General features: G+C 45.2%; 1 protein-coding gene and 1 pseudogene across 2 annotated transcripts; one reads left to right on the plus strand and one right to left on the minus strand.

Moving 5' to 3' along the window:
- Nucleotides 1–6678: 6678 nt before the first annotated feature.
- On the plus strand, nucleotides 6679–59269 carry ITGB3 (integrin subunit beta 3). 2 transcript variants are annotated; one of them, XM_070393702.1, is made up of 15 exons: nucleotides 6679–6747; nucleotides 20835–20920; nucleotides 28899–29094; nucleotides 29929–30181; nucleotides 32002–32164; nucleotides 33052–33213; nucleotides 35320–35415; nucleotides 35835–35924; nucleotides 36857–36991; nucleotides 40459–40888; nucleotides 46057–46279; nucleotides 47211–47311; nucleotides 49552–49671; nucleotides 54700–54866; nucleotides 56418–59269. In XM_070393702.1, the coding sequence occupies exons 1-15, from the start codon at nucleotides 6681–6683 to the stop codon at nucleotides 56481–56483; spliced, it is 2355 nt and encodes a 784-aa protein (XP_070249803.1). In that variant the 5' UTR covers nucleotides 6679–6680; the 3' UTR covers nucleotides 56484–59269. The 2 variants fall into 2 exon arrangements, with proteins under 2 accessions (XP_070249803.1, XP_070249804.1); XM_070393703.1 differs by lacking the exons at nucleotides 54700–54866; nucleotides 56418–59269 and adding an exon at nucleotides 54604–54680.
- LOC138994412 (leucine-rich repeat flightless-interacting protein 2-like) lies at nucleotides 37724–39366 on the minus strand (annotated as a pseudogene).
- Nucleotides 59270–70443: the final 11174 nt, after the last annotated feature.

A 70443-nucleotide genomic window follows, 5' to 3' on the forward strand; every position in this document is an offset into this window, starting at 1 on the left:
AGGAGCCAGATAATGTGACCTTTGCCCCTTAAATAGATCTTGGGAAAGATTTTTTTTTTTTACCTGTGATGCATTGGATACCCCTCCATGGTCCTATTCGCTGGGGAGTTTGGCACATGGGCAAATAACAGAATGGACACTCAGGTCCCCCAACATTTTTGCTTGATTAACATTTTATTAAAATTAACTATCAAAGGCTGCTAAGAAGGTCAAAAATAGGAAATGATTCTTTTATTTACTGAGGGACTACAGATAATAAACTGTAGTCCATGCACTCAAGGATCTCACTGTCCAGTAATTGTGGAGGAGGTGAAGATAAATAAAATAATCACAGAGCTTCTGCTTCTGACTATGACAAAGTGACTGGTATGGAACTTGCTCTCCCATAGTTAACAACAGTGAACTTAGACAAAATATTTGAGGAACTGCTTTTGACCAGAACTTAGGCAAAGCAGACGCATAATCCTTGAGGGGAGGGAAACATATGAGGTGAGCCCTACACCTGCCCAGCTTTCTGTCAGGGTGACTTTCTGGAATACAGGGAGAAAAGGTGGAGCCTAAGAAGTGCATGATGGCCCGGCTGGCGTGGCTCAACAATTGAGTGTCACCCTATTAACCAGGAGGTCACAGTTTGATTTCTGGTCAAAGCACATGCCCGGGTTGTGGGCTCCATCCCCAGTGTGGGGCGTGCAGGAGGCAGGGGATCGATGATTCTCTCACAGCATTGATGTTTCTATCTCTCTCTCCCTCTCCCTTCCTCTCTGAAATCAATAAAAATATTTTTTTAAAAAAGAATTGCATGATGGTCTCACTGAGCTGAAGGCCATAGATTAGAGTTCAGAGCTACTGAGGAAGCTGTGATTGGTGGGGAAAGCTCTCAGAGAGGAAGGGGTTGAACAGAGAGGTGCCCCCAGAAGCCCATATGGATGTCCCCTATGGTTTTTAGATGAGGATGGGGTGCAGAGGTGCATGGTGAGACTCAGTAAGGCTTAGCGGAGAGCTGCTGAGAGCTGGCGGGGAGCTTGACTGGAACACTGGAGGTTGCACACGGCTTACAGATATTGGCGTTTCAGCCCAGTCAGAGTGAAGAGATCTCACTGACCAACTCAGGGTACTTAAATGATACAGAGAACTCACATTTTAGGACTAAGGACCATGTTCTACAATAAAAAATGACACCCTAAGGCTGTGGATAAAATAGAAAAAGAGCAGTCCTGAAAAGAGTAAAACCAAGGCTGACCAGACCAGAACTCAAATACTCTTCAAGGGAAGACAACATACGTTCTAAAATGAATAATCTACAATGTTTAGTGTACAATCTAATATCACCTACACATGTGAAGAAGCAGGAAGTAGGGGCTCATAATTTAAAAGAGAGAGAAACAGACTCTGAGATGAGTCAGAGTGAGCAGATTGGAATTTTATAATAGCTGCTGTGAACATGTTTAATGACTTGAAGGAAAATGTAAACATGGTGATTGAAGATAGGAGGAATCTCAGCAGAGAAACGGGAACTACAAAAAGGAATGAAGGGAAATTCTAGAATTTAAAAGCACAATGTCCAAAATATTCCCCAGATAGACTTAACAGCACCTTAGAGACTGCAAAAGAAAGGATTGGGAAATAGAGAGAGAGATTAATGGACTACTTAATATGCAAAACCAAGAAATGATTTTTTAAAAAAATAACTAAGCCTCAGTGGCCTGTGTGATGATATATAAACATTTATATAATTATAAACTTAGATATTTAGATGACATCTAAAAATACGTATAGTTTCAGAGGGTAAGGAGAAAGCTAATGGGAAGAAAAAATATTTGAAGAAATAATGGCTAAAAAGTTCCTATATTTGGCCCTGGTTGGTGTGCCAAATGGTTAGAGCATTGGCCCTTGCACTGGAGGGTCACTGGTTTGATTCCTGGTCAAGGGCATGTACCTGGGGTGCAGATTTGATCCCCCGACCCTAGTGAGGGTGCATGAGGCTTCTCACTCCACCTACCCCCTCCCTTCTACTCTCTCTAAAAATCAATGGAAGAAAATATCCCCGGGGTGAAGATTACCAAAAAAAGTCCCTATATTTGGTGAAAAATAAACTACTTATATATCCAAGAGCCTCATCAACTCCACACAGGATAAATACAAAGAAAACAGTACCTATTCACCTTACAAGTCAAGCTGCTGAGAAGCCAAAGATAAAGAGGAAACTTAAAAGCAGAGACAAACCTGGGACAACTTGAGTAACCAAATAAATAATGATAGTAAAGGATTATAACTCAGAGAATGAAGTAAATATCCATGTATTTATACTGATATAAATAAATAGCTGAATTTTAAAAATGAGAGAGAAGGGGCAGCTCTTCCTTATTTTGGAATGCCAATTAATAGCTGTAGAAGGAAAAGGGGAACCAGAAAATCACTATTAATCAAACACCACAGTAATTGACTGCAGTCAAGAACCATTGATGGGTGCTAACATTAGTGGGTGAAAGTATGAAGAGAAACGAGGTATTTGCATAGAATTGAAGGCTCTTGGGGAGATCATGCTAAGCAAAATAAGTCAGACGGGAAGAGTTAAGAACCATATTATTTCACTCATATGTGGGTTATAAAATGGAAAGCAACCAATGAACAAACAAGAAAAACAAACAAAAACTCATAGACACAGACAACAGTATGGTGGTTACCAGAGGGAAGGGGGTGGGGGTAGAAAAGGGTAAAGGAGGTCAAATATATGGTGATGGAAAAGGATTTGACTTTGGGTGGTGGGCACATATGCAATATACGGATGACATATCATAGAATTGTGCACCCCAATAAATGTAATTTTATTTATTTATTTATTTATTTAAAAACACATTTTATTGATTTTTTACAGAGAGGAAGGGAGAGAGATAGAGAGTTAGAAACATCAACCAGCTGCCTCCTACACACCCCTCACTGGAGATGTGCCTGCAACCAAGGTACATGCCCTTGACTGGAATCGAACCTGGGACCCTTCAGTGGGGCCAATGCTCTATCCACTGAGCCAAACCGGTCAGGGCAATAAATGTAATTTTAAAAGTAATTGTCATTCTAATTAATTTTAAAAATGAGGATGAATCAAAGAAAGTTGAATAGTGGATCTTCATTACAAAATTTTCTAATGTAACTTCTTCAGATTGAAGGGAAATAATAGATGAAAACCCAGAACTAGAGGATGAAATGAAGAGCACAAAAATGATAAATATACGGGTAAATTTAAAGGTTATTTTTTGTCTCCTTATTTAATTTATGTAAGAGGCAACTCTTTAAAGCAAAAATAATATATTGTGAGTTACTATGTATTTAGAAGTAAGATATATGGCATTAATAGTACAGAGGATAGGGTTTTGTCAATAGGATTATACTGTTACTAGAAGCCCTGTGCGAGAAATTGTATGGCTCCACTCACCCGCCCACTGCCCCTCCCACCTGTTGGCGGCCAGCCTTGCTGCCTGTGGGTTGCCCAGGAGGGCCCAAGAGGTGCTCCATGCACCTCCTGGTGACCGGTTGTTTGGTCGTTTCAGCGTTACGGCCACTGGCTTTTTATAATGTAGATAAGATTCTTACATTTTACATGAGATGGTGTAAAACTAATTCTAGGTAGACTATATATGTTAAGTTCATGGTGCATATTGTAATCCCTAGACACACACACACCGCAGAGCAGAGGTATAGCTAAAAAGCCGGTAAAAGCATAAAAAAGAGAGAATTATCCCAGAAGAAGACAGAAAAGGAGTAACAGCGAAACGGAAAAGATGGAACAAATAATGGTTGGTAGATGTAAATGCAGCCATCAATTATGATACTAAATGCATATGGATATGGACTAGCCCCTTTCCTTCCCTGGGCTGGGAATTGGGCAAGGACTCACCTGCATGGTCCCTGAGGTTGGGAACAGAGCTGCAAACTTGCTAGAGCCTTGGCCAGGGCTTAGACTAGACTGGGGGCTTGGGTAGCATGTTTGCTGGACCAGTGCCCACCCCAAGTGGTTGGTGCCAGCAGAGCTAGGTGGAGGAGACACCTAGGTGCCTGGTAGACTGAAAAGAAAAAAATTTTTTATATGTAATAAGCAAATGAGTAAATACCTAGGCAGAGATGTAATCAGGTCATGTGACTTGGATTTTGCTCCAGGGGCTATGACAATGCTGTTGAAATGGCTTCTGGCTGATGGTCTCTTCCAGCGAGGGGAGGTATATGGAGCCGGAGCCTCAAAGCCCAGATTAGGAAGCCCAGGTGTGCTTTGTTGGCTGGCTCCTCCCCTGTCCCCTTGCAAACTGCTAGTGACACTACTGCTGATGTGTGTCACCACTATGTGTATCCTAATGTTTGGGAGGTCTGAGGAGGTAGTGTCCACCGCTACAGAGTGTGGGGCTGGAGGAGGGCCGGATAGCAGATGGGATCACATGAAAGAGAAAACATGTGAGAGATTTTGAAAGATAAGTGGAATTTTCCAGGTGGCAAAAAGGAAGTTAGATTAGTCAGATAGAAAGGCAGGGAATGTTTGAGAATATTTAGGAAAGGTATCTTCTTGGGCTAGGGTGGGCAATGAGGCAGAAAATTGAGTCAGGGTCAGTTTTTAAAAAAATCATTCTTTATTGTTGGAAGTATTACATATGTCCCTTTTTTGCCCCACTGACTCCGTCCAGCCCACTTCCCCCTCCTCCCCCAGGCCTTCACACTCTATTGTCTGTGTCCATGGGTTATGCAGGGCCAGTTTAAAAAAAAAAAAAAATATATATATATATATATATATATATATATATATTTCAGAGAGAAAGTGAGAGGGAGAGAGAGATAGAAACATCAATGGTGAGATGGAATCATTGACTGGCTGCCTCCTGCACACCCCACCTGACCAGGAATGGAGCCGTGACCTCCTGGTTCATAGGTCAAAGTTCAACCACTGAACAAGCAACACCAGCTGGGCGGGTCAGGGCCAGTTTTCAGGCATCTTGTGTCTCAGGAGAGGGAGTAGGGAAGCCCTCGGGCAGCCTGAAGGCCCTCAGGGGAGACCAGGAGCTGGAGAGATTTCCAGGTCCTCTCTGAGGCCTTAAGCTTTGTTCAGGGCTCCCCATTCCACAGCCCGCACCAACCCCAGCCACTCCTCGGTTGCCTCCTGCTTCAAGGTGCTATTAGCATTTTACCCTTTGATCTTCCTGAGGTTTCTAGTCCCGGGAAGACCCAGAGATCAAAAGGAAAGACTTGAGGGGGAGGCCTTTGAGGCAAATGCGATAAAGCTCCAAAGCCTGTGAGTTTGTTTGGAGAGAGTGCACAGTAGTCCCTCTTTATCCACGGTTTAGCTTCTCGTAGTTTCAGTTACCCGCCATCAAGTGTATAGTCTGATATTAACATTAAATGGCAAATTCACAAAATAATGAATTTGTAAGTTTTAAATTGGGCTCGGTTTTGTGTAGACCCCCAGCCCTCTGTCCTGCCAGGAATGTTAGTCATCCCTTTGTCCAGGGTGTATGGTGCTATCCCCCCACTCTTGGTTATCAGATAGATGGTGACAGTATCACAGTGCTTATGTTCAAGTAACTCTTATTTTACTTCATAATAGTGCCAACGTGCAAAGTGGTGATGCTGGCAATTTGGATGTGTCAAAGAGAAGCCGTAAACCCTTCCTTTAATTGAAAAGGTGGATGTACCAGTAGATATAGGAAAAAAATTTGGTATTATCTGCAGTTATAGGCATCCACTTGGGGTCGTGGAACGTATATCTGGTACGTGCATATGAGTGTGTGGAACTACTGGACTGAGCCCTGAAATGTTTATCAGATACCTCTATGCGTGAGCAAGTCTCTGTAGATACTTTACGGACATCATTGCTTATACAAGCTTGAGATGTGGTTTTGTCCTCAGGAGACTCATAGTCTATCTGAAAGCCAAACCAACACAAGAAAAATAAAAGTGAATAATAAAGGTCTATATCAGTGCCTGACGGAGTAGGCAGTCAAGAGATATTTGTCAATTAAATGAATGAAAGTGTGAATGAGCCCTAACTGGTTTGGCTCAGTGGATAGAGCGTTGGCCTGTGGACTGAGGAGTCCCAGGTTCGATTCCGGTCAAGGGCATGTACCTTGGTTGCGGGCACATCCCCAGTAGGGGGTGCGCAGGAGGCAGGTGGTTGATGTTTCTCTCTCATCGATGTTACTAACTCTCTATCCCTCTCCCTTCCTCTCTGTAAAAATCAATAACATGTATTTAAAAAAGAAAGAAAGTGTGAATGAATGAGACTCAAGGTACAGAGGGAGAGTGCAATGCAGGTGAAAGAGAACGACTTGTGGGTTGTCTGAGGAGGTGGGACTAGGTCCGGAGAGGGGCCACATGCTCCTGGCTTTCCTGAGCCTACAAGGGCGCGGGTGTGGGCGCCGGGACCAGGATGTCCGCAGAGGACGTGCCGGGCCCAGGGTCCCGATCGCGCTCGCCGGCGGATCCAGGTGCTGCGAGAGAGGGCGCGGTTTTCCGCCGCCCCCTCTCGGGCTCGGAGACCAGAAAAGGGCCCTCGGGGAGGAAGCGCAAGTCCGAGGCCCGCCCCGTGGCGTCCCACCCACGGCGTCCCCTCCCCTCCAGCTGCGGGAAAAGCGGCCGCGGGCTCTGCTGCTCGCTGTGGGGCGGGCGGGCGCAGCCGAGGCGGAGCGTGGCGGCGGGCGGACGAGATGCGAGCGCAGCCGCTCTGGGCCGCGGCGCTGGTGCTGGGGGCGCTGGCGGGCGTCGGCGTCGGAGGTGAGTGAGGCTCCCGGTGGCGGGAACGCCGCTCCCAGGTGATCTGCATCGGGCATCCCGCCGCAGCCAAGTTTGCAGAGTTGGAGCGGGGAAACCCGGCCGGCGGGTCCTGCGCGGCTGCTCACGGAGCGAGCGGGGCCAGGCTGGGACCGTCGGAGCCTGGAGCCGGGGGACCTTCCCGGCCCCGGGGTGTCAGGGGGATGGGCTACCTAGGGGATGGTCCTCCGGGACGCAGAAGTCTTTACCCGGGTTGGGCGCCTGCTCTGGGCGTGCGCGATGCGCTGAGCCCCGCATTCAGCCGGGGCTGCGCTCATCGCAGGTGACCTGGCCCGCGGGACGCGGACTGGCCGGGGCAGCGGGGGAGGCTGCGGCTTCCCGGGGCTGATCCCGCGCGTTGGCTGAGGCCGGAGGTTATAGTTTCTCGGATGAGAGGGTGAGCGCGCGGGTTTGCCAGTTACTCGACATTCCTCTTTTCCTTGTGTTGCACTTTTCCCAGGTTTCACTTTTAATTTAATTTTTTTTAACTTGGTGGCTCTTTGCGGGAGCGATTCGGAGGGATGAGGGCTCTGCCTCCTACAGTGTCCCGGGGCGGCAGCGATGCCGCTGCTTCCGGGACAGACCTCGCATCCTAAGTGTCTCCAGTGTTTGCGAGCGCCGCGCCAAGGGTCCCTGAAGCTGGCCTGGATCCCTGGCTTTGTCTCTCCTGCTGCCGCACACACCACCAGCGGCCAAGGCGGTTGCCATGGGGCGTCCTTGGTGCTGGGGAGGGGCAGAGCGCGGCGCAGCCTGGGGGCGCTGCCCGTGGTTCTTCCAGAGCCTCGGAGACCTTCCCGGAGAAAACTCTGCTCACAGTCCTCCGGGTTCCCGTGCAGAGGAGCTACAAGTGTTCATTTATGTGCTTTCAATGAAGGGAGTGGGACTTCTTGTAACAATTTAGATCCCGCAGAAAGTACTGTGAGTGTTCTTATAATACTCACCTGAAGACATTTTTCCCCCATTGATTTTAGAGAGAGTGGAAGGGAGAGGGAAAATATCGATGTGAAAGGAACACATCGATTTAACCTCCTGCATGCCCCCTGACCAGGGCCTGGACCATTGACCAGAATCAACCCGGGACCCTTTGGTCTGCAGGCCCACTCTCTATCTACTGAGCCAAACCGTCTAGGGTGAAAGTACTTTTTTTTTTTTAAGTAAGATTTATTGATAAGTCCATTTCAAAAGATAGCTATTCAAAAATACTTTGTTGAAAAAAAAATACTTTGATGACTACCTTCAAGAAGTGTGTGTATAGCCCTAGCCGGTTTGGCTCAATGGATAGAGCATCAGCCTGCAGATGGAAGGGTCCCCGGTTCAATTCCGGTCAAGGGCACATGCGCCGGTTGCGGGTTTGGTCCCCCAGTAGGGGGCGTGCAGGAGGCAGCCAATCAATGATTCTCTCTCATCATTGATGTTTTTATCTCTCCCTCTTCCTTCCTCTCTGATTATATATATATATTTTTAAAAAGTGTGTGTATAAGAGATTATACAGGACAAGGCAACAATATCTTTTTTAAAAATTACATATGATTGACATACACAAAGCTGTACCTATATAACATGTAAGACTAGATAAGTTTGGAGAAAAGTATACACCCATGACACCATCACCACATTCTGTGAATGATAATCTTCATGGAAGAGTTACACATAATATGTAGGGGGCTAAGCTGTTATTGCTGAAGCTTCCCATGTGATGGAAGCACAAACAGGTCAACTGATGTCTTCAGTCTGCAATGAGCAGCCTGATGACCATGGCACCGAACTGTGAGTCTCCAGGATTCTGCCCTGGGAGCTGTTAGAGCCGTGGCTCAGATGCGGCCTGCTGTTGATGGGGGCAGTGAGGACATACAGAAGGGCAACTCAGCTGTCTTTTATGGAGAACCTGCTTCTGTGAACTTACACCATTTTTTTCATTTTGCTTTCTTTTCTTTTCACATCCACAGCTTTCTGAATTTCTGGATGATCCTGAGTCTAATCACTATATATTTTTTCAGTTTTAGAAGTAGGGTAACGTAAGATAGAGCCTGGTGTGGTTCATGGCTCAATATTAGTGAAGATGAAGCGTGTATATGTTCTTTTGGTGTTTTTCTCTCCACCTCTCAACCTTAGTATATCTTTTGTTGATCTGGTTGACACATTGTAATGATTCATATAGGATTCCACTGCATCGATATACCTAAATTTGCATTCAATATCTTGTAGGAGATCTGTTTGCAGATTTGTTGTAATTTGGGCGATTTCAGCAGTGGTGACTGGTTTTGCTGATCTAGTCCCAGGCTCCCTCTGAGGCAGGGTAGAATAGTGTTTAAAAGCATGGGCTCTAGAGCCAGATCTTCAAGTAATCAGCCCCCAGTAAAAGCAGATATTTTATATTTTAAACCCCTATGCTCTTAAACACTACCTGTGGCTGGGTTGCCGGTATCATCAGATCCTGGGGAAGCAGGTGGTAGGATGAGAATAGGAGAGTTATGTTGGGACACATAGTGTTGAAGGGACACGGAAAGAGCTGGGTGTGGGTGGCAAAGAGACGCTCCCAGAATAGTAGGGTCTGGTATGGAGAGAAGAGAGGTTGTTTGAGGGTAGAATTGAATTTTGGAATTTATGTTCAAAGGTGATCTTTTCAGCATCACCCAAGAAGTATTGGGTTTTGTGGCTTCCCCATATGTAGGTCTTTATTCTAATTTGGGACCTAATGGATACGTGTTATTTGCTATCAGCATCTAAACGTATTAGTTCTGAGCTGAGGTGATTTCTCCTTCTGGGCTTGTATCTCAGTTGTATCTACAACTGAGCCCTCTGCAGCAGTTCCCAGGGCCCGAAGAGACATGGGAGGAAAGTTTGTTGGCTGGAGAAAGGGACAGCTATGCTTAAAGCCAGTCAGATGAGGGTTTAATTCTTGATTTCAACTCTTACTGGCTGTGTGACCTTGGGCAAATTGCTTAATCTCTTGAGTCCTCAGTTTCCTCATCTGTAAAGTGGAGAAAACAATATTTCTATGATTGTGCCAATTAGATGAGAAAAGGCACAAAATAAGTATTCAATAAATGGCAGCTACTTTTGTGTTTATTCTTGCTATGCATGCTATCTACTATGCACTGGAGGCAAGAGCTGTCATGAGTGTGTGCAATCCAAGCTCCCAGAATGAGACCCACGCCTATGTAACAAGGGATCCCTTTCGATTTCAACCCATTCGCTGTTGGTGGCTTGGCATATCTCAGCCATTCTGTCCCAACAAGAACCCGTAGAAGAGGCTAAGGAAGAGAGAGGCTTATGCATTTGCTTTGTTCATGAGAAAGCCTTAAATTCTGTCTCCGGGTAGAGAGGAAAGGAAAAGTTATCCATGAGATTTCAGGTTCCATGAGGAGAAGGACATGTCTATTTGGGCAACATTTTTTGTCCAATGCCTGGCACGTGGGCAGCAACATAAACACTTATGGAATGTTAGGAAAAGGCATCTAGAGGTGATGTGCCTCACTCTCAGAAACTCATTATTTGAGTATCTGCATTCATTCACAGAAGACCTTCAAGCGCTCCATCTGGGCATTAGTCGAATACAGCCGAGACCATGAATTCTTTGTGTATTTGGACCTTTGCACTATTGCACCATTTAGACCTCTGATCTGAAGGTGCTGGAAAGTCAGGGGACCCTCTGAGAAGCGTCTGTCTCTCCCCCTACCTTCTTGGAGGAGACACACAGGAGGGCGCCACTCTCTTTTATCCTTCTCGAAATGGTGAGTGTGAGTGACAGAGGTCTCCTGGGGACAACCTAAGAGAGGGCCAGGAGGCAACAGTGAGGAGGGGGAGTCTGGATATGACTCTGGAATTTCCTAATAGCAATTCCTCCTCCGCCACTCCCCACCCGACTCGGGATCTCTGGTTATCATCCTCCCCAGCCCCAAGAATCCTCCTGCCCTTGTTGGCAGGAACAGTGAGGAAGCATGGCCACAGGAACCACAACTCATGAATCAGCAGACAGATAATTAACTGGGGGAATGACTGAGCAGCTTTAGGGAGAAACCACTGGACCTGACCCAGCCCCCTCTGCTGCCCACAGAGCTGGCCTGCTGCTCTATCCCATCACTCCCTTCTCCCTTCCGAACCCTAAGCGGGAAGCTCATTGTGCCTGCTGGAGCTCAGGTCACAAATGGAAATGCAGGTGGGAGCAGGGAGATCACACTGCCTATTCTCCCGGTGTAAACCGCCGGTATTAATTTACATGTGAAACTCTCCATGCACACAGCACCTCCAGGAACACTCATTTTTAAAAGTTAAGTTTGCCAAAACTGGTTTGGCTCAGTGGATAGAGCATCGGCCTGCGGACTGAAAGGTTCCAGGTTCGATTCCGGTCAAGGGCATGTACCTGGGTTGCGGGCACATCCCCAGTAGGAGATGTGCAGGAGGCAGTTGATCGGTGTTTCTAACTCTCTATCTCTCTCCCTTCCTCTCTGTAAAAAAATCAATACAATGTATTAAAAAAAAGTTAAGTTTATTGAGGTATAATTTACATACGCTAAAATTTATTCTTTTTAGGGCGTATAGTTCTATGAATTTTGACAAATGTGCATTTAGGTAACCATCAGCATAATTGAGATATAGAATATTTCCATCACTGTCCACCAGTGATTTTCAATCCTTTTCATCTCATGGCACACATAAACTAATTATTCAAATTCTGCACCACACCAAAAAAATGTTATATTTTTTACCAACCTGAGGGGAAAAAAAAGATACAATATTGACTCATTCACACTGGACAGTTATTGTTATGTTGGTTTTTGTCATTTTTTAATTTGACAATCTAAGGGAAAAGAAGTCAGTGCTCCTGGCTAAATAGTCAGGGATGGCATGTTTTAGAAATTCTTGTGGCACACCAGTGCGCCTGTCACAACACACCGGTTGAAAATCACTGCCCTAAATAGTTCCCTTGAGCTCCTTTGTCATCAGTTCTCTTTCCCCATCTTTAGTTCCTGGCAACTACTGATCTGTTTCCTGTCCTTATAGTCCTGCTATTTGCAGCATGTCATATAAATGAAATCATACAGTATGTAGCCTTCCAAGTCTGGCTTCCTTCACTTAGTATGATACATTTGAGATTCCTTGGTTGGTGTTGCACGTATCAGAATGCTAAGAGGTTATCTGAGGCTACTTCATTTTCCTCAGGTGTTGAGACGGTTACCCTGAAGGCAGGAGACTATATCCATCAAACCTGGATCCAACTTCCAATTTCTTAATTTTCTAATTGAATGTGTTTGGGCCATGTAGGTTAAGCCATTAGCTTCTCCGAGTGCTAAGTAGTAATATCTTCGGGATATTGGAGAGAGTTCTGCAGCAACCAGCACTTTTATTATTCTTGGTCCTAAAAGCATTGGATAGTTTATGGCCAAATATGGTATGTCACATCCTAAGATCCAGAAACTATTAATTAAGTCTGGGGATATTCTACCTTAAAAAAATTTTTTTTGGTAGCATCTTTGAAAAAAAAAAATTCCACTGTAAATCTTCCTTTCTGCTTTCTGTCCTGTTCCCACAAAAAGACTACTTTCTCTCACTCTCCGCGTTTCTTAGTTCAGTTAGTAAAGATATTTGAACAATCAAGGAGAGAGTGAGAGAAATGTCCTCATTATAAGAAAGTCAAACATTGGAGAGTAAAATGGCTGGTTCCCCTCTAATTCTATTCCATAATGTCCACCATTGATAAGATGGGGTGTTCAATTCAGATCTTTCCCTCTTGCACATATAATTCTCATGTGTATGTGTATTCCTTTACCGAAACGTGTGTTACATTTTTTAAAAACTGACAAAAGCCACTTCCTTTCATATAGAAAAAAAATAACACTTCAGTGTGAAAGGAACTGTGGGTCTGGAATTGAGAAACGTGTATTTGATTTGTGGCTCTGTAGGCTTTTTCATCATCTTGCTGTGTGACTTTGAACAAGTCATCTTACCTCTGGGCCTCAGTCTCTTTGTATCTCAGGGGCTGAAAAGTTGGCAAAGGAGATGAAGGGGGAGACTTTGATTTGCTCCTTCCCCTCCCCACCATTAGCTGGAGAGGTTTTCCCTTTAATTGATTAATAATGTGGAATTCCATGTAAGAATTTTTGGAGGGAAAAAAATAAGGTCTGCAGCTAAAAACATGCTTGAGAAACTGCATCCTAGACGAGAGCTCCAGATGTTTAGCAAAAGGCACATTTAGTAGCCACTTTAAAAGTTCATGGGGTCAACCCTAAATCTCTTTGCTAGTGGAAGTCTTGAGTATATATAGTTATTTATCATTATTTTTATGTCTCAAGTAGGATAATCCGTAATAGGATAATTGTCACTTAATAATATACACTAGGCATCTTTTTATGTCAGTTTATGGCTTGCCGTTATTTATTCCAAGAGCTATAATTCTAGCCAGAAGGCATACCATTATATGGATATACCTGAATTTTCTTAACCAATTCCCTGTTGGCAGACACTGGGGTCATTCCCAATTATCTGCTACTACAAGTAAGACTGCAGGCGATATCCTTGTGCATTATTATGCCTCTTTGTTCCTGTTTCTATAGGCTGATTTTTTAAAACTAAAGCTGTTGGGTCAAAGGACATGAATATTTTAAATTTTAATAGGTTTTGCCAAATTGTCCTCCCAATTTGCCTTCCTATCAAGACAGATTGGCAGCGAGGACTGGTGACAACACCAGTTGCTGATATGGTGGGTCTGCTGTCCATAGCCACAAGACATGAGCTGGAGGAGGAAAAGTAGCAGAACCGGACAGCTGATTGCCAAGGTCACCAACAGGGCACTGCTGGGCTGGGCCTCAAACCGAGCTTGGTACAGGCTTGCCTCTTCTCTGTGAGTGAATCAGATGGGAGGTGGTGCCTGTACTGATAAAATTTTCCAGAATCTGAGATGCAACATTTGAATCAAATATCAGTTAGACCACTGAGCATAGGGAGAAAAGATAACCCTCACGCAGGTTTGTGCAACCACTATGGAAAACAGTGTGGAGGTTCCTAAAAAAATGAAAAATGGAACTACCTGATGACCCAGTGATTCCACTTCTGGAAATATATCCAAATAAACCCAAACCACAAATTTGAAAGAATATATGCACCCCTACGTTCATTGCAGCATTATTACAATAGCCAAGCTATGGAAGCAACCCAAGTGCCTACCAATAGACCAGTGAATAAGGAAGATGTGGTACATATATACAATGGAATATTACTTGACCATAAAAAGAACAAAATCTTGCCATTTGCAACAGCCTGGATGGGCCTAGAGGGTATTATGCTAAGTGAAAAAGTGAGTCAGAGAAAGACAAATACCACGATTTCACTTATATGTGGAATCCAAAGAACAATAGAAATGAATAAACAAAACAGAAACAGACTCATAGATACAGAGAACAGACTGATGGTTGCCAGAGAGGAGGAGGGTTGAGGGACTGGGTGAAAAAGGTGAAGGTATTGAGAAGTACAGATTGGGAGTTGCAAAATAGTCATGGGGATGAAACATACAGCATAGGGAATATAGTCAATAATTGTAATAACTTTATATGGTGTCAGGTGAGTACTGGAAATACCAGGGGGAACACTTTGTAAAGTATATGATTGTCTAACCACTATGCTACCCACCTGAAACTAATACACAATAATATTGAATGTAAACTGTAATTGGAAAAAAAAGAAAGAAAAACTATAATAGTTAAGCCAGTAGGAAGACATGGACACATGTGCATTGTTTGAGGGGTCTTGGGCCCTGGGAGGCTAGACCTCCTAGACTCCTAGTCACCCTGTTGATGCTTTCTGGTTGGAAAATACTTACAGAGCTGGCAGCACCTTGAAGATCATTGACTTGAACACCCTTTATTTTACTGAGAGGCAAAAAGGGAGGCCCTGAGGGTGAAGTGACAATTAGGTTAGTGGCATTGGTGTGGTCTATCCCTGGGGACTCCTGTCTCCTGACTAGTGCTTTCTCCCCTATATCCTTTTACAGACAAAGGACTTGTCTTTTGTCTGACCCTGAGGTGGAGGGGAGTGGGATGGGCAGGAAGTGATTATCATAAAGGTAAGGAGGACAGAAACCAGCACTTACTGAGCATCCACCATGGATGGTTCCTTCACAGATATCATCTCATTTAAACCTAACGACTCATGGCATAAGTATTCTGCCCATATTTGGGAGCATGGGGGAAAGGAAGCAGTTGCTTAGGGTCTCCAGTGCATTGCTGATATGTTAGGCTTGTTAAAGCCCAGGGAACCATGATAAGCTCTTGAATAGGGATGTGGCCAAGGATCAAAGAGTCCCTGGACCTAGAGAGAGCATGAAGGGGTGTGCCTGAGGGTACACAGCTTTCCATGGTAAAAGCGGCTTTAGATCTGTCCTGCTTGCCAGTCTGCATGCTTTCCCCACTGTTCCCTCTGTCACATGATAATAGCGTTCATTGTTTTACTACCCCTGCCCTTACGGTGTTTCCCAGAGACTGGGTGTTAATTTAGATCACAACCGTCCAGAAGACAGGATTCTATCTGGGGATGGGCTTCATGGAGTGTTCACACAGTTAAGGACGATAACTAGACACGATTTGGCTTCACTGACAAGGGCAGGGTCTACTGGCTAAAGGGTCAGTGAAAGTGTATAACCAGTGGATCAAAACATTTGAACTTTGTCCAAGGGGATTTAATTGCCCAGAGCAAAACCCTTCCCATCTTTCCTTCATGCCCCACAAGCCATTCATCAGCAAATCCCCAGAATATACCTGGGGTCTGACCACACTATCGACACCACTACCATTCCAATCCAAACCCTGCCATCTGTTGCCTGGATTATTGTAATAGCTTCCCAATTGGCCTCTTTCTGGTCTTGCTCCCTCTCAGTAGCCAGGATGATTGTTTTCTGCTCACCTCTGCTCAACTTCCTCCAGTGGCTTCCCACCACATGGAGCGTGAAAGCTGCACTCCCAACCACAGCTATAGTTTCCTGACTGCTTTTCCAACCACCTCTCTGTCTCTCTCCTCCTCCCTCTCTCTACTATTTCTTTTTCTTTAAATGTATTTTTATTGATTTCAGAGAGGAAGGGAGAAGGAGAGAGATATAGAAACATCAATGATGAGAGAGAACCATTGATTGGCTGCCTCCTGCACACCCCATACTGGGGATGGAGCCCACAACCTGGGCATGTGCCCTGACCAGGAATGGAACCCTGACCTCCTGGTTCATAGGTTGATGCTCAACCACTGAGCCACGCTGGCCGGGCCCTACTATTTCTTTAAGAAGCTGAAGTCCATCTAGCTCTTGTCATAGTTTTTTTCTGTAATGCTCATCCCCTAGATTGTCCCATGACTTCCTTCTGTATATCATCTTGAGATGTTAACTCAGAGAGGCCTTTCCTGGCCACATTTTCTAAAGGAGGCTCCCTCTGCTCAATGTCACTATTCCTCTATCCTGCCTTATTTTCTAAAGCATTTACCACTGTTTGAAATTGTACTGGTTGTTGTGTATGTCTTTTGTTTTCATCTTCCTCACTAAAATTTACAAGAGTTGGAGGTGTGTTTAGTTCATCAATGTATCTTCAATGCCTAGGAGAGTGCTGGGCATAGTTAGATGCTCAATAAAAATTTGTTGAGTACATAAATGAATGAATGAATGAGTGCTAACACCATGACATACATGAGAGGAAAAGTGTAAAGCTAACCTCTTTTCCCTTGTCCATAGGTGGGTTAACCATAGCAAAGTTCTCATTCCAGGCTGGCTTTTCTCAATTATGCAGAGTATTTCAGGGCAATGTTCCTCAAAAGCATGTCATATTTGCTATGGAAATGCAAATCCATTTGGTATTAGATTCTTAGGGCTGCCAAAACTGGGTGGCTTAAGACAACAGAACATATTCTCTCTGGAATCTAGAAATCTGAAATCAAGGTGTCAGCAGGACCCTGACTGGAGACTCCAGAGTGAATCCTTCCTTGCATCGTCCTGTCTCTGGTGGCGGCTGGCAGTCTTTGCGTCCCTTGCCTTCCAGTTGCAACACTACAATCTCTGCCTCTGTCATCACGTGGCATTCTCTTTTTTGGTCTCTCTCTTTTATAAGGACATCAGTCTTGTTGGATTAGGGCCTTCCCTAATGATTTCACCTTGATCACATCTCCAAGGACCTTATTTCTAAAAAAAGTCACACTCATAGGTACTTCCACATATCTTTTTGGGGGACACAGTTCAACCCATAACACATGTTAATATCGGTGGAGGCAAATTATACAAATGCCTTCTAATGTTGAAGACCATATTTAATTGGCTCTGATATACTTAAAAAAGACATTTTAAAATCTCTAAGATCAGAATGCATCCTACATGGTAGTTTGGATTTCCTACTGCTTTGAGCGGTGCTTCCTGGAGCTTTCTGCTCAGAGCACGGAGGTCTGTGTTACCTGGAACTCCACCTGCCTGTCTCCTTCCCCTTCCTTGTGTTACTGAGCTGCTGCTACATTTAATGAAAGAATAAGAATAAAATAACCTTTTTTAGCAACTTGCTCTAGAGAAGCCACTTGTGCACTCATAGAGCAGTTAAGCGTGAGATGTTTTGTTTTAGGATGACTCACCCAGCCAGGTGACTGCGCTGGAGGATCAGGCACTGCCTGAGTCACCCTGTGTCCCCATGGGACTAATTAGTGATGAGCCAAAAGTCAGTGGCAGGGCTGGGGACCCAGGCCAGAACTCTCTGGCAGACAGTAAGAGAGATATCCCTCGTGTTTACAGTACGAATCATCCTCCCTTCCCACTAACACATCTCCCTCTGACAGCCCTCTCCTGAAATCCCCTGGCCCCACGAGGGTGGCCTGTTTCTGCGTTCTGACATCCTGTCTCATTGGACAGCATGTCCTCAAAATAGCTCTCATTGACGCATTATGATTTCCATTGGTTCCAACTCCCTTCCTTGTTTTTCTTTTTTCTCCATTTTCCCCACCCTTTGTCTCTTTTCTGGTTCTGTGAATGGGGCTGAGGTGCCAAACCATAGCTTTCTACTACTTTCCAGGCAAACTTCTTGGCTGCCCTTGTCTATTGTTTCTAACTGGCCTGCTCTGCTTGGCCATCCCTCCTAGCTTGGATTTTTGAACACCCAACATTCCTCACTCCATTTAGAAGCCAGATCTGAGGATTGATCATTGTCTTCTAGCCTGAGGCTTTCTGGCTCCATGCCCTCACTACCCCGGTGTTCAGGGTGTAGAACTGTCTTTAGGAGGGGAAAAAGAAAGTAAAACCTTCATCGCCTGAAACAGCTCATCTGCAGAATAAAACAACAACAACAAAAACAACAGCGCCCAGGAAGTCATGGTTCAATTCCCAGTCAGGGCCGTCTGTAGAGGCACCCGATCGATAGGTCTCTCTCATCATTGATGTTTCTATCTCTCTCTTCCTTCCTCTCCGAAATCAATAAAAATATATTTTAAAAAACAATAGCAACTGTGGAAGCATTTGTTGAGTGCTTTCTCTGCGCCAGCCGTTGTGCTCAGAGTTTGACAGAGATTGGTTCATTGAACCTTTTAATCACCTTGTGAGGACCAGGGCCAGTCCCCCTTGTTTCCTTGCTCTGGCTAAACTGTTAGAGAGGAAAGGGGTGGTAGGAGTTGTTTGTTTTCGGCAATGACAGAGTTCTGATAAAGGACTTCTTCCAGTCACTTCTGCAGCAGGGCTGAGTCTGGGCCCCGGAGGCTGAACAGGAACATAGGCCTTATGAATGACTGGAAACAGAGACCCAAACTCCTTCCACATGTTCAGGAGGGAGGGGTGGCTTCAGGGCAGCAGCTCATTGAATCAGCATGGCCCAGGCACAGAGACTTCTGATGAGTCCATCACTTTCAGCCACTGCGTTCCAGGAACTTGCCCTTGATGGGAGGCCTTGGTGGGTGGTATTGGGGGTGGTTGTTATTGGTTCTCACGAAATCAACCTGTGATTCATTAAAAAGAGATGTAAGGGGAACTGGGTAGCCATCACTCCCCAGGCATAATTTCCTAAAGAACAAAAATCCCAGCAGCACTTCATCCTCCGAGGTCAGGGACTGCCCATTCACAAGGAGGGGTCTTGCTGTTATTTATTTCACATCCGAGGAGGCTTTCTATTGTGGCTGCAAGTCGAGGGCTCATAGGGAAATGCTAAGTTGAGAATGAATGGGTAAATGTAAACACTGGGAAAATTTTTTCAACAATAAGTTGACAGTGTACTCCATGGTCACGTCCTTCTCACTCTTCACGTGGTCTCCTTTCCCTGGTGAAAATCGATGGCATTTATGTCCAGAATCACCCTTCTGGATGCCAATCCCATTGCAAACTTCACAACGGGAAGCAGATTCCTAAAATAGTTCAGGCTATGCTTCTCTCAGAACTCTTCCAATAAGAGGGGCTGTGTTCATGTCTGGCTGGAGAAAGAGAAATTGTGATTCGAAATTGGTTAAGGTTCTGCAAGGCAATAAACCCTAACCTTTGGGGATTCCCTTTCCTACCAGACAGAAATCACGTGTGTTGCTGTTGGGTAAGAATCATATATCTCGTTCTCATCGAGAATCATTTCCATTGTTATTGATTTTCTGTAAGTGCACCTCTACTCTTGAGGAGTTGCATTCTAATTGATCGAAGTCAAATAAAGTTACACGCCACTAGAAAGTCAGATAATCCCTAAGCATGTGGGTCTACTAGTCAACACCCTGAATTATATCGGAAGGGCACCGAGTATTCCCTTCATCTATTTCCAAATTTTTGATAATTTTTCCTAACACTACTCCCTCTCTCTCTCTCTCTCTCGCTCTCTCTCTCTCTCTCCACATTTTCTTGGTATGTTTTTGTCCAGAAGTTGGAAGGGAGAGAGTTCAGTCACACTATAATAAAATGGACTGAGACATTCAGCTCAATGAGAAGTTTTGGAGACAATGGGAAAACATCCCAGCTGTCAAAATGGTTTCTCTCCAATAGATTTGCTAGTCTCACCAGCTCGGGGCAAAGAGGCCACTTTAGCAAACTGGATAAAGGAACTGTCAGGATAACTGGGTCAGGGGAAGAATGGGTTTTTCTCATTTCCTCCTTATATTGAAAAAAGGCGCTCCTGGGGCACAGAAGGGTTCACCCGGCCGAGCTAGGGAAAGCAAGGAGGATGGCGGCTTTCTGTCCAAGTAAAAGCCTAAGGTTTCCTTCCAGGCTGGCTTCTCAGGGCTATTTTGGGCCCTCTGCTTGTCCCTGCTCCTCCCCCACCTGCTTTTCCACTTTCCTTTGACAGTATGAAGACTGTTGACAGTTGAGTACTTCTCCCTTACCTCAGTGAATTCTTGTACACATCCTGTGAGATAGATATTATCATTTCATAGAGGTTATTGAGTTGCCCAAAGTCATGACACAGGTAGTTAGAAGAGCATTCAGAATTCAAGTACAGGCTTTCCAACTCCAAAATTCCATGTTCTTCCAGCTTATATCGGTCAGCCTTTTCTAACATTTCTGCAATTCTCCCTGGAGCATTCTATGCTTGGATCCAAAGATATATGTATTGGGAAGTTTGATAAGATTCCAGAAATTTTTTTTTCTGGTAGGCCAATGGGAGCCTTTCATGGCCATCCCAGCCCCTCAATATTTAGGTTGCATGTTAATGTTAGTGCATCAGGGCTTTGGAGCCCCTGTGTAATAGCTATGAATACATCATCAGAATAATTGGAGAAAGGACACATTGCCATTGCTCTGGGCCTCAGATTTTCATTTGCACAGTGTAGGTGTCAAACCAGTTGCTAATTCAAGCCTTTCCATCACTTATGAGCTGACACTTGGGTCCATGGCTCAGCCTTGCTCCATCACCTGCCATCACTGTGGCCTCATCAATGGCGGTCAGTGATGAGTTTCTCCTGACCTTCCTCATCCTTCTTATCAAACAGCATGTATTTGGTAAATGACTGTGGTCTGGTTAGGGTGAGTTGGTGTGCATCTGAGAGCTGTAAACCTGGGCATTTGGAAAAGCTGGGAAGGATGGGGCAGGCCTGTTACTTTATCAAGTCAGATCAGGGCTAATGCCTTCATCTCTCTGTTGCAGGACCAAACATCTGTACCACACGAGGCGTGAGCTCCTGCCAGCAATGTCTGGCTGTGAGTCCCATGTGTGCCTGGTGCTCAGATCAGGTAAGGAGCGGACACTTAACCTTACTTATTTCCCAGACTTAGCTGTTTTTGTGCAGGAATAGACCCATGGGAGATCTAATTCAGATGCTAGTTCAGGCCTTCCCATTGATGGATGGTGAAGTGAGCTGTTATGGGGTGCTGCTGGGAAGGCAATCCAGGGTTCACCACATGGCCCAGGGTCCTGGCCAATTTGGTTGGTCCTCCTGGACTTGCTGTAGCCATTGCCAACCTTCACCACACTTTGCTTACTTCTTGTTGCGGTGGAATACTCCACAGAAGTAGAGCCTCAGACCTCAAAAGGAGAGGTAGGAGACGATTATAGGTACACCGGGGATGTTGGTTTACAGGCATCCCAGAATATTAAAAGGCAAATGAAAAAGGACCTTGCCCTTGTGTGGGGGGAATGTTTTGTCAGAAGGTATTTTCTCTTTTCTTTTCCTCTCTGATGATGGAGCCCCAGGACTTTACCTTTTCTTTTTCTCTCTCTCTCCTCCTTTTCTCCTTCTTTTTCTCTTCTAGGTGTCAATGAGGGAAGGACCAATTTGATGAGGATGGGCGGGTGACAGGAAAGGGTTAGCTGTGTCTAGGCTGAGGGTTTGTTGTGTCTGGGGCCCTAGGGAATGAGTGTGTCTGGGGGAATGGCTGTGTTTGTGGCTGGGACAGGAATTTGGAGCTGGCAAGACCTATTTGAGTTGTGGGGGGGTGGGGGGGGGGGGATGAGTGGCTGGAGAGTTTCCAGTGATTACAGAGTTGGAGGCTGAGTCATTGGCCTGGCCCCCAGCAGGTGGTTACCTGAACTCCCGGCATGGCTGTATGTATCTCAGTCATATGAGGCGCCCTCTGTCACGATAGCATGTTCTTGCCCTCGGCAGTTTTGGGACTGCTCTAACCCAGGCTCTCATTCTCTCTGTCTGCTTCTCTTCCCAATCTACTGAGTTTCCTAAAAAAGGCAACTTCCTGACAGGCTGGTGGTGGCGGGGGTGGGTGTGTGGGAGTGGGAGGCTGTGTTTATGCCTCTACAAGGGGACTGATTGCCAAAGGCAGAGGCCAGCTCAACACACTGCTTTGGCCTGTGTGCAATTCAGCACGGGAACTGCTTCCAGAGGCAGCTGCCCAACATCTGGGCCACATTGACTTCATTTAGCAAATGAAACATTCCCTGGGGCTGCGAGTGGGGGTGCAGAGGGGGATGGGTGAGCTGTTCCCCTCCACCCCAAAGGTTCTCCACCCCTCTGGGCTGAGCTGGCTGCTCAAGTGTGATGTGGTCTCCTCCCTTCTCATTTGCCATATCCTCCTTCCCTTAGTCACCATCCTGATAGTATTAAGTTTCTTTTACAAGGAAGTTGGAATTCTGTAGCTGAATCCTGGAAGATGGGAGAGCTAGATGAGGAGGGTGCCTTATTGGATGGATGGCCTGAAGCTGGCTGGGGCAGTCGGGTAGCCACAGGAGCAGCTCAGTATTTTCCTCCCTCCTTTTTCTCCCAAAGCAAGAGAAAGTGGAGACAACTATGGCCCAGAGGAGTCTGGGGGAAAAGAAAACATATTCTTTTCTAAAAAATAAAATATATTTTTATTGATTTCAGAGAGGGAGCGAAAGAGAGATAGAAACATTAATGATGAGAGAGAATCATTGATTGGCTGCCTCCTGCACACCCCACACTGGGGATCGAGCTGCAAACCGGGCATGTGCCCTGACAGGAAGTCGAACCCTGACCTCCTGGTTCATAGGTCGACACACAACCACTGAGCCATGCTGCCTGCGTAAGAAAACATATTCTTAGAGTGTCTGTCACCTTTCTTGATCTGCATAGGGACAAGATATGCTGAGGCTTAACCCAATGAAGCCCCTAGGATTCATAACCAGATTTCAGAGATACAAATGCAGATTATTTATGGATGACCCTGGTGAATTTTGTCTCTTGGGAAAGACCAGGGGAGGGCAGGGTTTGAAGGTACAGAGTAAGTAAGATAAAAGCATAAGGTAGAACCAGCCAAGGAATGGGGGGGTGTAATCAGAGAGGAAATGGGTACACTAGGACCAAAAGCAATTAATGAGGGGAGGAAGAAAGTCCAATAAGATATTCTCTGGGAGAATGCAATATAAACAGGAAAGTGGGGGAGGTCAAAGGTTTAGCGAATGACTACAACTATCTCTGAGCAAGAGGGAGAAGGGGAGGGGAGGAAGAGCAAAGGAAGAGGGGAGGAGGAGGAGAGGAGGATATGGGAGGAACCCCTTGTGAGACAAAACACATCAGCCAGGGAGGACTGGGAGGTGGGAATCCCAGGCTGTAACCTGAACATGGCTGTTATTTTTTTCCTGACGTTTCCCCTGCACAAGCTGTTTAACTGTTGAAAGTGCCTTGGCTGTTGACTTAAAAAAAACAAAAGTGAGCCGTGGGGGCCATTTTGTATGTGATTTGTTGATTAGTTGACCCTGGAGAGCCCACTGCTTCTGCCTCCCCTACCTTGGCTGTTGTAGGCAGGATTGGCAGAGTCTGGAAAAACAACTGGTTGGGCTCAGCATTCCCTTGGTCCTCGAGGACAGCAGCTCTGGGTGTGTATAGCAAGCATTGGCCCCACAATAGGAAAACATAGCTAATGTGGATGAGTGCAGAGTTTTGGGCCCATTGCATAGGGTGTGTCCTTGGGGGGTTGGAAACTGACACGGGTTGGGGTGGTGTACTGTCCTTGGACTGTGAATCTAGCGAAGAGGCCGGCCTCACACAGAGATTCAACTTGTGGTCTTGGCCTCATTGGCTCCATGTTGGAATCTAAACCCTTCCAATCTTGTCTGGTGGTGAGAATGACCTGGCGTGTTGGTTAAGAATAAAGGATCCCAGGATGAATCCTGTATCTATTACATCAGAATAGGTTGTTATGATAGCAAGTTTGGCAAATACTGCTAATTGAAAGGGCTGATCATCGGGGCCATGGTTGGTCAGGTGGAGCTAAAGTTGCCAGATAAAATACAGGACACCCAGTTAAATTTTAATTAAAGAAGAAATAATTTTTAGTATAAGAATGTCCCAAGTATTTGCTAAATTTGGCAACTCTGAGGTGGAGGGAAATACTAGGAATTTTTATATAGTCCTGACTGCACATAAGGAGGTGGACCAGCTCATACTCAGCTTGACATCCAAGGATGAAGAAGAAGAATGGGTTTGGGTCTAGCAAAGTACAAGAATCCAATAGGAATTACTATGTTCTTCTCTGCATCTCTGGGGAAGGGCTTAGGCCACTATTCAGTTCCTTTTTATTTACTAACATGATTTCATTCTTCTCCGCTGCTTTTCTTTTCTTTCAGGTTTTTGTTTTTTTATATTTTTTAATCTGGAGGATAAATGTTTATCTTGAGAGTTTTGCTCTAACTTTTTATTGCAAAAAAAGTATAATATTAAAAGTGTTTCTCTCTCTGTGAAACAATAGGTGTGAATACTAATAACCATGAACTAAAATGCTTTCCTTTTTCCCTACTCCTTTCTGTCTCCTCCAAACTTCTTTCTTTCTTTCTTTTTTAAAATATATTTTATTGATTCTTTACAGAGAGGAAGGGAGAGAGATAGAGAGTTAGAAACATCGATGAGAGAGAAACATCGATCAGCTGCCTCCTGCACATCTCCCATTGGGGATGTGCCCGCAACCCAGGTACATGCCCCTGACCGGAATCGAACCTGGGACCTTTCAGTCCGCAGGCTGACGCTCTATCCACTGAGCCAAACCGGTTTCGGCCAAACTTCTTTCTTTGTACATTCAAGTGATTTCTTATTCTCACTGGATGTCAATCTAGAGAACAATGTTAATTTATTTGGGTTGGGTGTTTAGTAGCTCTCTGGGGGGAAAAATAAGTACCAGCACATATTATTCTTTGTCCTCCAAGAACAGAGTACACCAAAATGGTAGTGGTTATAATGCTAATAGTGGGAAAGAGTCACCTTCTATTTGCATTTATTTGGTTATATATATCATACCTAAAGGATTTCAATATGTTTGACTTATTTTGAGATTTTTGTATTTGGAAAGCATTTCACATTCACAGCCTTATTTTAACACCCTGACCAACCCCGTGAGATAGGTAGGGCAATGACCGTTATTCATGCTGTACCTTCCCAGTTTCCAAGATGGGGTTCATGGAGAATGGGAGTAACAGCATGTGTCACTCTCCCAGGAGAGGGAGGGAGGGCTCAGCTCACACAGCACATGGGCCAGAACCTCCCACCTCTTTGCTTCAATCTTCCTCTGGGTCTTGGTTATTTTTGCCCTTTTTGTGTAACAGCCGGTTTCAGTGGGAACTGAAACTTTAATATTCCACCCTTCCTCCTCCTCTCTGAGTAACCTGGAGACATTCTTTCTATCCACTCAGCCTGGACTATTGAGAAAAGGAATGTTGGCCAAGTGTATTGAGGTCACTGCCTTGGTATTCTTCTGGGGCAAGAGGCTCTCAGGGAGAGCGTGGCCGAGGAGCAGGCCTGCTCAGTTCCTGACCTCTGGTGTCAGTGACCACAAAGCGGGAGGGGGGGGGGGATGGAGACAGTTTTTGCTTCTTAGTGTTTATATTTCTAAGGAAGCTCATAACAAACTATAAGGACAGTCAGCAAGGCTTAGCACTTCAAACCTTCCAATATGCACTGTCCCATTAGAAAATGGGGGTCTGGAAACCAAACTCCAAACATTTCCTCTCTTTGCTGCTGCAGCTTGAAGATGCAGGATGGCCTTGCTGCTCTCATTCAGTGTCCTGGTCTCACCCCTCCCTCTCTCCTTCAGCATCTGTCTCAGTCCTGGAAAGACTCAGCTCCTCGGTGCTTCTTGTTCTATGCAGTCATTGCCTTTTTTGGAAGGGTTTCTCCCTGGGGCTTAGTGGGCAGCTGGAGTCAGAGATAAGGTAAGGAGTTTTCCGAGCAAGAAAGAGACTGCTTCCTGAGGGAGAAGCTTCGGGAGAGATGGGCAGGGGCAGCAAGAGGAGTTTGGGCACAAAAATTCGAACTGCTCATGAGTTCTGTCCTCTGTCCTTCTGTCCTTGGCCAGAGCTGAGTGCCGAGAGGGGATTTTCATTTCTCTCAGAGGCTTGGGGGATCTGTGCTGCCCCTGTTGGAACCTTCTGAGTCAGGAAGGTTAAGGCTTATGCACTGTTTCCCATTGCTGATGTCATTTCTCGACCACATACCTGGGAGAAAGGAGGAAGATGCTGGCTTCTGAAAGCTCTTTCTACTTTTTGCCTGGGCCAGGGTGGTCCTCATGCTGTTTGTCCTAGTCCATTCAGGCTGCTGTAACAAAAATACCATGGACTGGGTGGCTTAACAACAAACATTAATTTTTACAGTTCTGGAGGCTGAGAAGTCCAAGATCAAGGTACCGTCTGTGTCATAGATGGCTGTCTTCTTGCTGTGTCTTCACATGGCAGAGAGGCCAGAGAGCTCTCGGGCTTGTTTTGAAGGGCACCAACCTCAGTCAAGAGGGCTCCACTTCGTGACCTAGTCACCTTCCCAGGCCCCACCTCTTAATTCCTTCTTCACCTTGAGGGTTAGGGTTTAAAGTATGAATTCTGGGTAGACACAAACAATCAGGGTGTAGCCCTATGGTGTTGTTCATCTCTCCACCCACCTTGGGAAGCCATTCAGTCCATCAGAGGAGGGCTGGGCAGGAGAAGGAGGGAGATTTCTAGCATCATGAGGGGTTTTAGGCTGTGGAGTCCTGACTTTTAAAACATGAATAGCCCCTAGTGGCCCAATCCCTCTCCTGAGCTACCAGTCACATGAGGGGGCTGAAGAGGCAGAATGTGATCTATCCTTCCCCCACCTCGCACATCCTCATCCTGCATTCTGTTCCCTACCTGGGGCGTTCTCTGGTGTGGCTCTTCCCGGGCCCATCACTTCCTGCTTCTCTGCCTGGGTTCTCACTCTATGCAGAATGTAATACCATTTATCATTTTGTGAGGACAATTGCAGTCAGACAATCTAATTAGCATCTCACTTCTGCCACTTCCTAGCTCTGTAACTTTGGGCAAGTCACTTAATTTCTTAGATTTCTTACCTGTAAGATTGGGTTCCTCGTTTGTGAAGTCTCCCAGCCTCAGGTTCCTCGCTTGTAAAATGAAAATAGTTCCAGCGTTACAGAGCTGTAACCAGGAGGCCCGCAGTAACCCATGCAAAGTGCTTAGCACAGTGCCTGCTATGCAGTTGGTGCTCCATAAGCGTTCACACTAGTTGTTGTGGGATATCGGTATGACTTAGTCAGCTGACTTCTGGAAGTGGTTGTGAGAGGGGTGGGTGGAGATTGAGGTTTGGTTTGAGGGCTTGAAGGCCTAGATATTGTGAAATAGGTCCAGGGTGGGGTTTTCCAGATTTCCTGCCAGTCCCTCCAGCCTGCCAAGGAGCCCCGATGGACTTGTGCCCACACAGTGTTGGCTAAATTTACTGGATGTCAGAGCAGGAAGGGACTGAACACACCCAGTCCTCTAAGCCCCTTTCGGATAGGTGAGGAAACTGAGGCCAACAGGAGTGAAATGAGTTATTTGAGGTCACATGCCTAGTTCGTGGCAGACCTAGGATCGAACCTATTTCCTGATTTCCAGTGTTCTTTCCAGTGCAGATGTCCCCCCATTCAATACTCAGGTGTAAACACACACAGAGCTCCAGAGGGTGGGATACACACCAGGGTTTTTGGAAGGGTGATCAATTGGCTCTCTGTCCAGGGTGAGGGAGGAAGCTTAAAGTGATAGGATGGACTCTGGCCAGTGATCTGGCACCATGGGACTTGCCCAAGCTTGTGAAGCTTATTCAAAGTTAATTTATCCAGGAACTATTTACAGAGCATCTTAATAATAAAAGGCTAATATGCAAATGGTCATGAAGCCCTCACGTGTAGCGACCAATTAGTAGGAGGCTGCATGCACAGCAGGTGTGGGTGGGCAGGGACTTGCAGCATCAGGGACTTGCATGAGGCTCGCGTCCCCGCCCCCGGCTCCAGGCCCAGGGATGTGAGGCTCACGGAGGCCTACCTCTTTGGGGCGATGGATTGTGAGGCTCCCGTACTATGACAGGGCACAGGCCAGGCTGGGGGGAGCCCCCCCCCCCCCCCGAGTGCACGAATTTCATGCACTGGGCTACTAGTCTCATAATAATAGCTAACCTTCATTAATCACTTATTCTGTGGCAGGCACCATACTACGAGTTTTACCTGCATTGTCTTATTTTGTCCTGCATAACCTCCCTGTGAGGCTGGGGCTGTTACTGTCTCCACGGTATCGCGGAGGAAACAAGGTGTGGAGCGTTTAGGTGACTCATGCTAATAACTAGCTAGTAAGAGGTAATGCTGAGATGTAGTCTCCGTCAATCTGCTCCTATGTGCTTAGCCCCTACTCTCTGCTGCTGCCCAATACCTCTTCCCCCATCACCTCTGTGCTAAGTCCTGGTTTGGGTGCTGGGAGTAGAAAAGGAACAGCCCCTTCCCTCATAAATCTCAGATCCTAGTCAGTGTCTTAATGCAGTCAGCTTCCAAACTGCTTTGACCTTGACCTTCAGAAAGAAATCGCATGTCATTATGTATTTTACATATTATACCCTACTCCCCAACATATAAATGTTTCACAAAACAATATTTACTTTTGCCATTTATGTACTTTCATACTTTCTATTCTATTCTATTGCATTTTATTTGATAAATAGATGGTTGAGACCCACTTCATTGATTTTTAGGACCCACCGTGGGTTGCATTTTAGATTTTGAAAAGCAGTAGCTTAACAGGCATCGTACTGAATTGGCTCTCTTCCTGGCTACCAATCCACGAGACAGTACTCACCCAACCTTTCTGTGGCCTCCGTTCTCTCCTTCTGTATAATGGATCACACGAGTTCATTTATGCTGGTTCAGCTCCAAAATGCTGGATAAACTCTCAGCCACTGGGAGGCAGCAGGGCCTGCAGGAGGCAGAGAACCACCATGGCTCCAATTACAGGGCTGCCCCTTGGGCTCCTGTTTTACAGACCCTGACTCCGGGCTCACCCCGCTGTAACCTGAAGGAGAACCTGCTGAAGGATAACTGTGCCCTGGAGTCCATCGAGTTCCCCCTCAGTGAGGTCCGCATCTTGGAGGCCAGGCCTCTCAGCGACAAGGGCTCTGGAGACAGTTCCCAAATCACTCAAGTCAGTCCCCAGAGGATTGCGCTCCGGCTCCGGCCAGGTAAGGATGGGCTCACTGTGGGGAGACACCGGGCAGATGCACACAGGGCACAAGGTGGAGGTCTGACCAGGAACCTTGGGGAAGACACTCGCAATGGTAATGGGGCAGGAAGAGAAGGATGTGGGGAAAGGTGTGGGCAGGAGAATGGAAGATGTTGGGACTTGGCGTCAGAAGATCGGAGTTTGAATCTTGACTCTCCCACATATTAGTTATTTGAACTTGGGCAAGTTACTCAACCCTTCTAACATAGTAGGGACTCAAAAAACGTTTGTCCCTACTTTCCCCCAATGCCTATTTTGCCAAGCTTGTGCTCTGTGTTGAGGCTCAAATGAGATATAAGATGAGAAAGCAATTTATAAGCCCCCTTTCCGTGTGAGATTTGGGGCAGGGACATGGGGGCAAAGAGAAGCAGAGGGAGGAAGAATTAAGCTAAGAAACAGGCTTTTTGAAGCATTGATTGTGACTTTTCTGATTAAATCAAGACTATAAGAAAGCACCTTCTATGTGTAAGCCATGTGGGTGCTATGGGTTCAGCCTTTTCTAGTGTTTGAAGTATAGTAACTACCACAACTTCAGTGACTCAAGGTGGTAGACTCTCGGGATCCAGAGGATTAGGCAGATGGGCACTTAGAGAAGGTAGAGAATGTTAAAATGGAAAAGGTTAAAAATGGGAGGGTCAAGAGATTGGAAGGGGAAGCGGGAGAGGAGAAGGGACCAGGGTTTTCAAGTTTGGTTTGGTCAAGAAGTTTCTTAATCCTGTGTCCATCCAAATCCATTTGTTAAGTCTTTGAGAGAGAAGAGGAGAAAAACTAACATCCTTCTGTCGTCTTCCAGATGATTCGAAGAGTTTCTCCATCCAAGTCCGGCAGGTGGAAGACTATCCTGTGGACATCTACTACTTGATGGACCTGTCTTACTCCATGAAAGATGATCTGACGAGCATCCAGAACCTGGGTACCAAGCTGGCCTCCCAGATGCGCAAGCTCACCAGTAACCTGCGGATTGGCTTTGGGGCCTTTGTGGACAAGCCTGCATCACCATACATGTACATCTCCCCACCAGAGGCCCTCAAAAACCCCTGCTATGAGTAAGTCCTTCAGGAGAAGTCAAGGCAGGGCATGGGGCAAAGAATATAGGGGTAATAGACCTTCAGAGGGAGGAAGGATTAAGCCAAAAGACTTAATCCTTCCTTAGAAGGCTTTTAGAAGCATTGATTGTGACTTTTCTAATTAAATCAAAGAGAATTTAAGGAAATACTTTCTATGTATAAGGCAAGTGGGTGCTATGGGATTCAGGGTGGGACATAGTTCCAGCATTTTCTAGGGTCTGAAGTGTATTAACTTCCACAACTTCTATGACTCAAGGTAGTAGATTCTAGGATAGCTTTGTTGGCTACCTTCTGGCCAAATCATATCTTCTCTCTACCTTAGTCTTCCTGTCTAGCAAGTGAGCCACCCTATTGATCTGAGTGTTGTGTCAAAAGGTCTCAAAAGCTGTTTGAAGACCTAGAAAAAAAATCTATCAGCTTCTTGGTCTTGGTCACAACTAAACTGGAGACAAGAGAATGTTGGGTGTAGCAGGAATAAGATCAAAAGTAGAGTGAAATTTATGGATAAGTAAATAGAGGAATTATGATTTCAGAAGGATTGATTTCATTGTTATTTCATCATTGTTCTACTCATCAAGAGTATGAGTCTTCAAGGTTAAAATGCTTATTATGTAATTGGTGGAGACTATGAAAATCCATAACAATTTTTAATGATGGTTTCTGAGCCTCACAAGTACAGATTTATTTTTGAGTTTTCAAAGTTATATGGCATGCCTTTTTAAGCTTCTGAGTTGTAAGGTTCCCCAGTTAAGATATCAGCCATCAATTAAACAAACAAACCATTGGGCTGGGGACAGAAATGCTCCTGTCTGGCACAGATCTACCAATTTATTGATGGTTCGGAGACATTGTTATTGGTGAAACTTTTGCTTTATTGTTGTGTTAATGTTACTTTAGAGAAATATTAAATATAAGGTGATAGCAACAACAAGAGCCTCTGAGCTAAGTGCTTTGTGTTAACTCATTGAAGCCTTACAATAACTCTTATGAAATACTAGAGGCCCGGTGCACAAAAAATTGTGCACTGGGAGGGGGGTCCCCTCAGCCCGGCCTGTGCCCTCTCGCAGTCTGGGACCCCTCGGGGGATGTCCACCTGCTGGCTTAGGCCTGCTCCCCGGGGGATCAGGCCTAAGTTGGCAGTCAGACATCCCTCTGGCAGCCCGGGAGCCCTGGGGGGATGTCCACTTGCCAGCGGGGAGCAGGCCTAAGCTATAGTCAGACATCCTTAGTGCTGCTGAGGAGGCAGGAGAGGCTCCCGCCATCACTGCTGTGCTGGCAGCCATCAGCCTGGCTTGTGGCTGAGCAGAGCTCCCCCTGTGGGAGTGCACTGACCACCAGGGGGCAGCTCCTGCATTGAGCGTCTGCCCCCTGGTGGTCAGTGTGTGTCATAGTGACCAGTCATTCCCAGTCATTCTGCTGTTAGGGTCAATTTGCATATTACCCTTTTATTATATAGGATGTGCTCTCATTTCCCATTTTTATAGGTTAAGTATAGAGAAACTTGCCTAGGGTTCCATGACTTATAAGTAGAGGAGCTGAGATCTGAACCAAGGCAATGAGTTTTGCAGCTCACTCTTTTGCCCTCTAGGCTAGCTGGAGGTAAGGTCAATGTGGTCATTTGAGGGGTTTGGAGTCTAAACTGGGTAATCGTCAAGGACCTAGACTCTAGGTAATTTCCAGTTCTCTACAAATATGGATAATTTTATTATCCATATTTGTTTCCCCTTTTTCCCCCTCCCACTCCCCATGTAGTCTTTCCCATCAGGCTGTCTGCTTAAATTATCTTCTTCCCTTCCCAGTATGAAGGCCACCTGTTTGCCCATGTTTGGCTACAAACATGTGCTGACACTAACTGACCAGGTGAACCGCTTCAACGAGGAGGTGAAGAAGCAGAGTGTGTCACGGAACCGAGACAGCCCAGAGGGTGGCTTTGATGCCATCATGCAGGCTACAGTCTGCGATGTGAGTTTGGAGGGCATGGAGTGCCAATGTGGTTAGTGCAGATCAAATGGGGAATGACGTGGTTCTACTGTGGGGATTTCTATGTGAAATAAGAGATAGGAATTAAGCAGAGCTTCATAGGCAAAAAATAAATAAAAAATAAAAAAAAATAAAAATGAGTATAGGCAAAAAATTGCTCCTGATAAGCAACCTCTGCTTATATCTGCTCCCTGGCCAGAGCTGACAATTTTTGAACCACTTGGTAGCAGATGTTCTCTGGGAGAGCATTTTCTCATCTTCTCTAGAAGTGTATCAGGATCAAGCTAGGTTAACTTAACCTCAGGTAAGCAGGAAGATGTTAAACAAGGATTTCTTCTAGCCCAGCTCAGCTCTGCAGATGCAGGTGGGTTTCTAAGCGGGCCATGTGATTATCACTGGCTGGAATTGAATTGTGTCTCTTGGCTGCTTGAACTAATCAGCCATGAGACTGTTTTCCTAAGAAACAGAAACCCCTAAGTTGGGAAATTTCAACTTGTGTTCCAAGGACTGGGACTGAGGCCCTTCACCAAGAGAACTTGTTCAGACCTTCAGGCAGGGAGGTCCTTTGGATCTTTGTTTTTTGCCAATGAGACATCTAAAATTGCTTTCTCGCTCTAGCTGGTTTGGCTCAGTGAATAGAGCGTCAGCCTGCAGACCGAAGGGTCCTGGGTTTAATTCGGTCAAGGGTACATGCCCGGGTTGCAAGCTCAATCCCCAGTGGGGGGCGTGCAGGAGGAAGCAGTTCAATGATTCTCTCTCATCATTGATGTTTCTATCTCTCTCTCCCCCTCTCCTTTCCTCTCTGAAAATCAATAAAAAAATATATTTAAAGTTGCTTTTCCTCTTTTACCTTTTTTTTTTTAAAACAGGAAAAGATTGGCTGGAGGAATGATGCATCCCACTTGCTGGTGTTTACCACTGATGCCAAGACCCATATAGCACTGGATGGAAGGCTAGCAGGCATTGTCCAGCCCAATGATGGGCAGTGCCACGTTGGCAGTGACAACCATTACTCTGCCTCCACTACCATGGTGAGGTTCTTGGTTTTTGTTGTTGTTGTTGTTTTAAATATATTTTTATTGATTTCAGAGAGGAAGGGAGACAGAGTGAGAGATAGAAACATCAATGATGAAAGAGAATCATTGATTGGCTGCTCCTGCACGCCCCATACTGGGGATCGAGCCTGCAACCTGGGCATGTGCCCTGACTGGGAATCGAACTGTGATCCCCTGGTTCATAGGTTGATGCTCAACCACTGAGCCACGCTGGCCAGGTCATGTTGAGGATTTTGACACCACCTATGCTCTCCATTTACCGTGGCCAGCTGCCCTAACCCAGGCAGAGTCTTTGTGTGAATATGAAAATGGAAGCCCTTCCTCTGGCCAGGGTTCAGGGCTCATTTCAGCCTGCCCTCACCCCCAACTGGACATTCTTATTCAGGGTACAACCTGTACAATCTGTAGTCAGGGCCTGGCTGTGATCAGTATTACCACTATCTCCACTGCCTCCAGCACAAGCAATAGCATCATAGCATCCAGAATGGACCCGGAGGACTTTTACAGGTCCAGCTGGAAAGCAGGCCTTCTCGTCTACTGCATGGATTAGCCTTTCTTGGAATACCATCCTCACTTTTGGTTATCAGAAGTAGACAGAGAAAAAAGAGACAAACATCATCAAAAGCATGGAGAGCTAGTCCTGTGAGGAAAAGTCTCAGAATCATTTAGCTTGAAAGAATGAAGTGTAAAGGATGATTTAGCTGAGATATGAGAAGCCTTCTTATAAGCTGTTGTCTATGATCATAGAAGGTTAAATAAGAGGAAAGGGATTTAAATGGAAACAAGAGAAATTGATGTATGCCATAAAGAGAATTTACAGATCCTCAGAGTGCTGATACTCTGGGTATCTTGGGGGAGGTCTGAACTCTTTATTTTATCTCTTAAAGACAATATAGCAACTACCTTGTCTAGGTGGCTTAAAGGTACACCTGTGTTAAGGCAGGAGCCTAAGCTGGATGGTCTCATGAGTTCCCTGGAAGGTCTAGGATCCCAGAGACATGTTCACAATTCACCAGCATCCCCATTGTGACTTGAATTCCTCGGTGTCAGTCATATCTAAGTAGAGCACTACCCAGCACTGGGTGAGTCAGTAACCACTGACACTTATTCTAGGCAAGACTCCTTACCAGGGGCTAAGGTAGATACAGAGACTATATAGAGGTGCTACCCTTATGGAGTTTTTGGTTTCGATGAGGAATGAGTTACCAATAACACCAGATGCATGCTTAGTGTTAAATGATCAGCACAGTCAATAAGGTCTTTATATATTCAAAGGAGGAACGCTCCTCATGAGCTGGGATGGTCAAGGAAGGCCTCTTGGGGAAGGCAGGACCTGAACTATGTCCCTAGGCAGGAGCAGGATTACCAAAAAGAAGGCCACTCCAGGTGGGAGAAAGAGAATGGGCCAGGTCAGTGGTAAGTGGAAGAGGGAGAGAGGGGAGTGGTGATTGGAAAGGAAGGGTGGAAGGACCACATGGTGGAGTATTGCAAGCACCAAGCCAAGGCATTTGTCAGTAGTTGCAAAACAAGCATCAAAACAAGGTCTAACAATACCTGGCCCATGGAAGCAGTTCCTTGGTATGAATGCACCGAATTCAAGTAGGAAGAAAGAGATGCTTAGTTTTGATACCACCAGCCTGTACCTCTTCATTTAACCCTGGAATTCACAACTGGGTTTTTGCTGCTACTTGCCCCATTGCCTCACATTGATCACGGGGTGGAAAGGTTTATGTAAGTACCACCAGTGTCTGGGCCATGGCTCAAGTCAGCCAAGGTCTAAGGCTTAGAGTCCAGAGATGGAAGTGAATAGACTTCTTAAACGTAACTTCCACATCCTCCTTTATATACTGTATTGATTTCAGAGAGGAAGGGAGAGGGAGAGAGATATAGAAACATCAATGATGAAAGAGAATCATTGATCGGCTGCCTCCTGCATGCCCCCCACTGGGGATTGAACCCGCAACCCGGGCATGTGCCCTTGACTGGAATCGAACCTGAGGACCCCACCCCACCCCAGTCCACAGGACAATGCTCTATCCACTGAGCCAAACCAGCTAGGGCTCACATCCTCTCTTTTTATAGGATTATCCCTCTTTGGGGCTGATGACCGAGAAGCTGTCCCAGAAAAACATCAATCTGATCTTTGCGGTGACTGAAGGAGTGGTCAAACTCTACCAGGTAACTATGCCATCAGGGCTTCCTAGAATGGGAGTGGAAGTGGGAGTGGGAGTGGGGCTGTGATGGGAAGACTTATCTTAGGGAACCAGCATCGACCATGGTTCCCAACCAGGAAAGATGCTCCTACAGCCTACTCCCAGGAGCTAATGATTCCTTTCCAACTTTGACCTAGCAGTATGGGTGTGTCAATGTTTGCTGTGGGGAAGGGAGCAAGTCAGTGGGGTAAGGGGTGTGAGAGGTGTTCTCTAATTTTGCTCAGTGCTGAAAAACTGCTAGATTTATTCCTGGCAGTGACAAGACAAATATCCTCTCTTTCTCCTCAATCTTCATTTCAAGACCCTTCATCTGATTAGGGGAGGGCCTTTGGGGACCACCACCTTCATTCAGTCAGTCTTGTATATTTTCGTCTTCCTTTCTAGAACTACAGTGAGCTCATCCCAGGGACTACAGTGGGGGTTCTGTCTGCCGATTCCAGCAATGTCCTCCAGCTCATTGTTGATTCCTATGGGGTAAGTGTCTTACACTGGAAAAGGGCCGGCTAAGAGTGCACCTCACTTGGCATTTACCCAGGAGGACTCAGATTTGTGAGTCATGGCTGCCAGTTTATTTTGCACCCTTCCTCTTGTTCATCGAGGGGCCAGGTGATGGCCAGCACTGAGAGGAATGCAGCCTTCTGAGAAAGAAATGGCTCAGAATGGAAAGCCAGGGAGCTTGGGAACAATGGGGGAAGAGCTTAGAGGAGGTAGAAGGGAAAGAGAGGATGGGGGCGAGGATGAGAAAGGAGCAGAGTCCTGAAATTAGAGGAGGAGACTGAGTGAGGGAGAGCTGGGCTCCAACAAAAGAGAAAAAGAGGGAGCTGAGCCACAGGGAAGATGAGGCTGATAAAAAATTAGGTAGAAATTGCCGGAACCGGTTTGGCTCAGTGGACAGAGCGTCGGCCTGCGGACTGAAAGGTCCCGGGTTCGATTCCGGTCAAGGGCATGTACCTGGGTTGCGGGCACATCCCCAGTGGGGGATGTGCAGGAGGCAGCTGATCGATGTTTCTCTCTCATCGATGTTTTTAACTCTCTATCTCTCTCCCTTCCTCTCTGTAAAAAATCAATAAAATATATTAAAAAAAAAAAAAAGAAATTGCTAGTACCCAAGGTGACCAGCATTAGCACTTCCCTTTCGCGCATCCAGGAGGCCTACAGGAGGGTGTGGCTGGTTTAGATGTTACCCAGACTCACCTAGACACAAGTGAGGAGAGAGAGAGGGAGCAGAGCCTGGGCCGGAAATATAGCAGGTAGCAGGCTCTTAGGGGAACTCTGGCAACTTCCAAGTGAACCTCAGCAGCTGGCACTGCAGGGTCAGTCCAGGGCCACCTGGGAGATTCTGCTTGGGATGGAATTGGCACCTACCCATTTCCTCTCAGTCCATTTCCTTACCTTCTTTTGCTCAGAAAATCCGCTCTAAAGTCGAGCTGGAGGTACGTGACCTTCCCGAGGAGTTGTCTCTATCCTTCAACGCCACTTGTCTCAACAACGAGGTCATCCCAGGCCTGAAGTCTTGTGTTGGACTCAAGATTGGAGACACGGTAAGGAGGTCCGGGCAGGGGCTGCCCCTGGCCTGTGCCCTGGCATGTCTGTGGGTACCCCACCCCTTCCTTCTTCCCCGTACCTTCTTCCTGCAGGTCATCATCACCTGCAGTGGAGCTAAGGCTTCTGTTGCCTAAACTTTATCTGTTAAGTGAACTTCATTGTCAGGATTTTTTAAAACTTGAATTGAGGTTACCTCTGTTTATTTATACACAGTTGATTGCCAATGAGAATATTTCGTACCTTCAGCCCCTAACCAGTCTCCAACCCTGCCCCACCCCCCAAGGTAAAGCCTTTCTTTCCTCCACTGTGTAAAATGGTAGTCTTCTATAGGTATTTATTGAGCACTGACTTTGTGCCAGACATTGTTCTAGTTGCTGAAGATTCAATAGCAAATGGAACAGGTGAAAATACCCATCCTGATGGAATTTCAGAATGCAAATGTTCATTTTGCCCCTCCAGTCCCTCTGGCTTGCCTTACTTAGTTGTTGGTTCTCCTCTGTTTCTGTTTAAGGGGAGACGGGTTGGTGAAGGCAGGTGGAGGAAAGAGGGGGATATTTATATATCCATTTTTTTGAAGATTCTAACCTATTGCATTCTCTCATAAATTATAAAATACAAAGGTGGCTATATTAATGACAAACTCAAACAGCACTGAGAGGGGTTTGTCAATGGGCAGAAGTCAATCCCTCTGGGTGGGGCCCAGAACTCCCAGGTAGACGGTGGCCTCCCTATTGCTGGGCCAGAAGTGCTGTCCTGTTGGCCTTCATCGTCTCCAGCCGCTTGGTCAGGTGGCTGTTGGTCATGTCCACTTCCTCCATCTTGTCCAGTGCTGTTCGTTACTTTTTTTTTTTTTAAATACATTTTATTGATTTTTTTTTACAGAGAGGAAGGGAGAGGGATAGAGAGTTAGAAACATCGATGAGAGAGAAACACCGATCAGCTGCCTCCTGCACACCCCCTACTGGGGATGTGCCCGCAACCAAGGTACATGCCCTTCCGGAATCGAACCTGGGACCCTTGAGTCCGCAGGCCGACGCTCTATCCACTGAGCCAAACCAGTCAGGGCTGTTCGTAACTCTTGTTGTAACTTCCTTTTTTCTGCTTTCAGTTCATCTTCCACTTTCTCAGCATTCTCAGCAGCAGTTCTAGATCTCAGCACCTGTCCCTCAAGCCGCCTAATACTTTGCTCCAAGGTGGTTATAACCTGTTTTGCTTTTTTTTTTTTAACCATTTTATTTTTTTTAATTGATTAAGGTATTACATGTGTGTCCTTATCTCCTCATTGCCCCCCTACCCCCCCCCCACTCATGCCCTCACCACCACCCCCGTTGTCTGTGTCCATTGGCTAGGCTTATATGCATGTATATAAGTTCTTTGGTTGATCTCTCCCCCTGACCCCCACCCTCCCCTACCTTCCCTCTGAGGTTTGATGGTCTGAAAGATGCTTCTCTGTCTCTGGATCTGTTCTTGTTCTATTCACTAATTTGTCTATTAGCATCTCCGCATTTCGATGAACTGCAAGTCTGAGCCATCGCCCCTGGAGCACTTCTGCTGCTCCTCCTCTAACTGCAGCTTCAGTTTTTTAACCTGTGATAGTAGCTCTTCCTCTCTCCAGCAAGTTTTCGTAACCTTACATCTAGAGGACCCTCCCTCTCCTGCGGACTCCAAGACCTGAGCAGCTTCCTGAGACACCACAGTGATGGCTCCAAGCGCTGGTTCACGATTGGCATCACCATTGGGAGGGCCGTCGGGGAGTATAGCTAAGCCATGTTTCTCAATAAGCTCATCTCTTTGTCAGAGGCCTTCTTTAAGTTGATCCATTTTGTGCTGCAGCACACTACACATGTTTCTGCCTTTCTAACTCCTTTGAGTTTTCATTTTCTCTATAAAATTTTGCCATCTGTTCCTCTTGTTCTTCAATAACAGCCTTGAGGGTATCTACCTGGTAGGTCAAATTGTTCTTCTCATTGTCTGACTGTGCATTAGAAACCATGGCTTTCTTATATCTTTCTTCCACTTCAGACAAAGACTCCCGCAATTCACTTAATGAGGTGTCTGGATCTATTGAGCTGCTGGTGTCCCTGCTTCCTTGTCTGGATGTTTTTCCGCTTAGAGGGGTTGTTGCTGAGGCAGGATTTCGAGACGAAGGTCTTGTGTAATGTTCGGCATACTGTTTGTCAGATTTCTCATCCAACTCGATTTGCTGTGGTTCCAGTTCTCTCACACGCGTATCTCTTGCTTCTGCCCCGGGCAGCCTGTTTCGCTGCCAGCCTTGCCTCTGCCTCTCTGGCAATGTTACTCAGAGCTTCATCTCTGCAGAAAATCGGTCTCTCACAGGTGTCCTTTTCCTTCCAGAGCCAGGAGTGCCCATCTTGTCTTGATCGTCTTTTAACTCTGAAAAATGATTCTGTCTTCAGCCCTGTCCCTGGACGCGGGCAGTGGCTGCGGCTGCAGGGGAAGGGCCGGAACGCGCCCCGCCAGCCGGGAGTCCGCCGGGGCGAAGAAGAGCGGGGAGCAAAGGGCGAGGGGCGCGGAAGGTGACCTCGGTCCTAGGCCCCCCGCCAGGCGGGCCGGACTGGACACGGCAGCTCCAGGTGCCGGCATCCGCTCAGCCAGTCACGCCGGTGTCCCCTGGGCGCCACGGCTCAGGCCCCGGGAGGAGCCGGGGAGGCGGCGGAGAGGCGGGGCGCTATATATCCATATTTATATTATCTATATCTATCTCCACCCATCCATCTGTCTATTTTAGGCACATTGCACATACCTCATGTAAGAAATATTGGCCTGAAATGTGTTTGATTGCACAGTGATGAAATGTTATGTGGAAATGGAACGGTAGATCCTGAGCCTGTGGATGGCCACTGTGAGGCATTGTATGGTACAAAAGACTGCTTTGTCTGTCTTGCTGAGGTGATGTAATCAGCCCAGGTAGCTTCGTTGGCCAGAGCAGAGAGTTCACAAGATCATAGGTTCTGTTCTGCTTGAGCTGGTTTATTTCACATGTGGAATAAAAAAACACACCCAGCCCTCGCTGGTTTGGCTCAGTGGATAGAGCATTGGCCTGCAGACTGAAGGGTCCCAGGTTCGATTCTGCCCAAGGGCACATACCCGGGTTGGGGGCTCAATCCCCAGTGGGGGGCATGCAAGAGGCAGCCGATTGGTGATTCTCTCTCATCATTGATGTTTCAATCTCTCTCCCTCTTCCTTCCTCTCTGAAATCAATAAAGAAATATTTTTTAAAAAAACCAACCTTCTCTATCATACCTGTAACACCTGTCTGCACCCAGCCAGCTATGTCACAACTGCACAGCTATTCAGGGCTTTTGTTTTTGCTTTGCAGACTTTGGTGTGGGAAGGCACCTCGTTTGGGTATTCCCTAGCAGAGCAGAGAACAGCTTATTTCCAGGGCTGGAGTGTTAACAGGGTCTACCTGTATCTGAATACAATCTTATTTTCCATCCAGGTGAGCTTCAGCATCGAGGCCAAGGTGCGAGGCTGCCCCCAGGAGAAGGAGAAGTCCTTTACCATCAAGCCTGTGGGCTTCAAGGACAGCCTCACCGTCCAGGTCACCTTCGACTGTGACTGTGCCTGCCAGGCCCATGCCGAGCCTTACAGCCGCCGCTGCAACAACGGCAATGGGACCTTTGAGTGTGGGGTGTGCCGCTGCGGGCCTGGCTGGCTGGGGTCCCAGTGTGAGTGCTCAGAGGAGGACTACCGCCCCTCCCAGCAGGACGAGTGCAGCCCCCAGGAGGGCCAGCCTGTCTGCAGCCAGCGGGGCGAGTGTCTCTGTGGCCAGTGCGTCTGCCACAGCAGTGACTTTGGCAAGATCACGGGCAAGTACTGCGAGTGTGATGACTTCTCCTGTGTCCGCTACAAGGGAGAGATGTGCTCGGGTGAGTAGAACTGCATATCCCTCCCATCCTGATACCCACACACACTCACACATCTGAGCTTGAGGTGGGCACAGGAAGGCCTATGGGGCAGAGCTGAGTAGATGGTATTTTACTCCAGTGGGAGGAAATAGAAATGAGGTTCTCTTTCATTCCTCTCAGCTTCCTATGTCCTTGCTTGTGGGGCACAGGGAAATTTGCTCGTAGGAAGGCGTGGGGAAACTTGAAGGTGAAGATAGTTTTTTTATTTTCTTTCATCTACCCTCCCCCTAATATTGTAAATCATTGGTTCCTCATCGTTTTGAGGATATGGACCAATCCTTTTTCAAGGAGAAAAAAAATCACTAACTGATGGTAATTAAATTTCTAGTATTTATAGATTTGGAAAAGGCATGATGTCAGAATATATAGTAAACTAGGTAATAATTGTCTTACATGGATTTACCTTTTCATCACAAAAAGACTTGGAAAATAGTAATGGATACCCAAGGCATTGGAGCACATTTAATGAGCCAAGTACACTTGGCACAATGACTGGAAAACAGAAAGCTCTTACTAAATGTTGGCACTATTTTGTTATCACTATGGGTATTACTATTACCTTTTGGATTCTAGATCTGTGCTGATCAAATGGTAGCCACTGGCCACATGTGGTTATTTAAATCTAAATTAATCAATTCAGTTAATTAAAATTAGAAGCTCAGTTCCTCTGTTGCTCAGGAGCCACACGTGGCCAGTGGCCACCACGATGGACAGCACAGATGTATAGGGAATAGCACTGCCGCGGAGAGTCCCGGCCTGCCGACTGGGGATTATGATATTGAGTCCTTCTACCTGCAGGATACTGAGTTGTTGTCCTCATTACAACAATTCAGTAAAACCTTGGCCCATTGATCATCTCAAACTAGCTTCTCCTTGTCCCAAAGACCACTCCTGGGGTACTTCCCCAGCCAGAAAAAGTTGAGCTGATGTTGACGTAGTCTTTATCTGCACTGACAATACTCTAGGACAGTGATGGCGAACCTTTTGAGCTCGGGTGTCAGCATTTTGAAAAACCCTAACTTAACTCTGGTGCCGTGTCACATAGAGAAATTTTTTGATATTTGCAACCATAGTAAAACAAAGACTTATATTTTTGATATTTATTTCATATATTTAAATGCCATTTAACAAAGAAAAATCAACCAAAAAAATGAGTTCGCGTGTCACCTCTGACACGCGTGTCATAGGTTCGCCATCACTGCTCTAGGAGGCAAATAGGCCGTCTGGGTTGTTCCCGGGGCCCTGGGGAACGGGTCAGGGAAAACGCAGTTGCTCTTTCCCTGCAGCTTGCCCTTCTCAGATGATCTCTCTCTCTGCTCCTCTCCTTGATGAGCCAGCCCTTCCTTTTTTTTTTTTTTTTTTTTTTTTTTTTTACTGGGCTGTAACCACTGTGGCTTAATCCCTCTTGTGACAGATTGAAGATGTTTGCAAATTGGTTGGGACTGGTTTATGGGTGTATTGTGTGGCCAATCAAACAGAGATTATAATTGGCTTCTATGGTGACCAAATCCATGACCCAAGTTGGCTTCATTTGCATTGGGGTTCTAACCAGCTGAGCTCATCCACCAGATGTTCACTTTAACATCAGCCTTTAAAAAGACTTGATGACAAAGGTAAATCTATGTCATTCTAAAGCATGTCCAATAATATAAAAATGGCTCCTGTTTATTATCAACATTGTTTCCTTTACTCATGCCAACAAAGTATGAGAGAGGTTGGAGAAAAGGATATCAGAGCAATTAATTGAGAGATCAGACACACACACACACACACACACACACGCACACACACTAGCAGTTTGAATTAGGAGATGAGGCAGGAGTAAGTTCATTTTAATATTTAATGATATTTACATCATATTCAAAGTACCAAAGGGAATGGGTAAATTTGACATGGGAGATCCCTTGTGGGGGGAGATTGGGGCTGAAGGGGAGAGGGTTGTCGGAGGAGAGGCCTACAGATAGCCCACTGTGGGCCCCAGGGACAGAGGGAGGTGCACTAGGCTTCCATGGCCTGATTGTTCCTGGCCTGGTGTGGGAGGGATCCCAGCAGAGTGTTTCCTTTGGCTGCCAGCCCCACTGAAGCCACGAAACATAGCTGCTGGGGTCCGCAGCCCCGGTTCCTGCCTCCCACCAGGGCAAGAACAGCCTGTCCTCTATGTGCTGCAGCCTAATTCATGAGGGAACCACAGCAGCCACTGTAGCCTCTCGGAGGCTTCCCTCCCCCACTTCCTGCCAGGGTTCTGGGTGCCCACTGGTCTCAGGGCTGGACCCTGTGGTGCGTCATCACATTCCCCAGTGACAGATACTTGGGGACACACGATCATTGAGCACCTGCCCTGTGCCAGGCACCCAGTCCATATGGGTGAGCAGGGGTCGTGCAGGATTCCTACCCTCTCCGAGCTTATAGCCCAGCTGGCTATTGTCCCTCCCCAGAGCTGTTGGTAGTCTATTGTTTGCTGCAAACAGGGGCTCACGAGGCAGGAGGGCTATGGCTTGGCCATTTCTCTAGCTCCTGGCCTCCCCTCTCTTCTCCTTCCCACTGGAGGCACGCATGGCCTTCGTGGTTGCACTTTGTCAAACACAGGGAGTGCATCTTTGTCCTGGTGAGACCCTTTCACCTACCACATCCATGTACAGAGATTGATTGCCTCCCCGCCCTCGTGAGCCAGGTTCTGTGCTGTGTGCTGTAGTGATGTGCAATAGAGAGGCATGATAAGACAGTTTGCCCTTCATTCACTTACCTGAGCATAAGTCACAACACGAGGCCCAACCTGCCCGATCCGAGAAGAGAGGTACTCAGGGAGTTCCCCGCACAGAGACTCACTGTGGACACTCGAGGCCTGGGTGGCTTCATGGAGGAGGTGGGATATCAAAGGAAGGGCTGGCTCATCAAGGAGAGGAGCGGAGAGATCTATCATCTCAGAAGGGCTCTGCATGGAAAGAGGGACTGCGTTTTCCCTGACCTGAAATAAGGGCCTCTCCTTGTTGCCTCCTGCCCTGCTTTCCTCCTCTTTCTCACACTTTCTCTTCACTTATCCCCCCTTCCTCTGACTTTCCTATGAACCCAGACTCAGCCACCCTGTTGCTGGAGGGGCGCCAGTCCTGTGACATTACTACACTGTGGCTTCCTTTTCAGGGTTGACCCCGCCGGGGCTGGGGGTCAGCCTGCTGGCTCTGGCCTGCCACTTCCCCTCCAACCTCACTCCCTGGCCGGCCTGGCGGACCCTTTCCTCAAAGATCACTTTGTTTAGCTTCACAAAGGAAACACTATGGGGCAAGAGTTTCTGAGGCAGCTGAGGTCTCTGAGGGCTGCCAGGCCTCTGTGGTGCCGGCCTTTCACTGGCCGGGAGCCCTGGCCAAAAGGTGGGTGTAGTGGGTACTGTGGGCCCCCCCTGCTGGCTGGCACACCCTTCCTCCCCCCCCGCCGATGCTGTCAGGGCTGCTCATAACAGTGTACAGCTGCCCTTTCTCTGGAGAATTATCTTCCGCTGACAGGAGCTGTCTTGCCCTCAGACCTTGGCCAATGACTGACGGATAAGGGGTTACACAAGGCCAGGTCTTTTGCCTCAAAGGTGGGCTAGGTCTGTGGTGCCATTCATCTCTGGAGCCCACTATGGGATCAGGCCAAAGGTAGTCTCCACCTGAAACCGCACTCCTGCCAGCCTTTGACGTCTGCCCTGCATCCCTCCCTCCCTTCTTCTAAGTCACTTGAACAAGAATCTCCCCATAAGCTGTACTTCTAGGGAACCCAACCTCTTTCTTCTTTCTCCACCTTCTGCCAGGCCAGTGTCTCTGCTCTGCATATATATTGGACAGCTGTGGCAGATGAGGTGGTGTTTCCCATCCTTCCTGGGAAATAGACATTTCTTTCCAGGGCAATGAGGGTGTGTGTCTGAGTCTTGAATGCCAGTGTGGTTACGAGCGGATGGTGCTGGGGTCACTGGCAGAGGGACCTGTAGTGGCCGAGAGATATTAGTAAGACCCACTGGGGAGGAAGAGGGACCAGCTTGCTGCTGTTTGAGCCTGGCCATGGACACCCCCTCCTCCAGCAGCATGCAGCCCGTCTGCTCTCACAGACCAATTCAGGTTACTTCCCCCTTGTTCCCTGCCTTTCCTCTGATTAACAATCAGATTTTTATTATTCATCCACTTCTTCCTGATTCAGAGTCCTGGGGCATGAGTCACCTTTATGCAGGTTTAGGAGCCATGTTTTAAAGCCTTGTTAAATGAATATTAGGGGAATATAGCATTGAGAGGTATTGTCAGCATTTAAATAGTATAAGTTCCACCCTAGTCTCTCTCCCATCCCTACACACATGCAGTAAAGGGAATAGGTCTTTTCAACTAGGGCCGATGGCTCTGTACAATAATGCAATAATACAACACAGAGCACACGTTTCCAGGAATTTAACTAGGATGTAACCTTCATTAGAGAAGGGACCCTGCCTGTCTTGTCCACTGTGGAATCTCCAGTGTCCAGCATGTGGTGTGAGCTCAGTACATATTTGTTGAATGAGTGGATAAATAAACATTAATTGCATGCCTATCATATGTTATGCTAATCGTCATTGATGAAAACATTAATATTTGGTGCCAGTTGGGTACTGGAAATATCAGGGGGAACACTTTGTAAAGTACATCTGAAAATAATATTGAATGTAAGCTGTAATTGGAAAAAATGAAAAATTAATGTGATATGTGCTCTCCCATCAAGGAACTCACAATCTAGAAAGAGAAACAGATAGACAAGCAAAAGGGTGAACATGAAGGTTAAAATAGAGGTACATACATATACGTGCTGGCAGAACACATGACTGACTATTGACTTGGCCTGTGAAGGTCAGAAATGTCCCAGAGAGGAAGGAACATCTGAGTTGAGCCAGAAGGGTGAGTGGGAGTTTGGCAGTGGTCACAGGAAGAAGAGGAGTCTAGACAGAGGGAACGGCATGAATAGAAGCATGGGGATAGGAAGATAGTGTAGAAGATGGTGAGCGGTTCCGTGTGGTGACTAGTGTGTGGTAATGTGAGGCGGGTGCTGAGAGATAAAGCTGGGAAGCAGGTTGAGCCACTGATGTGGGCTTGGGGCCCTCACCAACTGCTCTGCCCCCGTGGGCTGTGTGTCCTCAGGCCATGGCCAGTGCAGCTGTGGGGACTGCCTGTGTGACTCCGACTGGACCGGCTACTACTGTAACTGTACCACGCGCACCGACACCTGCATGTCCAGTAACGGGCTGCTGTGCAGCGGCCGGGGCAAGTGCGAGTGCGGCAGCTGCGTCTGCATCCAGCCGGGCTCCTACGGGACCACCTGTGAGAAGTGTCCCACCTGCCCTGATGCCTGCACCTTTAAGAAGTGAGTGAGCGGGGAAGTGAGTTGGAGAGAGTTGGGTGTGAGATTGGGAAGGGGGGTGTGTGTGGAGAGGGTCCCCCAGACTAGAATCCCCAACTCTCCAGGTTCGGTCTCTTCCTCACCAAAGCTTTATGGGGAGGAGTCTGCTCCAGCCACATGGCTAGCTTTCCTCATTCACTGAAAACTTTGGGGAAAGGTGGAGGTGGAGCCAACCATGAAGGAGTCAGTGTAGTACCAGCCGGACTCCAGCTGGAGAAACCCCTCTTCCAGGGTAGCATCCTGAATCCCTGAGTTGGGAGGAAGGCTAAACCGGATGACTTCTGGGGAACGTTCAAGTGCAGATGTTCTGATTCTGTGGGAGATGTGGGGCTGGAGCTACACTGAGGCAACAGATGTCCACCAGTACAGTCGTCTCTCATTTGGGGATCAGAGGAAGCTTCTGGCAGCCCAAGTCCATGGCACTACCATTTCTCCTTCCACTTAAGAGTGGTAAGAGAAATATCATCTGTATAGGGCCGCGTGCTTAGAAGGGCCCCCACCGGGTTTAGTGCACTGCTGTCACTGACTTGAAATTCTTAGTAATTTTTGAGCAAGGGGCCTGATATTTTCATTTTGCACTGGGTCCCCAAACTATGTTACTGGTTCTGACTTTAAGGCTCCCAGAAATGCCGTAGGGTTCACCCTCCTGTCATGGCCTCGGATGGAGAAATTTAATGACGTTGCCTGGAGGCCTCTGCCTGCCAGGCCTTGAACTCCAGATTTGACTCTCTGGGCCCCAGGAGGGTCTTACAGATGGTTCTGTTTGTGTGTTTGTTCTCTGAGCTGGAGCAGCTTCCTGGGTGTACGAAGTCAGAGCCAGGCTAAAACACTCTCAGGGTTGCTCCTAGCTTGCTTTAATCCCTGTGCCCTCTTTCCTCCTCCCCTCTTTCCTTAGGGAGTGTGTCGAGTGTAAGAAGTTCGACCGCGGAACCCTATACATGGAAAACACCTGCAACCGTTACTGTCGTGATGAGGTTGAGTCTGTGAAGGAGCTTAGTAAGTTCAGCCTGTCAGTATTTCTGATTTAATCTCAGAAACTATCCAACTCTCATCTGTAACATGGGGGAGTAATTTTGACCTCAAAGGCATGCAGACCTGATGCACAGTAGGCACTTAATGAAAGCTGACTAGAGAGTTCTCCTCACTTCTACTAATTTGTTCAGCCGATCCTCCCCTTTCTGATTCCTGGAACCCACAAACTCAGCAAGATCCTGCAAATAACTTTCAAAGCGTGTATAAATCAGGCAACTGAACTATATCCCCTCAAGGAAAGAAAGAGAAAGCAACCCCATTTTACAGATGAAGAAACTGAAGCGCAGAGTGGGAGAGTAGTGACCCACGACAGTCTTGGCTTAGTAGGCTAGTAAGCATTTACTAAGAATGCCCAGGCATTCAGCTTTTTTGGAGAAGAACCTTCACCCTTACAGACATGTAGCCAAAATCACATCTGAAGCCTTTGTGGCTCTCTAGAGCCCCTTGTGGGATAGACAAATAAATTGGGGAGCAACTCTTGTTTGCAGCTATTCTGGTTTGTACTTCATTTTGACCTAAAGAAAATGATCTTTGCTGCTGTCAGCACATCTGATGTTGTTTTTGGGCCAGGTAGCATTGGGCGGGGCCAGGGAGATGGCCATCTCTCTGGAGATAATAATCTCCCACGCAAGCAGGAAACGTTTTCAGTGAGAGCTACAGAAAGACACAGCCAATCAGTCAGCTTCTAAGCGGGGGTGTTATGGAAAAGGGTCAGATCTCTGGACCCTTTGGCAAATACCTGAAGTGGGGCTGGAATTAGGGTGATTTGGGGATTGAGTTTGAAGAAATAATTTTTTTCTCTGGAGGACACTGTGCTTGCTATGATCAGTTTAGGGAGGAGGGGCTGCTCAGATGTGAGATATTTGTGTTATCTAGACCAGATGGGTATTACAGGTTAGTTGATAAGTATTTCTACACCCTACCTGCCATGATAATCATAAATATTTATTTGTATGAAATTTTATAACTTATAAAAGTTATAAAAATATCTCTTCATGCACATAATCGTCGTCTTCTCCCAACAACCTAGTAAAGTAGAATTCTAGGACTACTGTTATCTTCATTTTGAGGATGAGGAAATTGAATCTCAGGAAAGTTAAGTAACTTGCCCAAGCAAATTAGTGGTGAGGTAAGATTAGAAATAAACCCTGAAATTCTTACTCTTTCCATAGTACTAGAATGCCACTGGTTCACTAAATTAAAGGCTTAATGAGTTAAAGTTTGTAGGCTGTGCTTTGAGACTCATGCTAGTCACTTACTTGCTGAGTGACCTTGACACATTTGTTTAATCTCATTGTGTGTCAGTTTTACCCATCAATTTCATCAGTGGAGGGCAGCGGTTCTCAGCCTGTGGGTCGCGACCCCTTTGGCGGTCGAATGACCCTTTCACAGGGGTCGCCTAAGACCATCCTGTATATCGGATATTTACATTATGATTCATAACAATAGCGACATTACAGTTATGAAGTAGCAATGAAAATAATTTTATGGTTGGATCACAACACGAGGAACTGTATTTAAAGGGCCAGAAGGTTGAGAACCACTGGTGTAGGGCATGGTGCAGCGGAGAGAGGGTAACCCATAGTTTCACTGTCAGAATCACAGGCTTTAGAATGAGAAGGAATGAAACCTACAAAACATGATGGGAATCAGAAGAGAGGATGGCTCTGGAGAGAAACACTGGGTCAGAAGCAGAAATGGAGGAACTCTGAGGGCTGAATGAACAAACTATTGAGAATCATTGAGCAAGCAGAGAAATGAAAGAGAGGGAACGGAACACCCGCTCTTGCCTTTATGCCATTTAATTTTCAACCATCTCTGTGAGGTGAGAGTATCATTTTCCTTTTATTTATGAAGAAAGAGGAATTCATGAGGTCAAGTAACTTACCCAAGGTCACACAACTGGAAAGTGGTAGAGCCAAGCTTTGAATCAGATTGTGTAATACTATTATATCATGTTCCTTCCTGAGGAAGGAATAAGAACCAAAAAGGGGCGGTGAGGGACAAAGTACATCAGTCAGGGTCATTTGGAGGCAATTGCCGGGCACAACAGCCATCTCAAATCTAGGCACCTTGCCTAATGTCAAGCGTAGGTTTTTCTGTTGCATAATTTCACAGAAATTCCATGAGTGGGGTTCGGAGATGACCCCATCTTCCAGGAATTGACCAATTTTTTCATTCTTTTATCTTCCCCTCTCTTCCAGAGGACACTGGCAAGGATGCAGTGAATTGCACCTACAAGAATGAGGATGACTGTGTCATCAGATTCCAGTACTATGAAGACTCCAGTGGAAAGTCCATTCTGTATGTGGTAGAAGAGCCAGGTGAGTGAACCCCGAGGGCCCCTGGCCCTGCCCCCAGGGAGAGGGAGAACCATGTTAGGCAGTTATTTCATCTATCATGCCTCTTAAATGGAACAGCCAGGTTAAGCCTGACCTTACTAGAACAAGTGATAAGGTAGGGCCTGTCATCTGGGTACGGACGATATATAAATACAAATATTAGCAAGAAAGTGATTTCCTAATTGATGAAATAGAAAAATAAGGTGGATAAAGGGAGGAAGAATGTAAATATGGATCCCACGAAGGAACAAAATATATCATAGCTTTTTTTTTTGAGGTAATAATGTTAAGAAGTAAGGAATTTAAATTCTAGGACTTCTCTGCACAAGGCATCTGCTCTACTATAAGTTAAATGGTTGCCAAGAGCAACCGGCTTGCTGCTTCAGAGGAAGGCCTGATGGTTTGAGGTGCTGACCCTACCAGGTTCACTATGAGACATGGTAAAGGGTTTCAGTTACCAACCCAAGGCTTCCCTAAGCACTAAAAATATAGTGCTTGCTCTCAAGACCCTCTGGAGGCAGGGGGAACTCATGTCATCATATACAGACCAATCACAGGTTTGTCACCATCCAACACAGTAGATTTGCTTGCTTTTCCTTACTACCTTCCTCTTCTTCCTTTCCCTTAAGCAATAGATTAAGATATAAATCACTAGAAAATAGTTTTGAGTACTTATTATATATCAGGAACTGACTTGCCTAGGTGCTGGGAATATAACAGTAAATAAGGCAGATGCAAACGTGGCACTCACAGACCATGGGGGGGGGGGGACAGGCCTGTAAACCAGTAGTGAGGGATAAAGGCCATGGTATGGTGGGGGTGGACGAGAACTTAATGGAGTGCCCTAGCCGGTTTGGCTCAATGGATAGACCGTCAGCCAGCCCATGGACTGAAGGGTCCTGGGTTCAATTCTGGTCAAGGGCACGTACCTCCGTTGCAGGCTTGATCCCTGGCCCTGGTAGGAGCGGTGTGTGGGAGGCAGCCAATCAATGTGTCTCTCTCACATCAATGTTTCTGTTTTTCCCCCTCCCTTCCACTCTCTCTAAAAATCAATAGAAATATATCCTTGGGTGAGGATTAACAACAACAAAAAATAACTTAAGGGAGTAAAGGAACAATCTCCGCAGACAGAGGCTAAGTTGGTCGGTTTACATTCTTTACAGCTGTAGGGAGTTCTTCAAATCATTCTTTTGACCGAGGCGGGCAGACTTCTTCTGTAAAGGGCCAGATGTTAAATATTTTTGGATTTGTGAGCCATGTGGTCTCTGCTGTGACTCTGCCACTGTAGCAGGAAAGCAGCCATAGGCAATATGTAAATGAAGGAGTCTGGCTGTATTTACAAAACCAGGTGGCAAGCAGCACTTTGTTTGCGGGCCAGTTTGCTGACACCTGCTTTACAGCAGTGGTTATGAAACTTTTGTGTTTTCTTGTTAAAAAAAAAAAAAAAAATCCAGAGTCCTGAGCTCTGACCTATTTCCACAAAATTTTGCCTCTGTGTTCTTCATTAATGCTCTTGGTAATTGTGGTGTACCCCAATATTTTGAAGTGATAATGCTTTAGACACATCACTTGCCCCGGTGAGCCTTCTCAGGCCTCCTCCAGCCTCATTCTGCTGACCAGGTTTAGTGCTCCTGTTTGATTCCCATAGCAGCCCTGCTTCCCTTAAAAGGCCTTCATCATACTGTTGAATTGCTTCTTCAGTCACCAGTGTCTCTCAGTAGATTATAAACTCCATAAGCACGGGAACTATCTGTCTTATCAATTGTTATATTCCCATACTTGGCTCAGTCATCTACAGAGAAGATAATAAATGGCTTGTGAATGAATCAATAGGACTGGTTATTCCTAGGAGACAGGCAGGCTTATATACATCTTGATATCTGTTAGGACAGTTTTGGCTGCTTATAGAAGGAAGGGGGTGAAAGTGGGCAAAGGGCTGCTACAGCGATGTCACCCAGCTTGTTGCTGTTGCCATGAGTACGGGAGAGCATGGTGCCCCCATCTGTGATAATTGTTCATCCACTTTTTCCAGAGCTCTCACCTTTCATAAGGGCAAAGGAAGAGAAAGAAAGGGCATCACCTCAGTTTTATTTAGTGACTCAAGGGAAAGCTGACATGGGGAAAGGGAGAAAGAAGTCTGGGTGTGTATCTGTGGAGAGCAGATGTGGATTATTTGGACGTGACGTTCTCACACTTTCACACCCATCTGTGTTAAACCATTTCACAGGTTTTCCACACCCACCTTATGGGTACCTTTGCCCCTTCTCATTTCAGAAGGGTGGTATGTTCTTGCTTTTATACCCAGCTGTTTTCACGAATTTATTTACCTAGCTCTGGGTATATAATCTTCCAGATTACTTCATCTCTTTGCTACATCCTTGCTGTTGCTTCTGCTGTGTCACTTACCAAATCTTTTGGCTGGGTATTCTGAGACTGGAACCTTCTACCTGGAGTGGTAGGGAACAAAGATGATGATAACCTGGGATGGTTCGAATAACCCCTGGGGGGAGGTAACTTTTCTGACTTACTGACAGTAGGCCTTTTCCTCCACATTAGGAGATAGGACCCAGACCCAGATTTCCTGTCTTACTGCCTTGAAATTCCAAATTCTGCCCCTCTCTCCTCTTACCCAACCTGAGCCATTTTCAGGGGCTCTGAGTAAAATGTAGAATTCTACTGAAGTATAGAAAGAGATTATTTTAGTTCTCTTCCCTAACTCATGCCCTTGCAGAGGCTCTCTTTGAAAGACAGGAGCCACTGCAGGGTAGTAGAGAGATTGCCAAAGGGTTTGGCATTGACTAAGTGGCCTTAGCTAGGCCCTCATTGCTCCTGGATAGGATTGCCTGATAAAATACAGTATGTCCATGCAATATTTGGTACATACATATGCTAAAAAGTTATGAATTCAAATTTAATTGGACTTCCTGTACTTTTGTCAAATCTGCTAACCTTACTCAGTCTTTCCTGACCCCACCATGGGTCCTCGTCACTGTGGCTGGAAGGACTCTCCAGAGACCCCCTGCGGGAAGCCTGCCATCCACCCCTTTCAAGACAGATGGTTAACAGATATCCCCAGCCCCGCAAAGACCTCCTGGCATTCTACTTGTCCTGCCCATACTGACATGCAGGATTGGAGAGATTTCACTTTGGGGTTGGGGGGCTTGGCCCTCCCTCAATCTTCCAGAGAATTCGTAATTGTTTTTTCCCAGAAGAACTGAGCCTTTCACCCCTGGGAACTCAGACACTGGAACCTCACAGCTTTTCTCCAGGCGCTCCTTTAATTATAGACAGGTTGTAATTTGGTGGTTTGGGAAAAATGCCAGCTTGGGTTTGTGGAGGTGGTTGTTTTCGGACAGTGTGTGGTGAACATAGGGTGCATGTTTAGAGAGGAAGGTGGGAGACAGTGTGGAAAGTGGGTGTGACCTCCTCCCCAGACCCGTCCATAGGCATATATACAAACACTTAATTACATAACACCTGAGAAGTTGCTGGAGTGAGGTCACCCATCAGACACTTGTGGTTATGGGAAGCAGAGCTCTGCTGAGCATACTTATCCTGGCCCTCAGAGGGGTGACGCATCTCTGTCTGTGTTGGTTGTTGACTGGGGTTGAAGAGGAAGCCAGCTCTCAATAGGGTTAGGATTTTAGATGACTACATATTTTGGGAAGGAACCCAAAATATTGTCTTGGTTGGCAGGCCGCCTGGTCTCTAAGTATGCTGGAAAAGGTCATCAGGTTCCCAGCCCTCGGGGATGTAAATATTTGGACTAGGGTAGCAGACTCAAATACTTACAGGAGCTAAGTAAATAAATTAGTGATTACAGCCAGGTATAACGAGAACACCACCGATAATGGTAGCTGATAATTATTGCACACTAATGCTACGCCAGGCATTGCTCTGAGTTCTTTTAATTCCTTAAGTATTCCTCATAGCAAGTCTTCAAAGTCAGTGCTGCTACTTTCTCCATTTTAAAGATGGTAAAACAGGAAACAGACACCCAGAAAGGTTAATTTATCAAAGGTCACATAGCAAAGTAAGTGGTAAACCAGGACTCAAACCCATGCAGTCTGGTTCCAGAGCCCACACACAGTAGCACAGATTCAATGGCAAGCCATACTTTGCTACTGTTTAGTAGAGAAAAGAGCAAGTGGCGAGGACTGTGGCCAACATGTCCCATCTAAAAGAGGCAGTTGTGCCTGGCCAATGTGGCTCAGTTGTTGAGTGTCAACCCATGAACCAGGAGGTCATGGCTCAATTCCCAGTCAGGGCATATGACCGGGTTGCAGGCTTGATCCCCAACCCGGTAGGGGGCATGCAGGAGGTAGCCAATTGATTATTCTCTCTCTTCACTGATATTTCTCTTCCTCTCTCCTTCTCCCTTCCTTTCTCTGAAATCAATAACAACATATTTAAATCAAATAATAAAAGGGGCAGCTGCTCCTCAGCCCTCACCAGTTGCTGCCCTGTAAAAATATAGGTCCAGTGTTTCTAGATCATTGGATTTTTTAAAAGAAGAATCTGAAATTTTAAGGGGAAACTCCTGATTATCCAAGTTGCCATTAAAATAAAATGTTTAATAAATACTGTGTGAGCCCACATCAAATAGACTAGACTCTGCCTATGGGTGACAGGCTCACGGCCTGATTTAAACCACTCAGCACAGATGATTGCTGTCCTAAAGGTTGCCCCCTCTCCTTTTAAATAGTAATTAAGCCTGGCAAGCGTGGCTCAGTGGTTGAGCATTGACCTATAAATCCAGGAGGTCCCGGTTGTATTCCTGGTCAGGGCATATGCCCAGGTTGTGGCTTGATCCCCAGTGTGAGGCATGCAGGAGGCAGCCAATCAATGATTCTCTCTCATTGTTGATGTTTCTATCTCTCTCTCTCCCTTCCTCTCTGAAATCAATAAAAAAAGATCAATAAGATCTTTAAAAAAAGATATTATTTGTAGCCAGTTCAAGTGATTTCTGCTCCAATCACAACCACCCTGCTCTGTGCTATCTCCGGACAGAGTGTCCCAAGGGCCCTGACATCCTGGTGGTCCTGCTCTCAGTGATGGGGGCCATTCTGCTCATCGGTCTTGCTACTCTGCTCATCTGGAAGCTCCTCATCACCATCCATGATCGGAAGGAGTTTGCGAAATTTGAGGAAGAACGAGCCAGAGCAAAATGGGACACGGTAAGAGACTGGGCTGTATTTTCTTAAGCTGTTGGCTTGGAGCCTGAAGTGGTCGCAGCAGATGCTTATGGTGGCCAGGTTCAGCCAGTAGTTTTCCATTTAGCCTCTGACCTGGAAACTGGGCGATGGTCTAACTGTTCTGCTGTCCTTACGCTTCCTGGAAACCACCTGATTCTCTCTCTACCACCACAGGCCAGATCAGTGAGTACTGGCTGAGCACAGATAGGGCCCGACCCTGCTGTGAACACTACGAAGAGATGACAAGGAAACAATCTCCAATGGAGGGAGACAGACAAACTTGAGAATCCTACATGGAGAACACAGAGTATATAGATAGAATACATAACACATTATATACTAATGAGGTTTAAAGCATTAAACACAAATAGGGAAGAAATATTAAAATAGCTAACATTTACTGAGGAGTTACCATGTACCAAGAACTGGTACAAGAATTGACTTATTTCACCCTATAACAACCCTATGTGACAGGCAACCTTTTTATACTCATTTATAGATAAGGAAACTGAGTACAGAGAAGTTGGGGGGGGCGGGAATTAGGTTATCCCTTTTTGGGTCAATCGCTTAGGAATAGTAGCAGGATGTCATCCCATCTTACCAGTATTCTTTTCTGTTTTCTCAAATGATGATGATAGCTTCTAAATCAGATTCCACTTTTGTGCTCCCCGAAGTTTATCGTAGTTAATTGAATCCAAACAAGCATTTTTTGAGAACCTTCCATATACTTAATTTAATTCAATTCTCCTTTGGCTCATCTTCATTTCAGCTTTTTTTTTTCTGGACCTTCCAAATGGCCATTTGACTCCCTGGCTGTCCAAGTTTAGGCTATAAGTTTGTTCCCATTGGATGAGGACCTCTGGCCTTTGTACCCCAGGGTCCCAAGAAACTGAGATGTTTCTGTTCAGAAAATGTAGAAATCCTGAGCCTCTGAGGCACGTGAGAATGTGTTGTGCTTCTTGAAGCTACCAGTAAGGGCCACCAGACCTTATGGCACTTGTCACTTTTTACTAGAAAGTAATTTGGGAAATCTAGTAAGGGTCTTTCTTTTTTCTGATAACATGACAGTTTGTGGGTAGTACTTGAAGGGATAAGATGAGAACATATTCAGAATTATTTGTGTAAAAGCTTTCCTCTACGTTCCAAACACCATTTTCTACATCTCTCTTCCCTGCCTACTTCCCCAGCATGGTCACAATAAAGGAAAAAGGGCAAAAGAGAGTGTTGGAGAGAGGAACTGATGGTTCAAAGCTATCCTGAAATGTTTGGGATCACCAAAAAGGGATGGAATGAATTTAACCCCTTAGAAATAGTGGCAGGATGGCATTCCATCTTCTCTCTCTCTCTCTCTTTTTTTTTTATCCATTCCCATCTTAAGAGTGAATGTGTGAGTACAATGAGCATTAACCTGTTTACCGATGGTGTATCCCAGAGAAGGGTCTCTTGAGCAAATTTCTCAGATGAAAGTATAAGCCTTGAGGGCAGGGTAGAACGGAAGATTCACTGTAAGACCCTTTTCTATTCTCTCCACAGGCCAACAACCCACTGTATAAAGAGGCCACATCCACCTTCACCAACATCACCTACCGGGGCACTTAATGACAAGCAGTCGTCCTCAGATCACTAGCAGAGTGTCCCAGGATTGTGGGCATCTCTGCCGTCATGTTTACAGGGGACAGTATCTGTGGGGCGGGATTGGGGACTTGGAGTGAGGTGGGGTGGGAGAATGTGAATGCGTGGAAGTGTGGGTCTCTGTGCATGAGAGCGTGTGAGTGGGTTGCGTATGGGGGAATGTGTAATTTAAAACTCGTGGCGTGTCCCAGATCAGCAGAGCTCCTCAGCCTTTGTCCTCAGAACGCCTCCTTCAGGGATTCCTCCTGCTTAATCTGAAGGTGACCTGCGTAGCTGAGCAGATGTTCTTCATTACCTCAGAGAGAAGCCAGCTTTCCTTCTCGGGCCATTCTCCTTGAAGAACAGAGCAGGGCTGAGGCCTCTCATTCCAGAGAACGGGACTTTGATTCCGCCCTGAGTTTATGGTTCTTGGGCCTGAGTCTCAGCAGCTATGGCAGGAATTGCTGGGCTTTGTAGCCTTGTGTCACCTGTTCCCGTCTCCTTTCCCCTCCCTCAGGCTGAAGGAGAATTCAGGGGAAGCCGGAATCATCAGAGCTGCCCGTGCCTTTGGCTATCCCCTCAACCCAGTATGGTTCTCTCAGTAGGGGAGTCCTTGCTACCGAATTCTTTCATCTATTGGGAGAGAGGATGGCAGGGCCATCCAGGGGTCATGCATGGCCTGGGGAATGTGCCAGGGTCCTGCAGCTCAAAATGACCCTTCAGATTTGTCCCATTGGCAGCTCCATCCTAGAGGTTCATTTAGAAGTGTTTCACCCTTAGACCAGCACTGCCTCTTACCTCCTACTTCCACATGCTCACTGCTGTAGATGTTTGCTGCATACTGGGACTTTCATGGCCAAAAGCTTTTCCTCCCAGAAAGGGTGCTATGGTTAGAGCCAGAGGTCTGGCCCACCCTCAGGCCTTCTGCCCCTTGTCCAAGGCACTTCCACACACTCTACCCTGTGCTTTTATGTGCTAAATCCATCCACGGGGATGATTGCCTTTATCTACCTCTGGGGTGTCTTGAGAAGGAGTCATTCCCACGGGTCTCTGAGTCTGTGCTGGGCATAAGTGCCAGGGTGAAATGATGGGCCAGTTGTATCAGCATGTGTGGCCTATTCTCCCTCGGGCTGGGCAACCTCATTTTAACTCAGTCGTTAATCTGAGAGGTCACAAGTGCAATTTTCTTTTCTTTTTCTCATTGGGGCACCTGGGACCACAATGAGGCTTAAACTAAAGGACCATGTATATAAACACACTTGTATTATATTTGTAATTTTATTTGATGACAAGGAAGGAGAGTATAAAAAAGCCACAGAGACTTGGGCTGGATATAGACAGCCCCATGTGGCATCACTCAGAGCAAGTCATTGCCCAGTTGTGGGATCTGTAAAGGCTTTCTTATCCTGGATGCCTGTGGGGATGGATGCATGGACATGCTGGTCCTTTCCTGAGGAGGAGGGAAATGGCCAATAGCAATAGCAGTTGCTCCATTGGTGTTTGCATTAACAACTACCCTCTCAGTCTCCAAGAAAAAGGGGAGGATCTATAAACAGTCATCTGATGATCAGAAAATCTAAGATCTGGCCTCAGTGTTGCAGTTAAGGAATCTTTAAACGTAATTAAGACAAGTCACTTTGTTCTTCCTGAGGCTCAGTTTTCTAGTTCGAAAAATGATGGGTTTGGACCAGTTAGTCTAGAAGGTCTCTTTTAGTGTCAGAATTCTAAGATGTTGGGACTTACTTTGAGATCAAACTCACCATGAAGATTCTGTGGGATGTAGATATTGCTTATTTTTTTAGTTGGGAGAGAGACCTGGCTTTGGCAAGAGCAGATGTCATTCCACATCACAGATGTTATTCAATGAAAAAGCCTCATTCTATCCTGTCTTAGAGCCTCTTCTCCAACTTTTGTTAGCAGTTATATCTCCTGACACTGTAGTCTTTAAGCTCCACTTAGTTCCTATTTCTTAGTTCACTTTGCATACATTTGCATCCACATATTAGGGAAGAGGCACCCATAAGAAGTAGCTGAAATGTGTGGTTTGTATCCAGGTGTTAACCTTGAGAATAAGCCTTGGAATTAGGAATGGGGAAAATGACTGAGCCCTGTCTGACCCACGGATTACCCTTTACTGTAGGGGATGGTAACACAGTGGAGGGATAAATGAGGGATGGATAAGGAATCCAAGAAGTTTAGAACCTAACTGTCACCTTCAGCTAGGGAGACAAGAGTCCATTAGAGTAGTAGTACATTTTCTTTAGGTAAGATGGCTTATATAAAGAAACTATATCAAAGGAGAAAGAATATGTATCCAATAGACTAAAACATCAATGGGAATCTTGTGTGAGCTTCTGGAATGAGGCTCATCGGCCTTGAAGACCAGCACTGTTTGTCTATATGTGGAGGAACCTGTAATGTGTTCGGGAGAGAGCATATAGCAGTGAGTTTTGGCATCATGTGGGGTGAACATCTGAATAGTATTTTGGCATCAGATAACATAGCACAAAAAGGCCATTCGTGCTCTGCTCTTTTGGAGATAGTTCATGTTCAGTCTCAGGGTCTGTGGACAGTAATGGGAAACTTTGACCATTCCTGACAAGTTGTCACATAAAGAGTCAGTTCTTTGTCATTCAGATATTCCTAGCCCATCCATGATTTCAAGATACTTCTCTCCATTAAGTATTACTGGTCGAAATGACTTACGTGCTTTCCTGACTTCCTAGCCTGTTTGAGTTGTGCAACAATGAATTAAATGTGTTTTCCAAAAAGAAGTGGCCTATGGCTGCCCAGTGCTTCCTGTGTTGTTATTTCTGTTTCCTTTGGGTGAAAATAATGATTATTTTAGAACAAGGGTGTTTCCAAATGCAACAGAATGATGACTACTACCGAAACTAAAGTTAGCTTCAGAACCTAGAGCTTTTCTTTACACTTTAATAACATTTTCAAAATGAATAGGCTATGACTGTTCTAAGAGTTACTTTTTTTTTTTCTAATTGGGGATTTTTAGGAACTTGCGTAGCCTCAACAAAACAGACTGTCAATTTAGTCTAGGTTCTGTTTACAGGAAGCATGAACTGATAAAATAAGGCTTAATGGTAAATTATTTACAGGACCATTCAACTGCCCTTTTATTTAAGGCAGTGGGTTTCAAAATGTGGTCCCAGGACCATCAGCATCAGTATTACCCAGGAACTTGTTAGGAATGAAAATTCACAGGCCTCACCCCAGAACCACTGACTCAGAAAATCTGGGAGTAGACCCAGCATTTTGTGTTTTAATAAGCTCTCTTGGTGATTCTGTTAAACGCTCAAGTTTGAGAATCACCGATTTAAGGATTCACATACCTATTGTTCTGACCTAGAAAGAAATTTCCAGTAAGTCAGTTCAGTTACTAAAAGATTAAGAACATACCTTGGCTGGCAGATTAAGAAAACCAAATACTTACTCACAAAATGAAAATCCATTTTCCAAGTTAAGTGATCAGAGGCTTTTGGGTTCACTCACAGCCACAAATTCACATGAAAAATTAAAAAAAAGTAATAGATCAGAATCACAGGGAGGGGAGGGCAGCTAACAAAATACTTGGCAGGCATCTAAGAAAACTTTTTATGGGTACCAAGCTGAAGCAAGAAAATATTCTCACATGTATTCACGGGAGATGGGGTTGAAATCTTAATCATTAACGTTATCATCCAATAGGATGCCAGAATAAGACTTTAGAATATGGCCCTAGCGGGCTTGGCTCAGTGGATAGAGCGTCAGCCTGCGGACTGAAGGGTCCCAGGTTCAATTCCGGCCAAGGGCACATGCCTGGGTTGCAGGCTCGTTCCCCAGTAGGGGGTGTGCAGAAGGCAGCCAATCAATGATTCTCTCTCATCATTGATGTTTCTATCTCTCTCTCCTTCTCCCTTCCTCTCTGAAATCAATAAAGAAATATATTTAATAAATAAATAAATAAATAAATAAAAAGAATATGTACGTTCACTTTTTGCAATTTAAAATGTATTGAGCGCCAGCAGAGTGGGATTGAAGTATTTTACAGAACACTCATAACATAATTGTTGCCTTTGAGTTTTACATTCCTTACTAATGTAAAATTTTTAAACACAATAGAGTGCATGGCATAAAAAGATTATGTGAACATAGACTGAGTCCTTTGATGATGAAATTTTGTAAGACCCACTGTTTTATTTACATTATGGTAACTAATGACTAAATGTCTGGATGAAAATGGAGGACCTTATGTGGAAACTAAATGAAAAGCTACCTGTGAAATCGTATTTGTAATCCCTTGACTCTTGGCCTCTGTAGTCTGACTCTAGAGTAAGAGTCATCTAATAACCACTGGGACCAATTACAAGAAGGTTGTCTCAGAATTTTAGTGCACTCATTTTTCATACTGATGTGAGGAAGAAATAGCAAATAAGCCATTTAGGCCCTGAACAGTGTTGCTAAGTGGTTAGAAGATTGGCCTACACACCAAAGGGTCTGGGGTTTGATTATGGTCAAAGGCATGTACCTGGGTTTCAGATTTGATCCTTGGTCCTGGTTGGGGTGCATGCAGGAGGCAACCAATGTGTCTCCTCACATCAATGTTTCTCTCTCTCTCTCTCTGTCTCTCCCTCCTTCCCATCCAATCTCTCTAAAAATCAACGGGAAAAATATCGTTGGGTGAGGATTAACAAACAAAAAAAGCCATTTAGTACTTGTTGTCCTGGTTGCTGGCTCAATTCCCAGTAGGGGGCATACAGGAGGCAGCCAATCAATGATTGTCTCTCATCATTGATGTTTCTATCTCTCTCTCCCTCCCCTTTCCTCTCTAAAATAAATAAATAAATAAATAAATAAATAAATAAATAACAATAATAATAATAAATGTGTGTGATCAAGGTTAATCATATTGGTAAATAAGAAAATTTAAATCCACTTAATGAGAATGGTTTCTATGTGTAAGGAAAATTATAGGTCAGGAAACATGATTGTGTTCCATGAAGCTGCTGTCGTAATGATGTCTCTCCAACCTCTTGCATAGAGGAAACATTTTCATCAGTTGTGTATTTTCTGACAATACACCAAAGAATGCACACAGAATGTAAGTATCTAGAAAGCAACATTTAGGATATTTAAGAGCCTTTAAAAGGCAAAACCTCCATTGGTGTCCCTGAAAAGAACTTTGTAAAGGAAAAGTTTCACTATTCATTGTGTTTTACCTAATATATTAGTTGGGTTTTCCCATGACTCATACACAATTAGCTTATTCTTTGAAGAGGCCAGGGTAATGGGTGTGTAAATATCATTGGTGGTTAATGGAAATACTTTGTTAAAAAAGGAAAAATGTTGATGGATATATGCTGGACTTTGCTTTTCCTGACCCTTATAATCACCCATTGTGCCCCCATATATGTTTTCCCCTTCTCACATAATATTAAAACTCCTAATTTTTAGTTGGGCACGTGGCTGCTCAGAATAAATACTATGTTTTCACCCTGGCCTATTTGGTTCAGTGGTTGAGCATTGACCTATGAACCAAGAGGTCATGGTTCAATTCCTGGTCAGGGCACATGCCCAAGGTTGTGGGCTCAATCCCCAGTTGGGGATGTGCAGGAGGCAGCCGATCAATGATTCTCTCTCATCATTGATGTTTCTCTTTCTCTCTCCCTTCCTCTCAAAATCACTAAACATATATTTCTTTAAAAGTACTAAAGAATGCCTACATAGGAGTGCTTAAGGTACAAAGTAGCATCACTGAAGGAATTAACTATTGTAACATTTATTGAGCGCGTATGCAATTTTTAATTATCACAATCCTGGAAGAATGAGAAAATTGAGACTGAGAAAGCATAAGTAACTTGCCTCACTGCATTCATTAAATAAAAAGTTAAGAATTGAACTTGGATAGATCTGTCTATAAAGCCCACGCTATTCACCACAATGTAAATAATGGAGAGCTCAGGTTGGATCAATTCATGTGAACAAATTACTTGTATGTTTTTAAAGAAAAGATACTTTAAGTTGTGGGCTTTTGGAAGGAAATATTTTCAAAACACTTTGCTTGACAGAGCATTTACAACTCTAGCAAATCTTGCAAATGATTAACTTCACCAAATTGGCTCTACACAACCTTTTAACAACATCATAACTAGGGAAAGCCAGAAAACAAAACAAAACGCTTTGTCTTTTCTTTTACTAGTATCATTTCATTTGCAGGATGCAGGAAAAGAGAAGTTGATTAAAACAAAAACAGACAAACAGAAAACCCCTTAGTGTCTCTCCCAAAAGTAAGGATTAGTCTTCTGAAGCCTGGAACAAATGTCAGCAAAGCAATGGGACAAATGGCTTCAAGCTGCTGCTCACTTTTGAGCAGAAGAACCAAGAGGATGGAATGGTTTAGAAAAAGAGGAAGGTGGGAAGTATTCAAAGATGTACAAGAAGAGCCCTAGCCTGTTTAGTTCAGTGGATAGAGCAGGGGCCTGCAGACTGAAGGGTCCTCGGTTCAATTCCGGTCAAGTGCACATGGCTGGGTTGCGCCTGATTCCCCAGTAGGGGGCGTGCAAGAGGCAGCCAATCAATGATTCTCATCATTGATGTTTCTCTCTCTCTCTCTCTCCCTCTCCCTTCCTCTCTGAAATCATGTTCATTCTCTGGCCGCATTTCAATATTACTTCTTGTCCATTTAAGTAATATTGAAATGGAGCCAGACAAGGGCGAAACAGAGGGCCAGAGAATGAACAGAGCTGTGTGAAGAATAGGAGCATGAAGGATGGAGGGCGAAATGGAGGCCCAGGCGCGGGAAGAAAAGCACGCAGAGGGAAGCCCGCCACTATAGTAGTTGAGGTCACAGGCCCTTAAAAGGTGGCGCAGACCAGCGCGGCCCCAACGCACCGGGCAGTCCCGTCTGTGCAGAGCTGAGCCCTCGCTCCCGCCCAGGAGTCCCGGGCGGAGGTGCTGAATGGGCGGGGCCTCGAGCTGGGTCAGGTGACCTGGGGGCGGGGCATCACAGAGCGGAAGCGCGTGAAGGCTGCGGAGCAAGGTGCTGTGGGACTGGAGGTGAGGACCAGCGGACAGACGCCTGGGAGCTGGGTTCCGGGCGCTGGTGGCAGGGAGGGAGGGAGGGAACCCAAGGGCCCGAAAGTGGGGTTCTCAGGGGACAGAGGTGGGGAGGCCAGACTCACTGAGGCGAAGGGAAGGAAGAGCTTCCGAGGCCGAGGGAGGCGATCGCCACATGGTGCGAGGGAGAATGTAGAACGTTCACGAAGGAGAGTGAGGGCGCCATAAAGGGCCCGAGACGGACTCAGTCCAGGGGCCTAGCGAGGGGCCAGTGGCGGTAGTTCTAGAAGGAGGGGTCACCGTGCTGGGGACGCGTCCTGCTCCCTGGGCGACACCACGGTTTGTCTACGAGGAGGCCGGTTTGTCTACGAGGAGGCCGGAAGCTTCCGGGGGCGGGGCCTGTGGCATCCTCCAGGGCACAGGTTCTTGGTGCAGAGGGTGTGCTCTCAGTCTTTGTTAAGCAGAGACCAGTCACCCATAACCTTTGCATACCCACCAAATGGGCACAGATTAAGAAGCCTGTTCATCCAAGTCGTAAATGTGGTGAAGGTGGTAAGACAACTTTGAAAAACATTAGGTAGTATGTCTTAAGGTTTTCATAGCCCATGGCTTAGAAGGTCCACTCTTACCTATAAATCCCAGAAAATCTCTTGCACTCATGTGCAAGGAGACATGTTCAAGAATGCTCAAGGCAGCACTGATCTCAGTAGCAAAAATGAATAAACAAAACAGCCCTCGCCCATTTGGCCGAGGACTGAAGGGGGGTTAGCTTCTGGTCAAGGGCAGATACCTCGGTTGCAGGCTCCATCCTGGGCCTGGTCCAGGTCGGGGCATGCAGGAGGCCACCAATCGATGTGTCCCTCTCACATCGATGTTTCTCTCTCTCTCTCTCTCTCTCTCTGTTTCTTCCTCTCCCTTCCACTCTCCCAAAAAATCAATGGAAACATATCCTCGGGTGAGGATTAACAACAACAAATCCTCCAAACAATAAGTTGTGGTACATGCAATTGGCATATAATGGAATACTAGCGGTGAAAATGAATGATTGCAATATACTATATGGATGATTCTTAGAAATATAATATTGAATGAAAAAGCAAGTCTCAGATTGCTATAGCATAACAATTTTATAGAGCTTGAAAACAAAATTAAGGGATAATTTGTTTATCCTGTTTAAAATTATGCGTAAAAAGCAAGAGGTTGGTAAATTTTTGTTGTTGTTTTGTTGTTGTTAATCCTCACCAGAGGATATTTTTTCATTGATTTTTAGGGAGAGTGGAATAAAGAAGGAAAGACGGAGAGAGAAACATCAGTGTGAGAGAAACACATTGATTGGTTGCTTCTTGCACTAGCCCTCACCAGGGCCCAGGCTGGGGAGGAGCTTGAAACCGAGGTTGGTAATATGCTAATTAAACTGGCTGTCCTTCCAGATGACCTTCCCGGCGAAGCCAGGGCTGCCAGGAAAGCCCAGTTCCTGGGTGCCTGCCGGCGGCTGGAGGGAAGCCGGTGCCGGCAGCCAGGGGAAGGAAGGCCTATTCTTGCACGAATTTCATGCATTGGGCTTCTAATGGTATAATAACAATGTTTTTCAATGGTGGGTTCACAGTGGTTTGGTGGTTATCATGTTTCATAACTAATATAGTTTGCAAGTATTCTTTCTATGTTTCAAATAGACATTATAAAAAATAAGGAATTTCTTGCTTTCGAAAATCCCATATTCCTGTTAAGGAGTGTAAATCTTCACTAACTCTAACATTCCCATAGAATTTTTCAAGGTCTCTCTTTTTTTTCTTTTTTTCTTTTTACTGTCTCCAAAAAATTGGCCTATGTAAACTCCTCAAAGTTTCTTGGGACAAACTTGGCCAAAATATTTAATGGTTTTAATAGTGATATGGTGCCCTAACCAGTTTGGCTCAGTGGATAGAGCGTCGGCCTGTGGACTCAAGGGCCCCAGGTTCTATTCTGGTCAAGGGCATGTACCTTGGTTGCGGGCACATCCCCAGTAGGGAGTGTGCAGGAGACAGCTGATCTATGATTCTCTCTCATCGCTGTTTCTAACTCTCTATCCCTCTCCCTTCCTTTCTGTAAAAAATCAATAAAATATATATTTTTTTAAATAGTGACATGGTGCTCCTTGAAGTAAACTCCTCAAAGTTTCTTGGAAATAGGGAATAGTCTGTGCCTTATCTCATGCAGCACATTAGTTTTTGTGGGGTTTTGTTGTTGTTGTTCAATAGGGTAGGCAAAGGACTAGGGTTATCAAAAGTTTATCGCCCAGCCAGAGTGGCTCAGTGGTTGATCATTGATCTATGAACCAGAAGGTCACAGTTCGATTCTGGTCAGGGCACATGCCCTGGTTGTGGGCTCAATCACCAATGGGGGTGTGTGTAGGAAGCAACCAATCAATGATTCTCTCTCATTGATATTTCTCTCTCTCCGTCTCCGTTCCTTTTTGAAATCAATAAAAAAAATATTTTTTTAAAAAGTTCATCATACGTACATAAAACCTTTATATGTGGCCTTAGAAAATTTTTAGAATTGTTTTTACCCATTCTAACATTGGGATATTATGAGGAATTCTATATACTCAAGACATTTTCTAGGTATAACATGACTTTTAAAATATTTAATGCCATCTAGTAACTAAACCTGAGTATGAGTATGCAGAATTTCTGGTTTCAGCTGTTTGTATTTTCCCCCATCTTCCAATTTATTCAATAACATTTATTGAGCCTTGACCGTACCAGGTTTTATGTTCGACTGTAAGTGTGCTAAGATGACAAAGGCAGTCTTTGCCACTAAGTAGCTCACCATAAAGAAATGTAAGGGTCATAGGTGTATATATTGACTCTGTAAATCCTCATATTTTTATAGTGATTTGATCCAAACTATACCAATAATTTTCCATTATTCTGCCTCATTAACTAGAGTTTTTCTTTATGTATAAGTACATTTAGAAGGTAATTTGTCATTATTGTAGCAAGTTTCAAATCTTACTTTTTCTAATTATTAGAGAGAAGCAAATAAAAACTACAATGAGGTAGTTTTTATTCTCACACCAGTCAGAATGGCGACTATCAATAAATCAACAAACAACAAGTGCTGGCGAGGATGTGGAGAGAAGGGAACCCTAGTGCACTGGTGTAGCCACTGTGGAAAACGGCATGGAGTTTCCTTAAAAAATTAAAAAATGGAACTGCTCTTTGAACCAGCAATCAAAAGGATATATATCCCAAGAATCCCAAAACACCAATCAGAAAGCATATATGCACCCCTATGTTCATAGCAGCATTATTTATAATAGCCAAGATCTGGAAACATGGTAAAAGACTTAACTGTAAGATGTGAAACCATAAAAGTCCCAGAAGAAAACATAGGCACCAAAAGTCGTACATCTTACAAATTACCGATACATCTCCTAAGACAGTGGAAATTACGGAGAAAATAAACAAATGGGACTACATTAAAATACAAAGCTTCTGCACTGCAAAAGAAACCCTCAACAAAATAACAAGAGAGCCCACTACATTGGAGAACATATTTGCCAATGATACATCTGATAAGAGGTTAATCTCCAAAATATATAGGGAACTCATACAAATTAAGGAAGACAATCCAATTAAAAAATGTGGGCAAAGGACATAAATAGACACCTCCAAAGTGGACCTGCAAAAAGCCAAGAGACATGAAAAAAAATGCTTAAAGTCACTAATCATGCGAGAGATGCAAATCAAAATGACAATGAGATATCACCTCACACCCGCCAGAATGGCTATCATCAACAAATCAATAAATGACAAGTGTTGGTGAGGTGGTGGAGAAAAAGCAACCCTAGTACAGTGCTGCTGGTGGGAATGTAGACTGGTGCAGTCACTGTGGAAAAGAGTAAGGCGTTTCCTCAAAAAATTAAAAATGGAACTCCCATTTGACCCAATGACCCTACTTCTAGGAATATACCCTAAGAAACCCAAAACATTCATCAGAAAGAATATATGCACTCCTGTGTTCATAGCAGCACAATTTACAATAGCTAAGATTTGGAAACAGCCTCAGTGCCCATCAGCAGATGAGTGGATAAAAAACTGTGGTACATCTACACAATGGAATACTTGGCAAATGTAATTACAACTGGTGAGATTCTCTTCTCATTAAGGCTTATACATCTTTAACTGCAAGGATGAACTAGACATTACCTAAGATATTGGATTTTCAGAGTTCACAAATTATAAACAACATTGAGAAATAACCTTTTCCCATAGAACTCCTTTTTCTTGTTTAATGAAAAGTACTACAGCCCTGGATGATGTTCCTAAGTGGTTAGAGAGCATCAGCCTGAGCACTGGAGGGTGTGGGTTCAATTCCCAGTCAAGGGTACATATGTACCTAGGTTGCAAGTTCCATCCCTGTCCCCGGTCTGGGCACATGAGGGAGGCAACCAATCAATGTGTCTCTCACATCGATGTTTGTTTCCTCTCTCTCTCTCCTCCCCCCCCCCTCTAAAAATCAATGGAAAAAATATCCTACTCCTCAAGTGAAAAAAAATGTGAAAAAAATAACATAAAAAAATACTACATAAGGAGAAGCCTAATACCAGATAGTCTGCCCCATCTAACTCACTTCCTAGGCAATGAGCCTAGGCAATTCTTTGATGTGGTTGAATTAATTCCCATAGCAAACAGATATATTCATGCAACATCTCTACTCAGGTATCTTCAGGATTCCTCAATACTAATAAAGTCCACATTCCCTTAGCTCAACAATCAAGATGTACACGTGTCTACAAAAACCAAGTTAAATGAGTAGCATGCTTGGTATAAAACTAGAAAAAAACGACACAAAAACCAAGTTAAATGAGTGACATGCTTAGTATAAGAGACTAGAAAAAAAAATGACAGGGATTATGGCAATCAGGAAATCTTAAGTTCCATTTAAAGGGGTGAAGTTGCTTTTCCTGCCAATTATTGCTAAGCAGAAATGTGGGCCCTATATTTTCTAATCTTTGGATTTTTTCATGAGAAGTCATAGAGTTAATTTAGGCATGTGTTCACTTATGAAATTCAAAAGCTTTTTAAAAGATGTATAAGCCAAATTAAACTTGTGTGGGGATGAAATTTGTCATCTCTGAACTAATAACCAACCCCAAACCAATATACTTAATCTTTTTTGCTACCACTATCTTCATGTAATCCCATCCTCTAATGTGGCTGAACTGTTCCTTGTCTCCTGATCTATGCTTACTCTACATACTTTTGCTCTTCTTTCACGCTAGACTATTCCTCCCTCAGAGCTACATGCTACATATAAAATTTTACTTCTCCCTACACATAAGACCTAAAACTATAAAAGTCTTCAAAGAAAATATAGGAGAAAAGCTTTATGACATTGGATTTGGCAATGATTTCTTAGATATGATACCAATAGCACAGGCAATAAAAGTAAAAATAGGTAACTTGGACTACATAAAAATTTAAGACTGTGCATCAAATAACATAGACAACAGAACAAAAAGGCAACCTATAGAATGGAAGAAAATATTTACAAATCACAAATCTTTGGTTACAGGTTAATATCCAGAATATATAAAGAACTATAACTCAACAACAATAATAAAAACCTATTAAAAAGTGGGCAAAAGACATGAATAGACATTTTCCACAGGAGATATACAAATAGCCAACAATCATATGAAAAGATACTCAACATCACTAATCATTAGGGAAATGCAAATCCAACCACACTGAAGTATCAGGGTGGCTACTATAAAAAACAAATCACACACCTAATTCCTGTGCTGGGGATTTACAATACCGTGAGACATATTAGATATTGAATATTAAAGTTTCTGATTAAAACAATCATAATCCTTTCTTTAATTGCTCTTTTTAAAGTTCTCTTTCGAATAATACTATAGACTACAAACCAAGAAGAGTTTGATTTTTTGGTCCCTCTTCCTAGGCTTAAACAATCAATGAAATTGTTCTTAATCACCATTCAAACAAGGTGTTGGGTAAAATTTTTACTTGAACAATTTCCAATTCACTAATGTTTAATGAGAAAATATATTAATACAGTATTGTTTTTTAATTCACCTTCCCTGAAGTCCCAATGTTGTCAACATTCTGATTCTGTAATTTATACCCACACATACCTCAAGGCTGCTGAATGAACCACATTGAAAACACAGTTGCTCTAAAGCTAGAAGGAGCTTGTGGGTCATTCTCACCCTGAGCCTGTGCCTAAGAAGTGAATGAGGTCACAGTTGTATGATGGAACAAACCCTTTATGGGATTCTTGATCTGGTTGAAGCCCAGAAGTGGTAAGTAACATGGTCTAAAAATAGATAAATATATGAATTTTGTGGGAATCTACAGAGTCCTTTTTTTAAAAAAAAAAATGTATAATCTCTATGAGATGTTGAAACTAGTTTTTTAAAGGAATGATAATTTTGAGCCATGAGGATGACTTCACAGCACCTTTCAAGTGCCTAAATTGTGATCCTCTCCGGAGTGCCAGCTCTGTGGTAGGTTTCCAGATTTTCAGCACATGTCATTGAGTTGTTTAGGAAGAACTGCTTTCTAGGTTCTGAGATGAAGACCTGGAAAATTGATCGAACTCTAACCAGAGACTTTCCTTCACAGTTTAATAGTATATAATCGTCTAATATTCCTAAGTCAGTAACCCAGTTTTCTTCTCAATGAACCACCTAATACACTCTACATTTTGAAAAGATCATTGCAGAGATACAACCAACAATAAAAGTGGGGAGCCCTACCATCCCAGCTTCTGGTTCATAGGGCCCAACTCTCTAACTATGCAGAGTGGAAAAGAAGGACTAGGGAGGCCATAGTGGTTGAGTCCATTCAGGACGGTGTAGGGTAGCAAAACAGCACTGTATCCC

The sequence above is a fragment of the Myotis yumanensis genome, unplaced genomic scaffold (genome assembly GCF_028538775.1).
Source record: "Myotis yumanensis isolate MYYU_CA2020_CCGP unplaced genomic scaffold, mMyoYum1.0.hap1 SCAF_16, whole genome shotgun sequence".
Taxonomy (NCBI): domain Eukaryota; kingdom Metazoa; phylum Chordata; class Mammalia; order Chiroptera; family Vespertilionidae; genus Myotis; species Myotis yumanensis.

Excerpts from the sequence above, each read along its gene's own strand:
- ITGB3 (XM_070393702.1), top strand. The coding sequence starts at position 6,681 with ATGCGAGCGCAGCCGCTCTGGGCCGCGGCGCTGGTGCTGGGGGCGCTG. Across the intron at positions 30,182-32,001 it reads CTCAAAAACCCCTGCTATGA|TATGAAGGCCACCTGTTTGC; the intron begins GTAAGTCCTTCA and ends TTCCCTTCCCAG. Across the intron at positions 33,214-35,319 it reads ACTCTGCCTCCACTACCATG|GATTATCCCTCTTTGGGGCT; the intron begins GTGAGGTTCTTG and ends CTCTTTTTATAG.